This window comes from Medicago truncatula, chromosome 7 (assembly GCF_003473485.1).
Source record: "Medicago truncatula cultivar Jemalong A17 chromosome 7, MtrunA17r5.0-ANR, whole genome shotgun sequence".
NCBI lineage: Eukaryota > Viridiplantae > Streptophyta > Magnoliopsida > Fabales > Fabaceae > Medicago > Medicago truncatula.
The window spans coordinates 5,225,204-5,297,292 of record NC_053048.1 but is presented as its reverse complement, the minus strand read 5'-3'; the positions used below and the strand labels follow the sequence as shown (position 1 = coordinate 5,297,292).

Below are 72,089 nucleotides of genomic sequence, written 5' to 3'. Positions count from 1 at the left end.
TTCCATGTCTAGAAACTATGTTTTGATAGATGGTTATTCTAAACCTAGATTCAAAAGTATTTCTCAATCACAATTAAATCAAAGATAAAGATTAAAGTGCAAGAATAACCTCAATATCAATTCAAATGCTAGAACCATATATTTATAGATCAAACGATTACATGTTAAACTATGATCAAGTACCTCTAATCCCAACAAAGGAGATTTAGCTACTCATTGTCATGGAAGCCTTGCAAGAATGAATTGAAGAAGCAAGATTCATTACAACTTGTGATGTCTCAACAAAGGATGAAGAATCCACTCTCTATCATTCTCACTCTATAAAGCACAAGCCCTATCTCTCTCTCTCTAAGAATATTACAAGTGAAAACACAGAGAGAAACTAAGTGAAAAACTATGTAAAAAAAACTATCTCCCTCTGAAATGGTTGAGTGGGCTATTTATAGAATTCTGAGTCTGCCTTCACTCGCCTCGCGAGCTGCTTCATTCGCCATGGCGAGTTGAAGTTTCTTCCCCATTGGGTTTGTGCCACGTCAGCATTTAGAGGCTAAACCGCCCTTACTCGCCTCGCGAGTCCTTCCATTCGCCATGGCGAGTAAGCTCGCCTTCTACTTCGCCATTGCGAGTTGGTGGCGTGTGATCTTTGTTGCATTCTGGAATTGCTCGCCTTTGCTGCTTGCCATGGCGAGTTGGAGGCGAGTGATCTCCTTTTTCTGCCTTTTTGTACTTTTCTCGATTTTCTTCTCTTTGCTTGATGTCTTGAGTTCGAATCCTGCACAAATGGGTGAAGTAAGATAGATAAAGCGTAAAAGGGCAATAATCACTTATTTCTCGGCTTTTCCCTTAATAACTTGCAAAACAAGTAACAAAAGTGCCTAAAATATATCACTTAAATTACAACTTTCTAGCACTTATCAAACTCTCCCCAACTTAACTCTTTGTTTGTCCTCAAACAAAATCTTGAAAATCAAACAAGTTAATATGACAAGACACAAGTACAAAAGGTTTGAAAACATTTTTAGATGAATGATTCAAAGAGAATGCGCGGGCAAGTCTGAGTTTCCAACTAATCTGGAATTCTACCACAAATATGAAATGAGTCCTATGCACAAAGTTCATGTCAAATAGTTCAAGTCAATAAAATATTTATTCACGAACCACACCTAACACACTTCTTTGCAAGTGGATATGCAATTGAAATCAAATGAGTGAGGGTTATGAACACACATCCGGCAATCAAGTTAACATCCAAATCAAGTTATATGTCCATCCAATTATCATTTCAAAAAGCATAAAAACATGGATCAAAAGGTCTTTGAGGGTTGTAACTTGGCTAGGCTACAAAAGAATTGACATTTGTGGGGCAATTGAATTCAAATGGCCAAGCATAAGGGAACATTCCTTCTATTTACATTCAAAAGACAAATTTACTAAAATTCCCTAAACAAACCCTTGGTGTTTAAACATGATACTCCTTGATCTTGACAACTTATTCTATTTTTGGATTTTTCTTCCTTTTTCTTTTTCTTCTTTTCTCATATACAAACAATGTTGTCTTGATCAAAATTTCTGATTACACCAATTCACTTGACAAATGATGACATCTACCTTTTTCTCCCCAACTTGAATAAAAACATACCCTATTTGAATGTTCCCTTAATCTATGGCAAAAGGGGACAAATAACAATGAAGGTTTAGGGTTCAACAATTAAAACATATCAAGGTCCGATAGTGCAACAAAAATGAACTGGATTTTGAAAAATTTAGGGCGAATTCATCAAGCATTGTGCTTATGAATTGACAGTTCATGATTGAGGACCTTGATTCATTTGGCTCAAGTGGGTTAGCAAATACTCGCTCTTCTCACAAGGTAGGCTATTTGTGGTCAAGTATGTTTTTCTCATTAAACAAACTATGCCTTGATCCTTTCCATGTCTTTACACAATTTAAAACAAATATTGGATTTAACATAAAATAACCGAGTTAAAACAATGAATGCCGGTCTCCTTGCATATAGTACAAATATTTGAGGTTTCCTCACTTTTTGGCTAGTACTAAGTGGTTCACAAACAAACACATTATCGCGGAGAACTAGATGAACTGAAATTTGTGCAAAGTACTCATTTCCTATTCAAGTAAAACCTAGAAAAACTGGAAACTTGTACCTTGGCTTTGCGCTTTATCACAAACTATCTATCATTATCAATCATCTGAGAATTTTGCTCAAGTTTTGGCTATCTTTCAAGCGCTTTGAAATTTGAAGCTTTGAGCATTTTCTTTTCAATAAGCAAGAGTGATAAACTAAAGAAACTTCCACAATTTTCAAAAGAAAGTACTTGATAACACAAAAATTAAATTACTAAACATATTATTTTAACAACACAATACCACATTAAACAATACGGATATGAATACGAAAATACCAAAATAATTAAACAAAATGTTAACTAAACAAAGTGAGTCATTGTGCCAAATAAAACAACAGAAGCAAATATTTGTCAAAGTAGCTGGAATCGAAAGCAAATAAAGGAAATGAAAGAGAAGGGAAAGAATCGACTGAAAGCTTATAAAATGTCACTCAATAAAGGTGAACTTTCACGTCTCTTCTCTTCCTCCTCAACCCTGCATGTCATCATTATCTGAACCACCAGTTGCACTTGGGACTCTGTCTGGATCGTCTCTGTCAGAATCTCCCATCAATATATCGTCAGAAAGCGTCCCGAACGATGATCCACCCCCTCCGTAAGGATCTGGCCTGTCCTCAGGCCAAGAAACATGAGCTTGAAAAGCCTCTGGTGTCATGAATTGTGACATCACCTCCGGTGGGTACCCAGCCTGCTGCTGCATCACATACTGAGACTGCTGAAGATATGTATTAGCACGGTTGGTTGCGTCCAGCATGTTCCATGTATGGGTATGGCACTGGTATTGCCATTGAGCGAAGCTTGAAAGGTCAAAAGCAGCAGTGTGTGGGTCTAGATGTGGTGGAAAGTGGGGTTGTGGTTCAGATGATGGTTGAGGTCGTGGTGGAGGTGCCCCAGAAGATGATGCTTGTTTGCCTTTATCCTTCTTTGTTTCACCCATAATGTATCGGGTGATGAAAGCATCATTGATCGGGTTCCGGATCTTCTCATGGACACTGGTTGGTAGGCGCATGCTGGTATCTTTAATGAGTCCCATGATTAAACCGGGAAAAAAGAGACGAGCTTCTCTTTCACCTCTTCCTTGCAGGGTGACCATTCGGAGTTCCCAAGCAATGGTCCGGGCAATATCTACCTTGATCCCCTTGAGGATGTAGTAGATTAAAGGACACACCTCGACAACACAATCAGACAGATGACTATTGGGCCTGACATTATAAAGAATGAATTTTTGGATAATTTTGGCCTCATTGGTCATGAATTTGTATTGGGCCCGATACTCTCTCCCTGCATCACTGGTGTCATAGTTATAGTCTCCCAACAAGAGAAATCGTTTGATTTCTTCATGGGGGCCCGGGAGGATAAAGTGGCCAAGGTTTTGCTTCTCATGAAAGTCATCAAGGTCGTCTGGGTAGGCTAACTCAAAGGGGTTGCCAAGGTATGTATTTATTGCCTCACGGTCAAACCGGATAGTTCGACCCCTCACAAAAGTTTCGAATGTAAATGGGTCAGTGTGTGGATTTTCAGGTAGGGCATTGGCATAAAACTCACGCACTAACTCGGCATTAATATCTGTTATGGGTTGGAGGAGTCGTTCCCATCCTTGATCGAGTAAAAGTTTGGCAATTTCTTTATAGGGTCCCTCGGGATTAAGGTTAAAGACCCTCTCACACCACATGGATTGGTCAAGCAGTTCAATATATCTATCTTGATGGTAGCGAGACCTAAATCTCTCCCTCTCAAAGGCTTGGTTTCTAGCTGGGGGTCGGGTTGCGGATGTTTCACCCTTCTTTCTTTTTCCGGTGTTGGTAGGTTTCTTTGGAGCCATGCCTGCAAAACAACCAGAAAGTCCATACACAAGACAAAATAAACAATTAAATATCAGTATGGAACTATAGGAAGCAATTTCAAGCTCAGAGAATTCATGCCAGAGAAAAATATTGCAGGTTCTGTTGCTACTCGCCTCGCGAGCAGATATACTCGCCATGGCGAGTAGTGATAATTTTCTGGGTTTCAGATTGCTCACTCGCCTTGGCGAATGATGAAGCTCGCCATGGCGAGTTGCCCAGAAAATGATAAAAAATCGACCCTTTTTCAAAATTTCTTTCAATTTCAAGATTCCTAACCCTAGATATAGCAATTCCGACCCTGATAATGACAAAGAGATGAACTAAATCATGCTTTTGAGTTGAATGTCGATTGGTACCACAAAAACCCTATTTTATTTGAAAGTTTACAAAAGGGTATCAAAAATGTGGATTGGAATCAGAACAACCACGAATTTGGGCATGATTGTGTTTCATCTGAGTCATGTGGGTATCAGTTTGAAGAACATTACACTATCTACTACCCTAGGGTTTGTTCATGCAAAATTTGAAATGAATGGAAACAAAGTGAATACAAACCTGAATCAGAAGTAATCTAAGTGCAGAAATGATAATGCAAGGTGCTTGACTTGGATTGACTTGATAAATTGGAAAAAAAAAGGGTAGTGTTGAGGTGTTAGGGTTTGAGAGAAGGAAGAAAAAATTTGTGTGGTTGATGAGAGAGAAATGCAAAACCGAAAATGATGAATTAAAGTTGGTAAAGGGTGGTTAAGAGAGATTAACGAGGGAGTTAGTGGCTTTGGAAACTGAAACTGTCAGAACTGCTGTTACTCGCCTCGCGACAGAATTTACTCGCAATGGCGAGTGGTTTGGTTGGTCAACGCAGTCAATGACCAGTTTACTCGCCATGGCGAGTTGTTTTACTCGCCTCGCGAGTAATGACAGTTCAGGTTTTTGCTTTCTTTTTGGCTTCTGATTTTTGAATGGTTTTTGGTATGCACATGACTCTTACACCTAGTATGCATTAAAACAATAAATAACTTACAAAGTTGGGTTGCCTCCCAACAAGCGCTTGTTTAACGTCGTTAGCTCGACGCCTTTTTCGTTAGGGTGGCCAAAATGAAACGGACAACACATCATCTTTTTCAATCCTGCGTGTTGGGAGGAATTCCATGAATTTGAAGTATAATTGATGTGGAGTCCATATCCTCCCTAACCTGGGTTTGTTGAACAAGGCGCATATTTCGTCTATGACTCGATCAATCTTTGCCTCGCTCGTTGTCTTCCCCTTTTGTTCACTTGATTCTTTCTTGCTAAGTATCCATTCCTGTTTCTCTGTAACTATCAACACTGCTCCATTATCAACAGTTTTGGCCTCTTCAGCATATGACCTTTCTTGAGGAAGTTCTATTGGATGTAGTGGCTCTAATTCTTCCGTCATTTTTATTGTGCTACATTCTTCTAGTATTATGTCTTCCTCGGTATCCTCAACACCTTTTTCAACACTCGTTCCGACTTCCTCACATGTATTTAAATTATTTTCTTGTTTTCCGTGAGTGGATTGAATGTTGGCTTGAATATCCATGATTTGTTCTTGCATCATTTCCATCTGAAAGGATAGATTCTTCAATCTCTGATTGGTATCCTGCATGTTTATCATGGATTGCTGCATGAAGATATTCAAAGTATTTTCCATCTTTGATATTCGTTCATCTTCAGAGGGATATTGTTGATACTGTTGATATGATTCATATTCCAGTGGAGTGTAGAAGTTGTTATAACCATGATCAGCCATGATTTCATTTATGTAGAGAATCTGAAACGGATATAACTAACAAGAAATTTTTCTTTGTATGCAAAGAGGGGTTAGTACCAATAACTATACAAAAGAAAATATATTTACAGAGTATATACTGATGCTTAAAATGATAAAATAGTCGCGATGTCTAAGATATCTAAACGCCAGTCCCCGGCAGCGGCGCCATTTTGATGTAGTATTTTTGCATCAAACAATAGTAAGTATTTATATCGTCTCCTCAGGGACTAGTGCGATATCGCGGACCGTTCGACACCAAATATCATTTCAAGTTAAACGATAGTTGATTGTTTGTTTTAGTAACTGAATTGCAAATGATAAAATTGAGATTAATAGGGCGTAAAACTTGTTAGGATTAGAGTTCCTTGATCGAGCGTCGCACGTAACCTAATGATCATACATGGATTCTAGCTTTTCTTTGATATTATCACGTATCCCTCGACAACACCATTCGTGTCCAAACAATATTGTGAAATCAATTGTATCATTCAATGGTCGATGTCTCAAACTATTGAATGATTCAAGAGTCGATCTTATCGTTCAATCGATGATTTCTCAATCTATTAAATGATAAGAAAGCTTTAGGTTTGGATACTCAAGGTGATTATCAAAACATCGATTCCATGTCTAGAAACTATGTTTTGATAGATGTTTATTCTAAACCTAGATTCAAAAGTATTTCTCAATCACAATTAAATCAAAGATAAAGATTAAAGTGCAAGAATAACCTCAATATCAATTCAAATGCTAGAACCATATATTTATAGATCAAACGATTACATGTTAAACTATGATCAAGTACCTCTAATCCCAACAAAGGAGATTTAGCTACTCATTGTCATGGAAGCCTTGCAAGAATGAATTGAAGAAGCAAGATTCATTACAACTTGTGATGTCTCAACAAAGGATGAAGAATCCACTCTCTATCATTCTCACTCTATAAAGCACAAGCCCTATCTCTCTCTCTCTAAGAATATTACAAGTGAAAACACAGAGAGAAACTAAGTGAAAAACTATGTAAAAAAAACTATCTCCCTCTGAAATGGTTGAGTGGGCTATTTATAGAATTCTGAGTCTGCCTTCACTCGCCTCGCGAGCTGCTTCATTCGCCATGGCGAGTTGAAGTTTCTTCCCCATTGGGTTTGTGCCACGTCAGCATTTAGAGGCTAAACCGCCCTTACTCGCCTCGCGAGTCCTTCCATTCGCCATGGCGAGTAAGCTCGCCTTCTACTTCGCCATTGCGAGTTGGTGGCGTGTGATCTTTGTTGCATTCTGGAATTGCTCGCCTTTGCTGCTTGCCATGGCGAGTTGGAGGCGAGTGATCTCCTTTTTCTGCCTTTTTGTACTTTTCTCGATTTTCTTCTCTTTGCTTGATGTCTTGAGTTCGAATCCTGCACAAATGGGTGAAGTAAGATAGATAAAGCGTAAAAGGGCAATAATCACTTATTTCTCGGCTTTTCCCTTAATAACTTGCAAAACAAGTAACAAAAGTGCCTAAAATATATCACTTAAATTACAACTTTCTAGCACTTATCAGATGGCTGAGGTAACACTCCCTAAGACCAATTGATTTGCCAAGAATCCAGTTTTAAAGAGATAGCTCTGTGAATCACATAGGTTGCGAGAAGCTAAGAAACAGATGCAGCTATGTGAGTCATAGAAAGTTGTATATGGATATAGCTATGTGAATCTCAATTAGCTTAAAAGATTAATAAACAACCATAGAGCTGAGAGTCACAAAGGTTGTACCAAGTTATAGCTCTATAAACCGCAGTGATGTTTTATTATACCCGAACCTAGTTTAAACCACACTTTACCTCTTGAGATTTTTTAAAACCTTTTATTGCTTTCCCAAACTCAACCTTTTATATTTACTGTTGTAACAAGTGATTTATTTTATTTTCGTACAAAGAAGTTTTAAGCCGAAAAGCTGTACACGAAGCTATAGCTCCACAGTCTTTGTGGGATCGATATCTTTTTGTAGTATAACTTGGACAATGCATAATTGCACTCAGTCTTTCTACCTTAAAATACTTATAGTGTTTTGGGAGACACCAAGTTTTTGGAGCCGTTGGTCGAGGATCGCAAGGTGTTATAGTTTTTAGTAATTTTTCCTTTAAGTAGTAGCTTACTTGTCTATTTTTGTTTTTCTTTACTTGTAAAGTTTGGTGAGTCTTTAGCAGGTATGTTCGTGAATGCTCAGAGCACAATCCTTACCAGAACTCCAACTAGATAATGAAATAGAAAGGACTTTCAGAAAAAGGAGGAAGTTGTTCAAGTCAAAGACGAATCCAAATCTAGAGGAGCTAGAATCAAACTATATACAAAGCCACAACTCCAACAAGTCCAGCTAAGAGGAAGATTCATTTGTCAAGACGGATGACGACAACAACAACACCATAGATATGGCAAATGGGAAGGGGAGGTCTATAAGGGAGTATGCAATCTTTGATCCTACAACACTTCACACTAGCATAGTGAAGCAATAAGTCACTACTACTCAGTTTGAGTTCAATTCTATGATGTTCAAGATGATGCAGACCATTGATCAGTTTTCTGGAGCAGTCACAGATGATCTTCATATACACCTGAAGCAATTCACTGAAGTAGCAGAAAATTTCAAGATCCCAGGTATAGAAGACCATGGTTTCAAGTTTAGGTTGTTCCCTTACTCTTTAACAAGAAGAGACAAAGCAACTTGGCCAATGGTCAACTAGGACCCTTATTTTTAAAACAGAAAAATAAATGACAGAAAAATTAAAATGCGAAAATTCTTATGAAAGAAAAATAAAATGCAGAAAAATAAATAACAAATTAGAGTAAGTAATTTAAATTGATCAATTGAACATATCAACAATCCCTAGTAACGGCGCCAAAAACTTGATGGTCGGATTTAGGCAAGTGTACCAAATCATTTACCAAGTAATAAAGTGTAAGTAGATTATCGTACCTACGAAGATTGTCGTTTCAACCAAAAAAATTGTGTTGCTTATTTAAGAACAATAAAATAAATAAAAGATAAGGGTTTAGATTTTTGAAATTTAATTTGTTTGCAACATAACAGAGCAAAGTTTATCTGTTTGATTGAAAATGTTAGCGACTGTTATGATTCTTCCAATCCATTCTATTTAATTGTTAGGCTTACTTAATAGTCAAGTCTTATTCATGTTATTTTACTACCTATCAGTTGCAAGTTGCACCTGCTGATCAAATGGGTATTTACGTGTGGGGTTTTACTCTCTTAGAGATATAGGTTCATTACCCTCCTTCTGAGGCCTCTTGAATCTTCATTATTGATCTTCCCAAAGTCTTCACAAATTTTCAGATGTCTTGATTTGCCGATTTGCATGATTTCTTCGTGAATTACATCAAAACACTCTAAAATTGCTATGTTTCGGGAAGAAAATTACATAACTCAAATATAGAAAACATTACAAATGTCCCGAATTCATAAGCAATTATTCTAATAATCCTCTATTCTGGATGGAAAATCTATTGAAAATGATTGAAAAAACATACAAAAAATAACGAAAATCGACCTGTCATCAATGGTGTCATCTCTCATGTATGAAAATTACTCCCCCCCCCCCCCCCCCCCCCTAAAAATTGACTCAACTAGAGTTAACTCCCGCTCTACATTTTCTAGCTAGTGTTAATTCCCGTCACTTTTAAGATCGGTTCAATCATTTCATTTTTTAAGCCAGTTCTACCGATCTTAAAAGTGTAAGCCGGAGTTAAAAAATATAGAGCGGGAGTTAACTCGTAGCTGAGTTAAAGGAATGAGCAATTTTGAAATGGATAAGAGCAATTTTCCTCATGTATAGTATGATTCACAATATTTTTTTGGGGTTGCGGGATATGTGACACCTAAACCCTAGAATAAATATTAATACTATTTATAAAAAAAAAAAAAAAAAAGTTTGGTTTGCAGTGGAAAATTTCAAATAAATACTTTTCTTGAAACTAAAAATTATTTAACAAGGTTTAAGATTCCACATTGACTCGTAACAAAATAATCCACAATTCACTTCCTTAAAAAATAAAATAATATCAACAACAATTACTTTGATTTTGAGAATAATTTTTGTTACATCATAGAAAATAATTTTCCTTGTACATAACTAAATAAGTATATCTCTTTCCTAGTGTCACTAAGCAGGGCTTTTCCCACACTTGAACTTTAAGACTCGGAAACTTGTATTTACACTGCGATTTTACAACCGCAGGGCCAAGCTAGCAAACACAAACAACGAAGGGATGAGTTTTCGAGAACATGTACTAGTGTAAAATAAATGAAAAGAACACGCGAAAAATTAAGTCAATTTTGTATCACATCACATACATAATATTCATAACCATAAAGAATACATTATATCAACCAACTTCACATTAGTCAAAAAAATCATTACAACATAAGAATCAAAATCTTCATCACAGACATAATATTCATAACCTTCCTGAGTACGATGCGATTGGTTTCTAGTACCGCCTACGACGGGGATTTTTTATTTTTTTTCCCTAAGGAGATGTTAACTTGTGAGTTCTTTAGAAGTCGTATGCCTAATTAATAATTATATGGAAATGGTTTGTGTTTGCTTTCAGATGTGTGTAGCTGTTCTTATGTGTATCAGGTTAATTAGGTTACACTGGTACATGATGGAAGTACATAGACTACTGGTTCATGCCTATTGGTATTACATGATTGTGTGCGGCGTTTTTTTTTAGGGAAAGAAGCTTATAACTTTTCATTATTAATCAAAGTATGAATACAATGTGGAATATTAAGATGATAATGGAAACTAGCATGATTTAGTGCTTCCCTAGCTAGATTATGGGCAACACTATTGGCTTGTCTCCTAATAAACTTCACATTCGCTAAATCAGTCATTAATAGATGTCTACAATCGTGTATTATGGCCATGAAATCTGAGACACCATCCCCCTTATAGATATTCTCTGCCACCACTTTTGCGTCCGTTTCGAAATCCATATTTACTAAATTTAGGTCTTTCGCCCATCGCATAGCATGTAGGAGTCCTATAGCTTCTCCCATTTCCACATCAAGTAAAGGTGTGAAACACTCAGAACGGCTCATAACATGATTTCCATTTGCATCTCGAATGCAAGCTCCAAAGCCTACTTTATGGAGAGAAGCAGAAAAGGCAGCATCAACATTGCACTTGAATCTCCCAACACTTGGTTTTGACCACTTACTTAAGTCAAAATGCGGGTTTGCTAGCGAGCTGCGAATCCTTGTCTCTTGCGCGACCTTCCAACTATTTAGGAAAGTCACCGCTCGGTCGCCAATATGCTATGTTGTTTCTACGATATTATTCCACACTTTATCGTTCCTGTGTTTCCATAAGCTCCAAAGGGTAACCGCAAAAATCTGCTGTTGAGCGATGTCTAACTGTTGGAGTAAAGAAAAAATTATATCAGCACAAGAGGCATTATGAGACCAAATCTGCTGAATTGAAGGCCAAAAACCCAGCCGCTGCCAACACCCAACACTCTTACTACACGCAAAAAACAGATGTTTCCCATCTTCCTCATGATTGTTGCGTATGGCACAAGTTGGGGGGGCACTGAACTCCTTTTGTGATCAACCGCATACGAGTTGGTAAGCAATTTCGACATACACGCCACAAAAAATTCTTAATCTTCGGTGGGAGTTTAAGGTTCCAAATTATATTCCAATTCTCTGAAACCCTATGCTGGAGCAGAACATCGTTAATATTGATAATCTCTCGATATGCGATGCGCACCGAGTACAAGCCATTCTTTTCAAATCTCCAAGTTGCACATATACTCTTTTTTTTATTCCCCAAAGCTATATACATACTAAAAATTCTAGCCATGCGGATCTCTCATCATTTTTACAATATTAATTTATTTTAGAAACATAAATTCTATCTATTTCATACTATATATAATTCCCCTAACTACTATATAAATTAATAAATAAAATAAAAACTTTTATATTATTTCTAAACTAAATAAAGAGATATAAAATTATCAGACGATAAAAACAACACATATAAGGAAGAATAACCAAAATACTAAGATGCAAAAATAATTATTTATAAAATAAATGATTAAATAAGATGATAGTTAGAAATAATTAAAATAAAATATGTACACAGTTTTTATTAATTCACAAGATGTCACAATAATAAGCAAAATACATGTACAAATAAAATCACTTAAAATAATAACTAGAGATTTATATCATGAACATATTATTTTATATATATAGAAAATATATTATGGAAAATTTTGGGTGTTACAGGATATTTGTATCCTATACTGGCTAGCCCTAACAGGTAACAGATTGTTTAGGATCGGACAAAAGCCCTGGAAAAATTCAGACATAAATTTTAAGGCCCTAGCTTTTTTATGGATGTACTTAATTTTATCAGGGGTTAGAATATCACAAACTTTACACAAATAAATAGTTCAAATTTCTCCTGAATTAAGTAGAGTTTAGATATGCTTCGGTCTTGTGAATGAAACAATTTTAGAAATTTTAAATTTAATTTTTTCGTTTATTAGAGTCCAATAGCAGCTCGAGAAATCAGTTGTGATCCATTTATCTTTTTTGTGGGCATCATAATGAAAAGATTTCACACATCATTATATAATGTCATTAGTCAAAGCCAGTATGGTTTTCTTTTTCCATAGGAGTTATTTAATTCGCATGGTTCTAGATATGTACCTTTTTGTGAGTAGTTAGAAAGAAATATTATTGATGCAATAAGGATATTATAGTATATGTGTAGACCTTGTGTTATAAAATACGGCTTGTTAAAAATAGAAAATATTTTGAGGGGACTGACGTTGATGTGATGTCATTGTTCAAAAGACACAAAAATCTATTGTAATTTTAAGAGTGCTAGTGTGATGTTAGGTCCAATAGATTGGGTAAGTTGGGTATTGATGTTCTGATGAGAGATAATAAATGTTTGTCGTTGCTAGTTGCTGATTAGTCTTTTCTTTACAAGATTTAGAGGTAGTAGAAGCTTTAGCTATGTGGAAGAGTTTAAAATTTGCGAAAAATGTGTAATTTATGAAGCGGAGTCAGATGTTTTTAATGTCGCAATTTCACTTAATTTGAAAATATCAAGCTTCTATTTGGACGCATAAAGTTTGCCGCGATTTCGGCCAAACATGAAAACATGTATTGCAACCAAACGAGTACGGAATCAATAACTTGAAAATCAATGTTACAAATCTATACATGTATATTTTAATCACTTTCATTTTGTTGGGTTTGCATATAATTTGCTTTTATGTTATCATCCTTATTGTTGTAAGTTTGTTCAAGCTTAAAACATTTTAAATTTAAGACGTTAAATTTGTGTTGTTTTTCATGTATTTTATATATAGTTGTCAAAACGGACTGACTCGTATGGGCCGGTCCGTTTAGCTCGAATAATTGTAGGATTTGGGCCTTAAAAATTGAGCTCAAATTTTTATATGGTTTTTTACCCCAGCTCTAAAAAGTCCGGCATCCGTTAGAGTTAGACCGTTATCCTGCATTAGTTAAACATATTAAAAATATTATTTATAAGAAATTTTATAGAGTATTTTATAGTACTTTTTTATTTTTTATTTAAAAAATAAATTTTAACACAAGCCGGCCCGTTTAGCCCCCGGCTCATGTAGGGCCGGACTCGGATAGTATTTTTCAAGCTCGTATTCCAACCAAGCTTTTTGGCCTGGTCCGATAAAGCCTGATGCCCGTTAGGGTCGGCCCTAAACGGGTCAGGTACCCAGTTTTTGACAGCTCTAATTCTATCAATTTGAATTATTGAATTTTTTTTAAGAAAAGACAAGTTGGAAGTTATTTAAATATGATGCCACTACTAAATATGGTATTGAATTATTGAAACTATATATAGGCTATAGCCCTAAACATCTTGTACGTAGTGGTCTGTTCATGGATGAAAGAATTGATGAGTAATTGAAATTATATATAGGCTATAGCCCTAAGCATCTTGTACGTAGTGGTCTGATCATTGATGAAAGAATTGATGAGTAACACCTTCTCAGTCACTCTCTCACCCAATCTCTTTTCAAATCCAGCATTTAATCTCCTAATACATTGCCCTATTCCACCAATACATTTCGTTTCAAATCAAACTTTGTGTCCTTTTCTCTCTAAAAAGAAGTTAAATATCACCATCACGAAAGAAGTTAACTAATTAACCATGGAAGACGTGTGAAAATATCACCATCACGAAAGAAGTTAACCATGGAAGTAAACCTATCTTCATTGAACCATGAAAACACACGCCCTGTGATGATGAGTACTCGTAATTCTACTTTTGGTGGTGTACCCAAAAGCATCGATTATTCTTCTAATAATTCATCTTCCTTCATTGCTTCATATCAAAATAACAATAATGCTTCCTTTTTTTGCCCTACTTCAACGACCACATTACCTCTTGTCACTGATCACTTTGTTCACCTTCAGTGACAGCTGCAACAGCAGCAACAACAACAACAACAAAACATTGCTGCACCTAGGGTTTCAGCGAGCGTAAATCCTTCACCATATGATCAGAGTGTGGGTGTTGCTGCATCTAATTCTTTCACTTGTTTTGGTAAGAAATTTGGTGAAGAACCTGATATTAGCCCTGGTGAAAGGAGAAATAAGAGGATGATCAAGAATCGGGAATCTGCTGCACGTTCACGAGCTAGAAAACAGGAAATGATTGTTTCTTTCTTTCTCACCAATAACCTAAACATACACTTAATACTACTCATTTATGATATAGAGTGGCTCCGGCCAGCCCCCACCACCAATACTAAATATGGTATTCAATTTTTACAACTATAGGCTATAGCCCTAAGCATCGTACGTGGTGGTCTTTTTTCTTTTTTTGGTTACTTTACTCTCCTAGGTGAAAGCCAGATATCCTAACCGCTGGACGACAATGGAGTAGATATACGTGGTGGTCTTTTTTTTTTGTGATAACCGGTGTTTGAACCCCAGACCTTGCATATATTATGCATTGTCCATACCAACTCAGTTAAGCTCACGAGGACATATACGTGGTGGTCTGATCATGGAAATATGTGTTAAAAAAGTTTTGCATTGTCAATTTATACGATTAAATTCTAAAATCTTTAAATAATTATATTTGTCAAAACTTGTTTTTTTTTATTTCTTCATCTTTCGGGCTCTCCTTTGGTTTCAATCAGGTTTTATCTAGGAGTTTTTCCGCTCTCAGACTAGTGGAAAGATAGATTCATTTAGAACATATGATTGATTTTAGCCCTAAGTTTAATATATTTTTGGATCCGTCCCCGGAGATTCTAAGTATTGAAATTTAAAGTTTTATTTGTATATTGTGGTGAAAGGTGGTCAAATGTTTTTTGTTTAAAGAGAAAGGAGTATGCTTATAGCATAAAGGTGGTCAAATTTATTTGTATCATTGTTCATTATTTTAGAATAACTGGTTCATTTACTCTTTTGTGTGCTTATTTCAGGCTTACACGATTGAACTAGAACAGCAAGTTCAACTATTGGAGGAAGAGAATGCAAGACTTAGAAGACAGCAACAAGAGGTACATTATTCTTTTATTTCATTCTCTTTAATTTGTTATTTTCAGTCAAAAAAATTGATGTACTTTTTGATCAAATACATCACATTTTCTCAAGTTGCTAACTTTGCTTAATTTTTTTTTAGTTACTAGACATTATATTATGCTTAGTTGTATTGTTGTCATAACAACATAAAATATTTATGATGTGGCTTCAAAAAAAAATTATGATGTGGCAACTAAAATACCCAAAAGAAAATTATTGTGGTTATTTCAGGCTTACACGATTGAACTAGAGTAGAAAGTTCAACTATCGCAGGAAGAGAATGCAAGACTTAGAAAACAGCAACAAGAGGTACATTATTGTCCCATTTCATTCTCTTGAATATGTTCTTTTCAGTCAAAAAATGGTAAAAAAAATTGATGTATTTGGTATAAATTTTGGGCCAAAGACATCACATTTTTTTCTAGTTATCAGCATTGCGTCATTTTTTATATTTTTAGTACTAGTAGGATTGATTTTAGGGTTTTTTTTTTTTTTTTTTTTTTTTTTGTCAATGTGAATGCAGTTACAGGAAGCAGAAAGCGATGGTCGGCAAAAGAAGAAGAATAGCTTATATCGAACATCAACAATTTGAGAACAAAACAAGTAGTATCTTACTAATGGTGGTCTAAACCTATTATTGTACGATGATGTATTTGTTGTGAATCTTTCCATGTTTTTTTAGTTAATATATTTTCTCTTATGGTAGAAAATACTCCCTCCGTCTTAAGATATAAGCAAAAAATAAATAAGTTGATACAAAATACATAAACCTATTAGTAATCGATTTATGTAAAGGAATTATTTGTAATGATCATATGAAAGTTGACTTCTAGAACATTTTGGAAAGTTAACTTCTGTCATGTAGTAATATCCTAAGATTGTTTTCTAAAAAAATAAATATGTTTTCTTCTTCGAAAGTTATAACTTATATCATGTAATAACATCCCATAAACTTCTTGTTAGAAGTTCATATTCTACAATCTTGGAGTGCTCAGTTTTTTTTTAATGGTATCTAGGGTTCGAACTCCGAACTTTGCATATATTATACATTGTTCCAATCAACTTAGCTAAATTCACGGAGACGAAGTACTCGGTTTGATGCTAGCGTCAACGATAGAGGAGAATTTAGCAAAAAGAATAAATTAGAGTCATGAGAGTGCGTAAGACAAATGACTTTTCTCTAGATCTAAAAAAAAAAGTAAAAAAAAAAACCAAGTTGTTTGGGCTCCAGTGGCAAGGAGCTCCTTCCATAGATGTATTCGGGGAATACCGAGTTCGATTCCTAGGAGGAACAACACTTGGTCAGTGCACATACCTCTACGCATGAGCCGGATTAGTCGCTCACCTTTGGTGGATCGAAAACCGGTGCAAAAACCAAAAAAAAAATCTTTGCATTTCTAACAATGATCTTTATGAAAACTTACTCAAAGATAATAAAAGTTATTCCGAACTCATTCATTATACATTTTTTTTATACATTTAAAAAGTAATTTTTATATTTGTTAACTTAGAGATTCATTGTTTTTTTAAAGGGACTTAGATACTAGATTTAACATTATAAAACTCACATTTTAAGTAACATCCTAAGATTGTATTCTAAAAAAAAAAAAAAACTTATTAGAAAGTTAACTTTTATCATGTAATAACATCCCATAAATTTCTTGATAGAAATTCATTCTATAATTTTGAAGTACTCGGTTCGAAGCTAGCGTCAAAGATAGAATTTAGCGAAAAGAATAAATTAGAGTCCTGATAGTGCATTAGACAAATGATTTTTCTATAGATCTAAAAAAATATAAAAAAAAAAAATCTTTGCATTTCTAACAATGATATTCATGAAAACTTACTCAGAGATGGTAAAAGTTATTCCGAACTCATTTGTTATGTATTTAAAAATTAATTTTGATATTGATTAACTTAGATATATAGTTTTTTAAGGACTTAAATACTCATTGTTACAAATTTAAAATTATAAAAATCACATATTTTTTCAAAATGTATATTTTAAAAACGATTTTTATGAGAAAGCTATTCAAAATAACTTATTTTAAACATTTTTTTAAATTTTATAATCCAAAACAAGTCATACCAAAAAGATTAAATACTTACAATAACTTTTTATGAGAAGCTATTCAAACCAATTTTTCATTTGAATCTTTCTTAAATAAATTCTTTGTTAAAAAATTATAATTTAAAGATGATATACTATAAAAATAATTTTTAAAAAAGTTATAATAAATGGACCAAACCGGAGGTGCAAATAGCAAAAGATCAAAACAGATTGAACCATTTATGGATTGGTGGTTCTTGTATTGGGCTCTCAAATTTGGACCTTTTAAGCCCCAAAGCATACTTATGAAAGAACATTGTTGTTTCCACTTCAAAGGAGTCTAGGAAACACCACGAAAATACTAAAATAACTTCATCGGCAGTTAACTGACGATGGATTTTAACCCGTGGTAGTTAACTGTCGATGGTAATTGAAGTTAAATTTTTCATTTCATGGTGTTTCTTAACTTTGTGCAAAGTGTAAACAACAATTTTTCTTATGGAATATAAACATAACGTTTAGGAAATTGCTCTTCTCCCTTCCAAAATTGCTCATTCCCGTAAAAATGACCAACCTAAGTTAACTCACGCTCGACATTTTTTAGCATGAGTTAACTCACGCAGGCACTTTTCGGATCAGTGAATGCACTAACTCAAAAGCTACCATAACATTATCTAATTTTTTTTTAAGAAGAATATTATCTAAAATTGAGCAACCCGACACAAAAAATGATTAATTTTGAGATATGCATTTGTCTAAAACACCCTTCAATCAGTTGGAAAGTACTTTAGCCACAATTTTGTATATGCCATTACATAAGACTATAGGTTTCCAATCCTTCATGGATGTCAAATATCCCCTTTAGGAATCAAAGAAATATTGGTGGAGTTCATATTAGGAGGAAATATACCTTACTCTAGCCAAGAACTACCTGCAACAAAGAAATTTTTACCTACGCTATCAACATCAAAACAAAAGTTTAAACCCAATACACAACGCAAATCACTTATATTATTTGAATTCATGAAATTCTCCTACAATATCATAGCATTCATCTTATACTGCACTTGGGTTACCCAAACCCCAACAGTTCTAACTAGTAATATTCAATTATTCTAATGAGATGTCATGCCATGGATCAAGGAGAACTTCCAACCAGAAAAATAGTCCACATTTAATAGAAAATATCAACGGTACAAAATTACAACAATCATACCTAATCATCATTGATGAGTGAATATTCAGCTGAGAATGCCACAAACTATGCAGATAGAACACAAATTTCTTCATATCACCGGAAGACGGGTAAAAGACATGCCAAAATACAACAAGTTAGGTGGTTACACCCAAAAAATCGACGCATTAACCTCTCACAATAGCGATCAAAGTTGAAGAAAACAAGCCAGGAATTCTAAATTTAACTCATTAAAGGAAGATACACGTAAGGGAAAAGAAAACTCGAAGGTTTTTTTAAAAACCTATTTCCAAAGCTAAGGACTCAAGCAAGAAGTCGTGATCGTCTTCCTTAATTTTCAGATCCCCAAGCAAGACATCGTAATTATCTTCCTTTATTTGCCTAAGCAACACACTCACTAGAGGCGACACAATTTACCCTAGGAGAGAGTCATCTCAATAAGTGAGCCAATCGTAAACATGTGTTTTTCAATATTTTTTTTATTTATTTCTTGCTTCCATAACAAGTGCCAAAGAAACTCACATTTTTTAAGGGTCATTGCTAATTAGTTATCATTTTCTTGAGGCACTGGTTAGCATTTTCTCTTTTTTTTAGAGTCAGGTCAACTAGTGCCCTAGGGCACTAGTTAAGAAACAAAAAAAAATCATTGAAAATAATAATATTTTAACTTTTAAAAAGTTAAACATATTACTTTTCAATGCAAAATTTGTATATTAGTTAGCATTTTTCTTTAAATGGTTGTATTTATTGAGTACCTAAAATTATGAACCCCGTTTGATTTTTTTCACAAACTAAGAAAAATAGGTTGGACATTTAATTTGTTAATAATGTACATTTATTTTTCAAAGTGTCCTTTAATCAAAGTTTTCAACGTACACAATGAAACCACAAGTAGTTTACTTAGGGGTATTTTTAAAATAGAATAACAATTTATTTTCCAATAAAATTACATTAAGGGATATATATATATATATATATATATATATATATATATATATATATATATATATATATGTAGTAAAAAGAATCATACTTTCTTCGATTATCTTCTATTATGTACTACTTTCTCTGGCCCTTTTTATATATAAGAGACAAATAATTCGACGAAAATTAATATATTTAGTCCATATTTTAAATTAAATACATCAATTTTTTATTAATTCATTAGTCTCTTAAATAACGGACCAAAGGGAGTATTATTTAAGACTATTCATACTTCTTAATAAAAATGATGGGTTTGATTTAGATGTGCTATTTTTCAAGATAAAGTGCAATTCTTTGAAAATACTCTTATTGAAAATAATAAGTAAGAACCAATAGTAGTTTAGTGGAATGACTTAAAGCTTCATGATGTAATGAATCAATCTTCAAATTTTGGCCGGCAAAGGTGTTCACACATTTAGTATGTGGTACATCTTAAATAGAGTTACTTCAGGTGAAGACAGACTATGGAAAACAAAAAATAATAACTAACTTTTTTTTACTATAAGAAAACACTAATAATGCAGTATGTTTTTGTTTATTAAAAAGTTTATTAGGTGATTGTATTTTAGGGGCTCACAAAAGTGAGGGTATATCCGAAGACTAAACCAATAGTTATATTACAAAGGTGCTTACAAGTCGTCAACCGCTGATAATATTGACAATATGAATTGAACACAAAAAGATATGAGTCAACACTTTGGGAAACAATTGAACAAGAGTATATACTTGGTATATGAACAAGAGTATGTTAATATATATGTTGGAACAAAATGTATTTAACATTACCACCTTAAGTTTTGATGATAACAAGGTATTAAAATGTCAATTGGATATGTTAATATTTGTTCAAATGTGCAGGACCATAGACTAAAAATTATAAGTCTTAAATTCAAGTATTGGTTCTGAAGCTTATTGGTGAGTATCAAGCTTCAACAAAGGAAGCTTGTGTTTCAAGACAGACTCTCAAGATCATCAGAAGCTGACTGCCAAAAGTTGATGTCGTCAGAGAGTTCTAAAGATCATCAGAAGCTGAAGTTCATCAAAGTCTGAAGACATTGCAGAAGGAATAAAAGCCTGGAACAACGCCTATTTCAGATAAATTAGAAGGCATTGGATGCTTATCCACTGAAGAGCGTAGGAAAATGACATAGTACAATTGTATAACCATTACTCCACTCTTCATATCTGTAATAGTACAAGATAACAGTTGTATCTACGCTGGTTATTCTCTATTCAAGGAATGAATTTGAAATTGTTCCCTCCTAGGACAATAACCAAATCAAGCAACAGATCATTGTTGATTATCAAGCTTCAACAACGACTCATTTGATGTGTTGACAATCCTCAACGTATCTCTCACATCTCTATATAAATGAGTGAAAACTTGAAGATTGTAAGAGACTCAAGAACAATTTACAAGTGTCAAAACTCTGCTGAATTGTTTTCACATCAAAGTTCACTTAGAATTTCTTAACAACTTTCATACCTCAGAAATTCTAGAGTCGTAAAGAGTTTGTATCTGATTTGTATTGTGAACACCACTTATTGTATATCAAGTGTTCAACCTCAAACATTTTTCTGTATAATTTTGTTTGTCTAGAAGTATCTTGCTTTTGTGCTTGAGCATAGGAAGTCTCTTGTGTTTGTGCTTGAGCATAGGAAACCTCTTGCTTTTGTGCTTGAGTATTTGGAAGTCTCTTGTTTTTGTGCTTGAGTATAGGAAGTCTCTTGTGTTTGTGTTTGTGCTTGAGCATAAAAAACCTCTTGCTTTTGTGCTTGAGTATTTGGATGTCTCTTGCTTTTGTGCTTGAGCATTTGTAATCATATATTAATTTAGTGAATTCTCCTTGGAAGTCCAAGGGGGACAGGACTACCTCCGGATTGTGGAAGGAACCTGTATAATTGTTTTGTGTCTTTCTCTTCTCTCTCTCTTTACATTATCAACTGCATAAAACTTTTAACTTTGTTCCAGATTCTGAACTCTATCAGACTCTAAACATTGGACTTAGTTTTAAAAAGAAGAAAAATTTAACACAATTCAACCCCACTTCTTGAGTTTAGGGATTGGAATAGGCCAGGCCGGCCTACGACAGGCCAGTCCAAGCCAGGCTTTTTTCTTAAATAGAGAAGGCATAGGCTTTTTTAGAAGCCTATTTAACTTAAAAGGTCAGGCCATAGGCCGTTCAAAAAGCCTCTTAGAAATATTAGGCCGGCCTATTTAAGTAAATTTAATAATATTATTTATTATTATATTATATTATATACTTTAAATTAAAATAATTTTTTTTACATTAACTTAAGTTTATTAGTGTACATTAATTTTTTTTGCATATAATGAAATATGATACAACACATATAGTCAAATTCTTTAAAAACTCGTGTTGATTATCAAAAGAGAGTTTAACCTAATTGATCTATTAGTTCGCTAGTCTATTTAAACTTTGATCACATTGCTTATTTAAATATGTTCATATGAAATAGGCTTTTAAACAGGCAAGCATACCGTATCAGGCTTTCAGAAGGTCAGACTCAGGCCTAAAAAGTAAGCCTGTGACAGGTCAGGCTTAGGCCTCAAAAAAATTAGGCAGGCCAGACTTAGGCCTAGCAAAGTCTAACTCGGCCTTGCCTATTCTCATCCTTACTTGTGTTTTTCTGACCTTCAATATACCCTCTCCCTTCCACACAAATCATTAGAGCAAATCAATTCACACAAATCAATACAGTAAATCAATTCACACAAATTAAAGAAATATATATAAATAAAATAATAACATTTTTTTCTAAATTAACTATATTGATTTTCTCTTTATAACTAACTGTATTGATTTATTCTAATTATCATAAATGTAAAGGAAAAAAAATAACAGCTTAAAAGGGTTCTACAATTAATTAGAGAATATATATCTATATAGTTGACAGTATAATAATTAAAATTACAATAAAAACTGAAAATAACAGCTTTTTATGTCATTTATTATGAATATAATAATTATTATGGAACAGAGAAATTAGTAAACTCCCTGTCTATTTCAATATCACAAATTTAAGCAGCCTCCTAGACTTGAAGTCACAAAATGTAACAAGAAAAAACGACTCACAAGTCACAAACCTGCCAACCCCAATAATAGTTTACATTCTTCTTTTTTTGCCTAATTTTTTACATTCATTCATGCAGATCGAATAAATTTGTACCAAATTCGTCGAGTCTGAATTTGAGCTAACAATGTCCAATATGTTTCCATTAGGCAGACGATTTACTATAGCTAGTACATGAATCATAACTATATTCATGTGCTTTCTGCCACTTGTCAAACATAGAAATGACGAAATAGACGTGCCCTAGCATGTCTCATGGACCATATATAATGGTAGGTGCCAACCATTAGAAATCTTTTTAATATCTTTCTAAGTTTTGGATCACATTAACATACATCCAAATACGTCGAAATCCAACCCGATCCGTTTTGGATCCGCTTCATACCATAACTTTTTCAATGGCTAGCTTTAGATTTCATCGTTGGGTAATACCTGAACGGCTCCTAACTGACGTTGGAATCTTTTATTGATGGAGTTTTAATTGTAACGATCTCTCATCAACTTCACGACGACTCATTTCTTATGCTTTGAACTTAGATATTCCTGGTTGATTAGAAATATATTACATGTTATTAATAACTTGAATTTAATCGTTGAAGCTCACTTAAATACTGCAATCATTCTTTGAGAGAAGTTTGTTAAATTTGAACTTATTAAAATATTATTTACAATCTTAAAAAATGTCAATTTAAAAGAAATGGAAGAAATTGAAAACTATATTCTAAAAATAATTTTGTCAAACAAGTTTTTAAAATTGATTTTTAAAGTATTTTTTGAAAACAGGTTTTATTTCATTATCTTCTCAAAAATAGTTTTTAAAAATCGATTTGAAAGATAGCTTTAAAAAGAAAAAAATGAGAACTCAATCAAAGAGGCCCTAGGGGTTTCGAATCTAGTATATTTAAACTTCTTTTTTTTTTGTCGGGGTTTGAACCTCAAACCTTGTATATTTTATACATTGTATATACCAATTGAGCTAAATTTACGAGGATATTTAAACTACTTTCTAATTGTACTATTTTTTATTTTTTTTGATAACTCTAATTGTACTATTTAAGTGCGCTTATTATCATAACCCTAAAAATAATAATATGAAGTCAGCGCCAATAGTGTCTTAATTAATTCAACTAATTAACGTAAAGGAGAATACCGTGAGATAGGGGATCATGGAACGTGTAAGTTGATAATTCCATAAGTTATTCAAATTCCTTTTCCGCCATTCTCTCCACGTCGAACGACACAAATCCATTCCATAAAGTCACCACAGCTCCTTTTCACAAAATAAATAAATAAAAGGATTAATGGTGCTTTACCTCCTATAATTTAGGTTATTTCCGGTTTTTTTCTCGTGAAAAATATTTTTTTTATTTACTCCCTGTAAAAAAAGAAATTGGAATACCCCCTAATAGGTCATAAAAAAACGATTTTTTTTTTTTGCAGAAATTTTTTCCAAAAAATATTTTACAGGGGTTAAATAAAAAAAAATATTTTACAGGGAGCAAACCGGAAATGACATATATTACAGGGGGTAAAGCACCATTAACCCATAAATAAAATGTCACCACTACTACCTTGCGTGGCACTGAAATCGTAGCTTCTTTTGAATTGGATCCCTTCTAATTTCTAGCTAATTTAAACATGGAAATGATAAAGAGTGTCTTAAAAATATTACTTTTTTTATTATCAGAAAAATGAAAAAAAAAATAATAGAAGACTAAACGACTTGGTGTCTAAAAACATTAGTGGAGTTGGTTAACAAGAAAGAATTTAATTGTGAAGAAGGACAAGTTCATATCTTCATAGTGTCAATATCGTTAGATTCATATTTAGCCAGTCAATCGACACTTTCATTGTCTTCCTTCAATGTATGGGAAAAATAAATCATTGAAGGAAGATATGAGTGTTTTAATAAAGTGAAAGAATAGTCGAATGAGGATGAAAATAATTGTGATGATCATCAACAATCAATTTCAAAGCCGCTTGAGAATCATATTTTAAAATAATAGACTGATAATCAGTGCCACCTCCAACAATTCGGAGGTCCCGTTGTAATTTTGACAATTCTAATTTAAAAAGTATTGGAAAAAAATTCAATACCACTTAGAGTAACAAACATATACGGTTCTAGTTAAATATACGAGCAGTGGTTCAAACATAACTTTTACCCATAGACATTTACCTACGAACAATGTATAATTGACAGTAAAATAGTTGAATTCTGGACTTTTATTTATGGAAAAATGACATTTAGTGACGAATTTTGTCCGTAGGTACATGTTTTTTCTTTTTTTCAAATATTAAGGCCCTGTGCCGAGGGCCTTGATGCACTTGCACAGGGTCAGCTTGCTAATAACCCTGATCCCAAGTCAGTTGGAGGCCTCACAAAATTGTCGAGAGTTCAACAAACAAATTAGTCGCTCTTCTGCATGAGGCAGAGAAACCTTGAATCCAACCTCCATAATGATTTCTTAAAAGGCCGTCGAGACCTGCATTGTCTAGGTTACCGAAAGAGGAACACCCTCTAGAGCGAGATACCAACAAATTTGACAATGGATGGGATGTTTTTCTTAGTGATTAAGAGCATGAATCATAGAAGAGTGATAAGAGTAAATATTATCAACAGAAGCCCAAGTATTTTTTCTTAACATGTTGTTCCTATTTCTCCAAATCTCCTAACATGTAACTTTGAAAAGAGGTCTTGTTTTAAGCATGTCATGATGTTTCTCGAGTAGAAGAACTTTAATAAACATACTCTTTCATATGACCCACATGTTTTAACATTAAAATATATTATTGAACAATGAAATGTAATGATGTACAATTTTTATCTTTTTTGTGAACCATATATCCTATGTGAACAACTAAAAGATTAATATCTTAAATTAGATAAGTCAACAATAGATCAAAAAAGTATGTAAAGTTATATTCTCTCCATCTCTAATTGTAAGACCATTTATAAAAATAAAATAAAAAATTGTCTATAAATATAAGATTATCTATAAATTTTTAAATATCTATATATATATATTTTCAAATATACCCTTATCAATACCATCAAATGTATAATTGTAAAAAAAAAACCATCAAATGTATATTGAAATATAAAAAAACTAACATTAAATATATCTAGTCACTAGAAATATAAAAAAAAACTAACATTAAATATATCTAGTCATTAGGTTACCTGACAAAAAAAAATTGTAAACAAAAAATAATTTGATAATAATCGTATATATTTATGACTAATTTATTACTCCAACAATTTTTCTTAATATCTGTAATTTTTATAAGATAGTTCTATAAAAAAAAGGAGACATGGAGGGAGTATCTAAAACATTAAAAAAAAAAAAAAATGCTAGTGGATGAAAGATATTGAATGTTTTTAGAACTTGCACCATAAGTTTTTTCCTAATGAGTTTAACAACATGAATTTAATATCATATTCTATTTTATTGTTCTACTCAAAGGGAACCAATTTATAATTTTTTGATTTTTTGAATTAAAAAAACACATATTAGGTTACTTATTTTGTATATAGACGTCATAAATTGTTATTTCATTTGAATTTGAATACTCTTTTGGCTTGACTCAAATTACTTCATCTTTTTCCTATAATGAAATAAGAGTTAAATATATTTTTAGTCGTTACATTTTGCGTCTCTTTGAAGAATAGTCCCTATATTTCATTAAATGTTTTTAAATCCTCACATTTTATCTCCGCTATCAAAATTAGTCCATGTTGTTAATTATCTAACAGAATGCTGATGTGGCAGTTAGTGGGTCCCAATTATTTTAGGGTTAAATATGTTTTTTGGTCCCTATATTTTGCGTGACTTTGAAGAATAGTCCTTACATTTTGGGATCCACTAACTGTCACATCAGCTTTCCGTTAGAAAATTAACAGCAGGGATTAATTTTGATAACAAATATAAAATAGGGTTAATTAAGTTTTTAGTCCCTATAAATATCTGCAGTTTTGTTTTTAGTCCCTATAAAAATAAATAACACTTTTTAGTCCCTACAAAATTTTCCGTTAGTGTTTTTAGTCCCTGTTAAATTAAAATTTATTTAATTATGCTTAAAATTTTAAATTTTTTAATGATTTTTTACATACTTATTTAAAACGTTATAAAAGGTTCTGCCAAAATAAATTAGCTCAAAATTTTATATTTAGGTCCAAATTTTCGTTAGTTTTATCTTGAATTTTTGGCGTTTTAAAAAAATTATATTTAATTCATTACATGTTAAAAAATTATAATTTTTTATAAAAGAGATTATTATAATGTTCTTAACATGTCTATTAAAAATCATTTAAAAATATAAAAGTTTAAGTATAATTAAACAAATTTCAATTTAACAGGGACCAACACATACTTTTAGTCCTTGTAAAATTAAAATTTGCTTAATTGTGCTTAAAATTTTAAATTTGTAACATATATTTTTCAAATACTCACTTAGAATATTATACTAAGTTCCTCAGCAAAAAAAGTAACTTAAAATTTTATTATTAGGTCCAAATTTTCATTAATATAATTTTGAAAATTTGGCTTTTAGAAAAATTCATATTTAATTCATTACATGTTGAAAAAACTAAAAAAATTTACAAAAGAGTGTCTTACGATGTTATGAACATGTATGTAAAAAATATTTCAAAAATTTAGAAGTTTAAGTATAATTAAACAAATTTTAATTTAACAGGGACTAAAAACACTAACAGAAAATTTTGTAGGGACTAAAAAGTGTGATTTATTTTTATAGGAACTAAAAATAAAACTGCAGATATTTATAGGGACCAAAAACTTAAGACTGGTGCTAGTCACACCCCAAAAAAAACTAGTTACACCCAAATTTATTTAAAATTTTACAATAATACCAAAATTGCCCTCTTCATGTAAATTTTTAAAAACCCATCTTTTATGATCATTCTGAACCCTTACCCCCTTTCATCCACAAATCACCATAGATGTGCAACCAATATCTGAATCAACATCTTTGTTATTGATCTGTACTATATTCATAAAGGTTAGTGAATTTCATGAATTTCATTTTCAATGAGTTTCTATTTGTTTATTGTTTGATTTAGTATGAGATATGTTCAATTTAGGTTAGTGTAAATTAAGTTTACTTATGTTCAATTTAGGTTAATGTAAATTTAGTTTACTTATGTCAATGTAAATTAAGTTTACTTATTATGTTCAGTCTAGGTTAATGTAAATTTAGTTTACTTTACGTTCAATCTAAGTTAGTGTAAATTCAGTTTACATGTATATAAGAGGTTAGTGTAAACTCAGTTTACTCAATCTAGGTTAATGTAAATTAAGTTTACTTATGTTCAATCTAGGTTAATGTAAATTCAGTTTACTTATGTTCAATCTAATGTAAATTCAGTTTACTTATGTTCAATTTAGGTTAATGTAAATTTAGTTTACTTATGTTCAATCTAGGTTAATGTAAATTTAGTTTACTTATGTTCAGTTAATGTAAATTTACTTTACTTATTCAATTTAGGTTATATAAATTTAGTTTACTTATGTTCAATGTAAATTAAGTTTACTTATGTTCAATTTAGGTTAATGTAAATTTAGTTTACTTATGTTCAACTTAGGGGTATATTAGTCATTCTGGAGTGTAACTTGTTTTTTTTGGAGTGTGACTAGCACCGATCAAAACTTAATTAACCCTATAAAATATGAGAATTTTAAAAACATTTAATAAAATATAGGAACTATTCTTCAAAAAGAAACAAAATATAAAGACTAAAAATATATTTAATCCATCGAAGAAAAATGAAATATTTAGAAAATAGAATAGTCTTCACCGTGTAAAGGGGAATGCATCACAATCATCACAAACAAATATGAGTAGAGTAGGTGTAGGGCACATTGTGTTGATTGAGTTGACAAGAAAAGGAACACACCACTAATTTAAGGGAGATTGAGAGAGATAAATCGCTTTTCAAGATGTCCATCAGTGGAATCTTTTTGCAACTACAAGTTTGACCAAACCATCATGCAAAGACTCTTCTTATACGTTGGAGAATGACATTTTATGAGTATGAAAAGGCACTTCTCTTGCTCAAAAAGATAATAACAAGAGAATTGCGGTTGACACATATGTATTGGATGTGTCGCATTAGTAATTTATTAAAATATCCTTCGGCAGTAAACTATTGAGTAAAACTGAAAATTTTGACAGTTAACTGCTGTGAAAATCTTAAACCTGATTTTTTTTTATTACAAAAACCATAAATTGTCATTAATAATATTTATTGATTTTGAATTTTTCAATCATTATTTTGTACGTTTCAAACAATTGCAGTATTATACTTATGCATATATATATATATATATATATATATATATATATATATATATAATTTAAATCTTGACCAAAAAAATAAAGAGCATTTAAATCCTCAAAAAACATTTCAATAAGTGTAAAAATTAAGCATTTGAATATTATTTTGCAAATTTCTTAAATAAAAAAAAAATCTTTGTGCACAATTATTTTAATGTAGAAAATATAACAACATATTATACCTTAAAAAAAATCGTTGTGCACAATTATTTTAACGATTTTTTATTATTATTTATATTTAAGTAATAAGTAATATGCAAAACAATATTCAAATGCTTAATTTTTACACTGATTTAAATGCTATTCTTATTAAGTTATATACGCATAAGTATAATACTGCAATTGTTTGAAACGTACCAAAATAACGATTGAAACATTCAAAATCAATAAATATTATTAATGACAATTTATGGTTTTTGTCAAAAAAAAAAAAAACAGGTTTGAGGTTTCCTCGGCAGTTAACTGCCGAAGTTTTCAGTTTTCCTCGGTAGTTAACTGCAGCCGGTTCCATAATTCGACAGTTAACTGCTGAGGAGCATTTCAGTAAATTACTAGCGTGGCGCAACTTTATGCAATGTCTCAACGACAATTCTCTTAGAATAACGTCTCTTTGTAGTTAAGTCACTTTTTTTTATCAGGAGTAAATTTACATAATTTCATCCAAACTATTGAGGCTCGCTGTAAAAGTTGCTTAAGATTGCAGTTTTTTATCGATAATTTTTTTAACCAATTGTCAAAGGATGGTTAGGGTTTTATTACGGGGAGGTGATTGATATAGCATGTTGTTTGAACTAGATCATTTCCTTTACAACATTTTCATGAGTCGTGTTAACATCTACTCCCTCCATCTCAAAATATAAGTAAAAACGAGTCATAAGTTGATGTATTTGGTACAAATTTTGGACTAAATATATTAACTTTTGTTAACCAATTTTTGCTTATATTTTGGGACAGAAAGATTACTTGTTAAAGATTCAAAAAAGAAAATAATTTACAAATTTAATCTATTAAAATTGTTATTTAAAGTTCCAATGTGTTGAATACACAAATCTTAAGATAAAATTTCTTCCTTTAACTTCTTAAAAAATGTCTTAAATGTACTTGTTAACATTTCCCTATTTTTATTATAATTATTTTGATGATAACAAAACAATACAAAGCTTGAGAACTATTAATTTGTTGACTTGTTTAAGTGTGTAAGACAACATTTAGAAGTAGAAGCTTTGGATAACTCGTGCCTCTAGTCACTACAAACACAAATGGGGACGGTGTGAAGATCAATCGTCTAAGTCTCAAAGAATATTAGGGTTTGGTGAAGAACAAGTCAAGATCATATCGATAAGAGTATGCGCTTCAACCACATTTAAAGTTTCTTCTATAACAACACTCTTCTAGTAAGACTAATTCCTCTTACTCAAAGTAAGTTTAGATAGAACATGAAAATAGTTATTGGAACCTCACACATAAATAAAAGAGTTAGGGCTCGAACATGATTACATCGTCCAACCATATAATTTCAACATTTTTAGGCGGTTTAACTAGGATTTATGAACAAACATTTGGAAGTTTATTCCATGAAATATCAACCAAATCACAAAGATTCTCAACCAATTTACTCTTTAGCTACTGCAAAATGAAGTGAACCCGACAAAAAATTCGCTATTTCAAACTCTTAATTAAAACTAGGAACTTATTTTCATCTGTCATACACATTTTTGTCCTTACATTAATTAAAACTCTTAGTCCATGCACAAAATTAAGAAAAATTATTTTTAAATTAAATTTGTCAATAATATAAAATCAATGCTAACATGTACACATATTAACTGAGTAACAATTTGTTTCTCTCTTCCCTTCTCTGCTTGAGGTCCGTCACCAAAACCCTAGTTTCTTCATCTTCATCCACCAGAGAGGGGTGATTTTGAGTCAATTTTTTGACCCAAAATCACCCCTCTAACTTATTTTTTCTATTTCCCTTTTATTGAAATAGTGATTTACACGTCTATTTCGTTTCTTTTTTTGTGATTTCGTCGTCTTAGTGCGACCTTGTTTTGTTCGTCGTCTTTGTGCGACGTTGTTTTCCTTTCTTATTTCATTTAGGTATTTGTTCGGTTCAGATTGTCAGATCAGATTCGATCCAGTCCAGATCAAATCAATGACTTTGGAGTCGTCAATGTTGCAGATCCGGAGACATAGGTATTCTGGAGACTTAAATATAGTCAAATGTGTAGGCTTTAGTATTTTGTCGTTTCATGCTATTAACATGGATGTTGTGAGTTTGTTCACAGATTCATCATTTTTGTTTTTAGCAAATTTTCATTGTATCGATGTACTCAATCTACCAATTTGAATAAATGAATATCATTTGTTTTTGTCAAAAAAAAAAGTACACATATTAACTCTCTCTCTCTCTCTCTCTCTCTCTCTCTCTCTCTCTCTCTCTCTCTCTCTCTCTCTTCTCTCTCTCTCTCTCTCTCTCTCTCTCTCTCTCTCTCTCTCTCTCTCTCTCTCTCTCTCTCTCTCTCTCTCTCTCTCTCTCTCTCTCTCTCTCTCTCTCTCTCTCTCTCTCTCTCTCTCTCTCTCTCTCTCTCTCTCTCTCTCTCTCTCTCTCTCTCTCTCTCTCTCTCCTCTCTCTCTCTCTCTCTCCTCTCTCTCTCCTCTCTCTCTCTCTCTCTCTCTCTCTCCTCTCTCTCTCTCTCTCTCTCTCTCTCTCTCTCTCTCTCCTCTCTCTCTCTCTCCCCCTCCCTCCCTCCCTAACCATTACCACTTCTCTTCTCTTGATATACCGAAGAGGATGATTTGGTCAATTTTAAAGCCATGATTGTTTGAATTACAAAGGGTCGTATCAAATCAACAACGACGATGGGTCGGTTTTTTACGACGGCGTTGAGATGATATGGGTGACCACATAAGCATAAATAAGAGGAAGAGCGGGGAAGTTGTGGTTGACGGTGGCGGACGGATGTTGACAGTGGTAGGCGATCAGAGAAAGAGGGAGCAGGAGGACACAATATTAATTTATTAGAAAAACGCTTGTTTTTTAATTTTAGATCTCAGCCGTTGAATGTTTTGTCGCCGCATATCTTGCATCTAGACCCTAAATGGAGCACACCTGAACTCTTATATTTGCATTTTTTAACTTGTATATTTAGGTCACAAGTTAAGTTAACATGACTTTTTTAGGTTATTAAGGGAAATCCTATCTCATTTGATTATGATTGTCTGCAAAAATTAATAATATTTAGAGTAAATAGGTAATTACCCCCCCCCCCCCCCCCCCCCAAATTTGAAATACACCCGACATTAACAAAATTTCAATTATCCCCTGTTAATCAATTTCGTCCCTCCATCCATTTCTGCCATTTGAATGTGTGATGTGTCCGTTAACTGGCCAAATAACACCTCCACGTGGGCCATGAAGACACGTTATATGGGTTTTTTTTGCCTAGTTTTGTTTTTTTCCCTTCCCTTTCTTTCATTTCCATGTCTCTCTCACTTGAAAACACAACAATTATCTTCTTTTTTCTTTTTGAACAACTTCCACCGGTAGCTTCTCGGCGCCGTTTCCGGACACCACAAATCAATGTCACACCTAGGTAGGGATGGCAATGGGTACCCAATGGGTAGGGTACTACAGTGCCCGTCCCCATACCCGCATTTATAAAAAATACCCGTACTCGTGCCCTTATCCCGTGGGCAACAACTTTAGTCTCCTTCCCATACCCTATGGGTACCTAAGTGCCCATACCCGCACCCATTGCCCGTACTTTAACTATGAAAAAACAAAAAAAAAAACATCACAAATGAAATAAAACTACGATCCCAATTTTTTAAAATTAACTCATAAAATAATATGAATCGTGGTATTTAGTCAAATAGAAAACATCCAAAATATCCCTAAAAAATTATACACCGGCATGATGGGGTTGTTATTGTATTAAGCAGTTGTTTGGTTTAAGTTTAGGTTTCGACTTAAATAGCTAAATAAATTAATTAATTATACATAAAAAATAAATAAATAATTTATGATATTATATAAATATGTATATGGGGGGTTGCGGGTCTGGGCAGTATAGTACCCTTACCCGTGCCCATATCCATTTAATTTTGTGGGTATTACCCGTACCCGTGCCCAGACCCATAAAAGCGGGGTTTTACCCTACCCATTGTGGGTATTTTTTTAGGGTACCCATTGAATCTGGGTCTAATTGCCATCCTTACACCTAGGCAGGGGAACAAAATTCATACCCGTAGGTACCTGTTCGAACCAACCCCGATTTGACGGGTTTTCTCTGATTTGACTAGGTTCAGTATGAGTTTGAGTTTTCCCCAATTTCAAAATACGGGTATGAGATAGGTAGTAGGGATATAAGTACCCACCTCGAATTCATACTCAAACCTGCCGCATATGTAGAAAACTACATTATCATCACTTTTTACCCGTTTTATATAGATTGAAACTCAAACCCTAAACAATTTCACTCACACTATATCTGTCAGACGACACTCGAATTTTCTCTCTTCTTCTTTCACATCTCACACCCTTGATCTCTCTTTATCACCATCATCTCAAGGTGTTTTTTTTTTTTTACTGAATTATGCTTGATTTTGTTTTGAATTAAGTTTTATTTTGTTTTGGTTATGTTTGATTATGTTTGTAAGTATAAATCAGATATAATGCTAGGTTATGTGTGCTGTTTCTATGCAAAAAATTTGATATTTTTAATTGATAATAAAATTATGTGTGAAAATACTTTTAATCCATAATTCTAAGTCCGATTTGTTGAAAATATTTTTTGTTGGAGTGGAAATACTCGAACCCATTTGAGATAGAGACGATATTCAATTTCTCATACCCGTTAGATATAGATAAGGTAATGAGTAATTATGCTATCTAAAGATAAGGTAATGAGTAATTATATGAGAGTAGGGGATGGAAAATGGAAAATTAATCTCCACCTCGCTCCATTACCATGCCTAACGACACCCACTTATTCACGAATTTTTTAGTCATGAAATTAATCGACCCAAAAGTGAATATCTCTCATAAATATTGATTAAGATCGTGAATTAATTCTAGTTGACTCACATAAACTCTAAAAGTGGAACTGATCTTAACTTTTTAACAAAAAGTAATATAGAAAATCTATATTTTGAACCTAAAAGATAGACCTAGATACTTTCCCATGTAATATAGGTCATTTATGGTTTTCTCCTCTGTAAAATTTTTATTTTGATTCACTTCCTGTAAAATATTTTTGTTTTGATTTACCTCCTAATAGATTAAACAAATTTTTTTTTTTTCAAGAAATTTTCATTTTCGTTTGACCTATTACAGGAGGGCGAATCAAAATAAAAATTTTACAAGAGAGAAAATCAAAAACATCTATAATTACATAAGGTAAAGATCTATTAACCCATATTTTTATCATGACATGAACATTTCTTTAAAAGGTTAACGTTGCATTAGTAATATGGTGATTTCTTTCCTTTTTGACTTTTAGTTAGTAATTTCTAATTATTGGCTGATTCGTTTTTTATTACAATTATTGCTTTAATTTATATATGGAAATAAATCGGACTAATTAATTTTGATAATTTTTACTAAACTAATAATTTTTTATTAAAAATATCAGCTAAAAGAGCTAAATTACACTTTTGGCAAGGGACGGTATGTAAATCCAGCGAGGGACACTATGTCTCAAGTTTGATTTTCCTTAATGTCAATATCGGTGGATTAATTTTTTTTGAACAAATTAAAATGGGATTATATTACTACAACAAAAGCAATTTTCAAGCACAAGGTGTGCCTAAGAAACTACTACAAGATACAAAGTGTTACAAAGTCCAAAATAAGAGAAACTAGCAGTGGTTAACCAATTCCTAAACATATTATAGGACTTGACCACCACATCTGAGTACCATAAACAAACATGGCTTTTTTAGCTTTCAGCCACCCTAATGATAACAATTTAATCTTATCCAACAACCGCGGGACGTCCGTTACAACATTATTAAACAGGCGGTTATTACGTTCGTTCCACACAATCCAAGTACATAGAATCCAGATTAGCTGTAAAAAGGAACGTTTAGCTTTGCTCAGCTCACAAGTGGACGACTAGATTGTACTTTTGAATTAGCATGTTCTTAATAGAATGCCGAGTTTAAAAAAAAAACCGGTGAAAAAATAAGAAAAATTTGCTCATTAAATGTTACATTTAGTTCTTTACGATTTGAACATGAATTCTTTAGAACAATTTTCCCTTAATTGAAATTCATTAACCCATTTGAATCCAATCACACGGTCAATAAAAAAGAAACATGAACATTGTAATTACTTTTGTTAAACCATAAATATACTCACACATAACTACATAAACAATTTCATCGATATAACTGGAATTTATTTAAAGAGTCGACATTTTTCAACAAATATTTTTTCATCCACATGGATTAAAAATCCAACCCTAAATCAAATTATCAAGGGACCAAAACATGTATGAGTTGTAGATTGTAACATCAACAACATTATTGAGATGTGAATGGTCCATAGTGTGTTTAGTATAGAAACTTGATTGAAGATTTGTAGGGCAACCAATCAAACAAACAAAGTTGAAACAGTCTCCAAACCTCTTACACTCCTCCACGTGTCACTTTTACAAACCCCTTCACTCGTGCCGCTAACATCGGACTCGCACGTGCCACATTTTCTCCCTCCCTACATAGTCTCCTTCATGTTCTGTCTCTCTTCTCTCATTCCTCACTCTCTCTCTCTCTCTGTCTCTCTCTCTCTCTCTCATCATGGCTTCACCGACACCATTGTTGAAAGATGAACTTGACATTGTTATCCCAACAATAAGAAACCTTGATTTCTTAGAGATGTGGAGGCCATTCTTTGAGCCTTATCATCTCATCATTGTTCAAGATGGTGACCCTTCAAAAACCATCAATGTTCCTCAAGGTTTTGATTATGAGCTTTATAACCGTAATGATATTAACAGGATTCTTGGTCCAAAAGCTAGCTGTATCTCATTCAAGGATTCTGCATGTCGTTGCTTTGGTTATATGGTTTCTAAGAAGAAGTATATCTATACCATTGATGATGATTGCTTTGTGAGTTTTTTTTTTCTTTTCTGAATTATTTATTGTTTTCAATTTCCCATCTGGGTTTTGTTTTTCAGATCTTGATCTGGTTTCTGAATTTTGTAATTTTCGTTTTTTGATGTGTTTCGATTGGATCTTGATATGTTTTTTTTTTTGTTTTTTATTGTTTGTTTTTTTGTTTTTGTTTGTAACCTTAATTTTGGTCCATGATGTTAGCTTTGTCTTTCATTTGTTTCACTCTTAAGTTGTGATTCACCGACACAAACACCCACACGACACTGATACGGACATTGACACGTAAACACTTGTCATGACACTAATATATGTATACACTGACAATAATTTAAGATAATGAAAGTAATTAGTGTAACCATGTCTATTGATCTTGATCTGGTTTTTGAATTTTGAATTTTGAGGTGGTATCTTGAGAATTTTGGATCTTGTTATGGTTGTTTTGTTTTTTGTTGTTTGTTTGTTTGTTTGTATGTGTGTAATGAATTTTGTTCATACTGTTTATACTATGTTTTGGATCTTCATTTGTAATGTGTTTGAAACAGGGGATTGGACAGTTAGATAGGCATTGTCTTCAAAATTGGTTGTGCATGTGTTCTGTTTTTAAGTTTAAACGGTGGAAGCCTTAAATTTAGTCCATTTTGTTAGATTTGTTTTACATTTGCTTCACTCATGTGAATCACACACATGGACACCAGACACATAGGCGCCACACGTAGACATTGACATGGCACTGACATGTAGGGATCTGACACGATAGTGACACGTAGACACTTGACATGATACTAACATGTAGACTCTAAACATGTCTTTAATTTGAAGTATCTGTCCTGTATAGCTTTTAACTAGTGTTGCATTTAAAATTTGAAATTGTGGTTAGATTTAGGGAATTGGTTTGTTTGCAGGGTGAGTGCATGTAATGAGCTACATCACAAGCCAGATTTCAATGTTGACTTCGATTTTCTTACAATCTAAAACACGAAGCTTGAAATCTGGATTGTCTGATCAAGATCGGATGATCCAGATGTAGCCAACAGGGTTGTGTATGCAAATAATAATGTGTAATAGATCAAATCATTTGCTTGTTGCTACTGTTAATATTGTTTTTATTGATTGATTATTTTAGGCATATGTAATATACATTCAAGTATATATTGAAAGTTTATAATTTTCTTGCTACTCTATTTAAAATGTTGAGATTCACCATAGTTTTATTCTTATTATTATATTATGTTATTGGTGTAGGTTGCCAATGATCCTACTGGGAAAAAGATCAATGCACTTGAGCAGCATATCAAGAACCTTCTCTGCCCATCCACACCTTTCTTTTTCAACACTCTCTATGAACCATACAGAGAAGGTGCAGATTTCGTTCGTGGCTACCCCTTCAGTCTCCGTGAAGGTGTACCAACTGCTGTTTCTCACGGCCTTTGGCTCAATATCCCTGACTATGATGCTCCTACTCAGCTTGTGAAGCCTCTTGAAAGGAACACTAGGTACATTTACCGCTAGTACTCTTATCATCATTTGAAGATTTCTATTGTTTTGATTCTATATATATAATCTTGACTCTGATTATTTGTGATTGTTATTTTTAAGGTATGTGGATGCTATTCTGACCATTCCAAAAGGAACTTTGTTTCCCATGTGTGGAATGAACTTGGCATTTGATCGTGAGCTCATCGGACCAGCTATGTACTTTGGTCTCATGGGTGATGGTCAGCCTATTGGACGCTACGACGACATGTGGGCTGGCTGGTGTATCAAGGTTTTTTCTTGGCTCATTGCCCCCCCCCCCCCCCCCCCCCCCCCCCCCCCCCGATTCTCTGGAAACATAACTTTTAAAATGTTTGTTTATATATTATGTGCAACGAAAGATAAAATAAAGTCAAATTACTCTCTTATAAGCTATCTTGAAAAGCTTATGGAAATAAGCTGAAAATATTTGATCGACATGTCATAAGCCGTTTCTATATGCTCAAATAAGTCGATCCAAATAGACTTATAAATTATGAGTATCATTGCATGAAAACAACTGAGATATACATTAGTACACTGTCCGTGTTGCACATGCATCCACTCATATCTCAACATTATGCCATTTTTCTATGTTAATTTCAAAAATATCAATTGAACTATATTTATATTCTCAATTCTTTGTATGAAAACATCTGAGATATTTTTCAATGATGATTGTGTAGGTAATTTGTGATCACTTAGGATTGGGAGTCAAGACTGGTCTTCCATATATCTATCACAGCAAGGCTAGTAACCCATTTGTTAACTTGAGGAAAGAGTACAAGGGTATATTCTGGCAAGAAGACATCATTCCATTCTTCCAGAATGTTGTTCTTTCAAAAGAAGCTACCACTGTTCAGAAGTGTTACATCGAGCTCGCCAAAGAAGTCAAGGACAAACTTAGCAAGATTGATCCTTATTTTGACAAGTTGGCTGATGCCATGGTCACCTGGATTGAATCTTGGGATGAGCTCAACCCAGCCGGAGCCGGAGCCGGAGCATCGGCAGCAGCCAATGGCAAGGCCAAGGCATGAATCAATTTTGGTTAGCTACAAACTGCCCCCGGGATTTGAAGTGAAACTATTTATATACTAATATTTTTAGTATTTATTTCAGCTTAATGTTATTCATGGTTTAGAATTTGCAGCATTGTTAGCTGTAGTTCTATTTTAGTAATTTCATGCTTTGAGCTTAGAAACAATAAAGGACTATGCGGTCTTAGGGCGCACGGCAGCATCTCGTTTCATGTCAAATGAGTCTCATAGGAAGGCTATTGATGTATTAGTTTATGTTTCTGTTACTTGCTTTTACTTCAGAGTGTCATTTTTTGTCATGTATCTTACAATTTATAATAAAATTTGAATTTGATTCACAATTTATAATTAGTGCAGGTACCCTTGATCAAATTTTAAACTGATGTTTTCAGAATTAAATTGTCTTAGGTGGTTTTTTCTGCCATTTGAATTACAATTATTTATGATGTACCATTCAAAGTATGTTTACTTATAGAATCTCATCTCATTAGACAAACGTTTCTAAAGTTCAAAACGTGTAGATAAAAAACGCCAACTCTGTTATCTTTTGAAAACGTGAATCTAAAAACTCTGGAAGTTGCAATTAAACTAGCAAAGCTGTGATTTTGGTCATGTTGAGTGATTTTTGTAATATGAATATGTTTGAACAACCCCGGATCAAATGTTGGTAAATATGGTAACGAAGTTTGGCCAAGTGTGCTTACCTCTTCGATTGCTTACACCACTTGTTACTAACTGAGTCATACACAACATAACACATCTTGTTTTCAAAAGCTATCTTGATGTCAATGTTTACAATTTGAGAAATATAGCAGCCATAAACATCATTTTCATGTTAAGTAACTAGATACTTATTAGTCCTATAAATGCAGGTCAGTTGGTAGCTGTAAAGACAATAACATGCAGGGGTCGGGGTTTGAACTATGAATTTCCCAATTAAAGTATTAATATTATTTTGAGAAGTTTGAACATGTTCCATTATTACTAGTTGTGTATGAGGTGTGTCTATGCGAAGAAGAAAAAACCGGGGCACCTATCTGAGGTGTCAAACATGTGTCGACTGATATCAGACCCCAACACATGTTAGACATGTTAACACGTCTAACATGTCAGAGTTTCATAATTTTTATTCATGTTACTAAAGAATTCACAATACAAAGAAACACACACCTGATATGCAATCATAAGAAGGATAGATGTTCTTCATAGATTTCACCTCTGCCCATTTTCTGTCATAGATTGGAGTAGACTAAAAAGTGAAACAAATAAAGTGAACCATAAGGATCAAAATCATAGAAAGTGGTCAAATGTAAAAATTATATAACCAGGCTTATTCCCATAATAATGTGATAGAGCAGTAGATAAACACATCAGTTTATTAATAAGGGAGTCACATTAGCAATATTCCTATATTATAATCCATTGATTAAGACTAAAATAATTTGAAGAAAAAAATCTTTACATTGAAAGGTTAATACAAACACACATAATAAAAGGTTAGATTGTAATAATGACTCCTAAATGTACCCTAAAAATGTATTCACTTACCACAAAATTCTTTGGATGAGTTAACATATATATACTTTTTTTAAGTGTTGCATTCCTGTTTGGTTCTTCTGTTGTGTTGTATAATTAGTATTGTGTGGTTCTTCAATATATATCTCATTTTCCTTGCTACAGAATTCTTATTAGGTATATAATCCTTTGGTGGAGATGAATATGGGGTCCATCTTCAATTAGAGGTTCAAAAAATCTAATACATGAGGTGATACATGTACCACCCCATGTGGCAATACACCTTTTACACTCACACAAAATTCTGACACGTGGCAACTTGGACCCCACACAAATAGAAGATAAAGTGTGGTTGTGAGATGAACTTACCAAAATATCCCTAATACATGAGGTGTACAATGGAGTGTAGAAATAAAGAGTGTTCATGTAACATTTTCCTTTTTTTATGCTTTTGGTGTTGTCTTTGTCTTTCGACAACATTACTTTTTTAAGGGATGTACACTTTTTCAAATCATTTTTCAATTTTAATTTTCTAACATTTGTGTTGTGTTAGAGGATAGTGTTTTAGCATTTTAAATTTTTCTTGAAAATTGCTAGATCTGTTTTTGAAAGTTATAAAAGAAAAAGGTGAGGGAAATATTGGATCTACATTCTCTTATTTTTATTAGTTGAAGTGAAAATGAAAACAAAAAACAAGAGAAATAAATGAGACTTTACCTTACAGTTGAGGTAATTGGTAAGCTGTTGGAATGATATAAGATTGAATTTGAATGTGGTGTATGAAGAACATCATAAAGATAAAAATATTTAGAATGGTTAGCATGATGTAAATTGTTTCAAAATGACTCTGTATGAAGGTTTGTCGATTAGGTTGTTTCAAAATGGTTGTCAAAACTCAACATTATTTCTTATTTTGAATGGATGTATGATTTTAAATTGTGGTTACAGCTAACATTATAAACTATTATATTACGGAAAAGTTGCAGTTGTGATGCCGTTGCAGAGACCTCAAAACCCTTTATAATGTGGCCACAATTTAGAACCATGTTTGGATGTATGTGTTCATGAGTTTCTCTCTAGTGGTTTCATGATTGATGATCATGTGTTAATGTAAAAAACTTGGTATGCATTATGTATGTTGTTTCTTAGATGGTGTTACGTATTCAAAGGGATTGTAATAGTGATATTCATGTAGTTGTTGGAGTGTCCTTTTGATCAGAAAGGAACTCACTAACTGTCCTTACGAAGTTTGCTTGATTCAAACTCATGTCTCTGGCTCAAAGTGGAGGTAGAAAAATTAGTTGGCATAGTGTAGAGAAGTGAGAGTGTTACCTAATATGATCAAGTTGTGTTCACATGAGGATCGTAATATACATGGTCGGTCCAATAATCTTTAAAAGTAAGTGAGATCTAAAGTAAATTTTAATATAAAGTCTTTTTGATAGACCTAAAGTGAGAGCTTTAGTAGCCTTATCCTTGAGCCGGTCCTGATAATACAAATGAGATTAATTAATGTGTCATATAAATCTATTTAACTTGCATCTAATTAAACCATACTAAGATGTGATTTAGTTGTGTTAATTTTGAAAATGCCTCTATAAGTATCTTCATTGTGAAATATAATTTGATGCATGCGTAATTTTTTCTACAATTATTTTGCATACAAATAAAATTCATAATACATTTCATTTCACCTCATTACAAACTTATTCAAGCCTTGTTATCCAATCATATTGGAAGAAAAATGTTCCAAGAAACGTGATGTTCTTAGAATACCATAAAAAAAAACTAGAAAGGGAGAAAAAAGCTCTTTTATGGGTCAATTACACCTATTATTAAATATAAAATCACAATTACGTTGATCCGAGTGAAACTGAACTCAAATCTCTTAAGCAAAGTTTCAATTCAAGTCTAGTGAATGAAAACGTAGTTAGTAGTGGATACCCTATTAAAGGTGACCAATCAAGTTTTTGAGGGAGATTAATCATCTACAAAGTCGGTCGATACTTCGCACCAATAACATGGTTAAAAATAAAAATATATAAAATCAACTTAGGTTTATTTTAGACAATCATCGTAATAATTTTTTTTTATGTATAAAATTGTGTTATATATGCCTCTATCCATTTCTAAGAATTTATTTGAATGGAATAAGGGCTACACTACTAAACTCACAAACTATGGTGAACCTAACCTATCAAGAACAAGTGAGTATTCAAACACTAACAGTTGAAGTGTTATGTTCACTCTTGTGTCTCCAAATTCCATCTTATTCTGGTCATTGCTGTTGCTTTAAGATATAGGAAATTCAAAGGAAAAATATCACAGTATAAGACAGTGATAGAAGTATATAAATGTGCATGTACCTAACAACCATTAGGTAAGCCATCACTTGAACCTCAAAGAGAATTCTTCTTAAGTCTCTTACTCAAATTCCATGGTTATAGCATTGAGCTGAGGATTACTACAATCTTATACAAATAAGGTTGCTAATCCTTGCAGAGAATATTATCATAATTTCATAACATCATCAAAGGCACATACCCAAGGAATGAGGCTTCTCATATCGGCAATATGTGTCATTGTGCTATTTTCTTATGCAGGTATTGTTTATCTTTCACTTAAACACTTTTCTTGGCTTTTTCATTTTCATATACGTATTCAACTGATTTCTCGGACGCTTTCTTGTTATAGCTGCGTATGATCCTTTGGATCCTAACGGAAACATAACGATCAAATGGGATGTTGTGTCTTGGACAGCAGATGGCTATGTGGTAAGTAAAATCTGCATCTGTATTTGTTTGATACTAGTATCGAGAACCCCATAAATTCGTGAAAACAAGTTTTATTTGGTATGATTAAAAATCACAGTATCGCATTAGACATACATTGATGTTATGGATATCAGTATGATAAAGGAAGCACTGAAAGATCAAATTAAGACTAAATTGATATAACATCGCAATATTTACGGTTGGGCAGGGTATCTAAATTATAGATCTGGCTTCTCAGAAGCTAGCAACTCACTTTAGAATGTAAAGTAAATATTATCGACTATTGATGAAAAAATCGGAGGTTGTTATTAGATGTACATACATAACAAATCATGGATGCATTGTAATATCGACTCACGAATTTTCCATCAACGATCAAGATTACTTACTTTTATGCATTGCATAATAAACCAGGCAGCGGTAACAATGAGCAATTTCCAAATGTACCGGCACATAATGAATCCGGGATGGACATTAGGATGGTCATGGGCTAAGAAAGAAGTTATATGGTCAATGGTAGGATCTCAAACAACTGAGCAAGGAGATTGCTCAAAATTCAAAGGCAATGTACCTCATTGTTGCAAGAAAACTCCAACAGTTGTAGACCTTCTCCCTGGTGTACCTTACAATCAACAATTCTCAAACTGTTGTAAAGGTGGAGTTGTAGCAGCATGGGGACAAGACCCTTCATCAGCAGTTTCAGCTTTCCAAGTTAGTGTTGGACAAGCTGGTACTTCAAACAAGACTGTGAAACTCCCTAAGAACTTCACTCTCTTGGCTCCTGGACCTGGCTATACTTGTGGTCCTGCTAAGATTGTTCCTTCCACCACTTTCCTCACCACGGATAAGCGTCGCAAGACTCAAGCACTTAGTAAGTTCGATATTTGCAGACAAAATTCATCATGCAGTCCTTTAACTTGTTTAATTGTATCAGATAAGTTTTTTAAGTCTTATTAGATGTACATTGTTACTCTTTTTCACACATTCTGTTACAAAAATACATGTGTCCGTTATAAAACTTAAAGATCTATCTAAGACAAAAAGACACAAGTATTTTTGTAACGAAATATGTGAAAAAGGTAACAGTGTACACATAGTGGAACTTAACAAACCTACATAGGATAGAAAAAACTAATCTAGTACGGTTAAACAACTTAAAGGTGCACAAGGCGTATTTATTGATCCACAAATATCCAATTCCTCTCCAAGTTCTCTATATTCAACAATTCTAAAAGTTTCATTTTCTATTTCATGCAGTGACATGGAATGTTACCTGCACATACTCACAATTTCTTGCAAGAAAGAATCCAAGTTGTTGTGTATCTTTGTCATCCTTCTATAATTCGACAATTACTCCTTGTCCTTCTTGTGCCTGTGGCTGCCAGAATAAGAAGAATTGTGTCAAGTAAAGTTTGATCTTCCTAAACAATTAATGATATCTTCATTTCTAAGCAATGTTTTAAAAGTAGGACTAAACCAACTGGTTCAACCGGTTGAACCGGGATTCAGACAGGTTTTTGGTTGGTTTGATCCTGATTGTACCACAATTCGGTTGAACCGGGGTTGAATCAAGTGAACGGGTTGAGCATGATCTTTCAAGATTATCAATGAACTCTTCATTTCTAACAAATGTTTTAAAAGTCGGACCAAAACAGCTGTTTAACTGGTTGAATCAGGAATCAACTAGATTTTTTGGTTTAATCCCGATTCTACCAATCTGGTTGAACTGGGGTTGAATCGAGTGAACCGCAATTGAACAGTAGTTGGTTCAACCGGTTTTTATTTTCGTGTATTTTCATTTAGTTTTTAGTTTTTTATTTATTTATTTACTAGTCATTCGGTTCTCTAGTCCGGTTTTTAAAACACCGTCTTTGAGTTCTAAGAGCTAGACAACCAAAAGAGAAAATCTAATAATTTTCTCAAATGTTGGTATGGTATGCAGGGGTCGCTCCAAATTCCTAGACATGGTAGGGTTACATACTCCAAAGAGAGACAATGAACCATTGCTGCAGTGTACCCATCATATGTGCCCCATTAGGGTACACTGGCATGTGAAGACTAACTATAAGGACTATTGGAGAGTCAAGATTGCTGTTACAAATTTCAATTATAGATTGAATTATTCTCTTTGGACTCTTGCTGTACAACATCCAAATCTTAACAATGTCACTCAAGTTTTCAGCTTTGATTACAAGCCTTTGCTTGCCTATCAATCCATAAGTAAGTTTTAGATACATCAAGAATAGTTATAGTTGGAAGAGCTTATTTAGAACTGATTTGAATTTATTGCATGATATAATCACTTATAATAGCATTAGTATACACTTGCTTATAACATGTCTATATAAAACCGATTTCAGCTTATTTCAATTGGTTCTTTAAGTAGTTATGAACAAACATTTGTTTGGATAAACAATTTATTTAAGCGCTTATAGCATAAACATTTATCATACAAGAAGTTATGTGCAAGTTATTTATGTAACAAAATATAAAATAAAGTGAAATTATTTTTATATAAGGTATAAGTTGTTTATATAAGCTATCATGTAGACAAGGAACTAATTTGAAAGCAGCTTACGAACATGTTGTAAGCTATTTCAATAAATTCTTCAGAACAGTCTCGTAAGTGTTCATGCTAGTAAATAAACTCAAATAAGTCAATCAAAACAGGAAATTTAATTGAACTATTTAAACTAGTTTATGCTTGTCAAATTGTTTATAGAAACATGTTTTTACAAGTCAATAACATTATGAATGACTGCTAAACTGTATTTTTCATGTTGTATACAGATGACACTGGTATGTTCTATGGAACGAAATTCTTTAATGATCTGTTGATGGAAGCTGGACCAAGTGGAAATGTTCAATCAGAAGTGCTTCTTCAAAAGAACAAGAAAACATTCACACTCAACCAAGGATGGGCATTTCCTAGGAGAGTTTACTTCAATGGTGAAGAATGCATGATGCCTTCACCTGATACCTACCCTTACCTCCCTAATTCTTCACCTGTGAATGTCCTCAACTTCCCAACATTCATTATCTCATCCCTTCTCCTGCTAGCTCTTTGGTGAATGGATACATAAACCAGATTGGATTGACATGTCAAAATTTTGAAGCCAAGTATTGTTATCCTCGGAATCCGCAACAACAGGTATGAAGACTCTGAGGCATTCTTTTAGAACATCACAAGCAAGGCTTATGAATGTATTGTGTTGAATGTGTGTTGTGATTAATGTGCACTGGTAAGTAGCTTGATGATAAATACAGCTCACAGCCAAGATTTTTGACTTATGTAAATACTTGTTTTGCAATGTTGTAACGTCTGCTATTCTATCTCTAATACAATGTTCATGTTTGAATAAACAACTTAAGTGTTTATAGCATAAACACTTATCATACACGTAACTATTTTCACAAATTATCCTAGGAGCTTAAAAATAGCTTATAAACATGTCATAAGTTGTTGTTACCATAAGCTCTCACAAACAGTCTGACAAATGTTTATGTCGGTGAATAAGCTCAAAGTCAATCTAAACAGACCCAATATTGATTATAAGCAAGATAAGAAAAAAATAAAAAAGATTCTAAGTAGGAAACAAGTAAAAAGACCATTAGCATTTCAAGTCCGCACAAGATTCATCAAGCTTATATTTTCATTTAATGTTGATGTATATATTTGTTATAATTACAGATAAAGTTACATTGCATCACATAGGACACAAATAACAAAACAGTAACATATTCTACGACCAATATGCTGAATATGCTGAATCCTACGTAAAAATCCTGGGATGCATGAGCAAATCTCAAATCGCCACCCGTGTATAGTCAGTCCCTCTGATCGCCTCGAAAACCAAATTGACATCACAAATATGAAGCCAAAACTGGTTAGACTGAAAATTTTATATTACAATGATAAAGTATAATCACAGGTTGGAACCTTAAACATATGCATAGAATGCTAAGACTGCCAAGGAGGCCATTACTAAAGCAAACAATGAAACCTCTTGCCGAGAACCAGTATTAGGTAACCATGGATAAGCATCAGGTGGTGGCATCACACAATTGTCGCCGTTGAAGTAGATCCTTCGAGGGAAAGCCCAGCCCTTATCAAAAGTGAAAGTTGATTTATCCTTTCGGAAGAGTAGCTCAGATTGAACATTGCCACTAGGGCCGGCATGATTAAGAAAATCATTATAGAACTTAACTCCCCAAAGCATTGCTGTATCATCTGTGAAAAGCAACTCATCAGAAATCATGAATAGAATACAAAATGACTTTGCACAACCAGATTTAGACAACTTTTGTGACAACTTTTTAAGTGGTTAACACAATTCAAATAAATGGTTCATTAAGATCAATACTTAGTTAATGGTTATACCAGGTATCGAAATTCATTAACCACAAATTTGGACATAGTTATCCATAATTTTCAGATGTTAAACTACATGTAGATTGGAACACGTGAAAAAAGTGGTTGATCACGTCCAAATTTTTGGTTAATGAAATTACGTTGATTGTCAATGAGTTTTGATACCTTGTATCCACTGACCATCTAATGAAAGTAATTAACCACCTATTTGAAGTACGTTAACCACATAGATTGTCGTCGCAAAAGTTCTGGAAAAAAAGTAAGTCGCAGAAGTGTTGATGTTTTACAACAGTATTTGAAAAATTCGTTACTCAAGAAACAAACAAGGTGGGATCACACTTACTTATTAAACCATAAGGATTTAATGACTTGTAGTTGAAACTGAACAGCTGAGTCAAATTGTCGAAGTTTGGATGCTGAACAACCAAGTTCCAATCGGAATAATTCATACGGTAATTAAAATTAGTAATGGAAACCTTCACACGCCAGTATTCCTTGTAGTTAACCTTAACATGCCAGTGGATTCGGATTGGACACATATGACTAGTACATTGAACCAAAGGTGATAAATTATTCTTTCCATTACCAGAAACAACCGATGCCAAATGTGGCGTATTTGGACTGAAACCACAAAGAAAAGAAATATGAGTTTACAACATAGAATCTAAAAGGAAATAGTAGCAGTGTCGGTGAAAGAAACATACTTAACACAAGTTCCGGACTGAGATGAGTTACTCTGGCAGCCACATGCACATGTTGGGCAGGGTACAATGGTATCGTTATAGAAAGATGAGAGGGAGACACAGCAAGTCGGAGTTTTCTGAGCCAGAAATTGTGAATATGTGCATGTAACATTCCATGTCACTGCAATGAATCAAAATGAAGTTAAGATCAAACTTAAATTGTGAGAGCCTGCTGATATCTACTCATCACTCATGACCTAGCAAACACAGACAAAGATACCAGACACAACACGAACACGTCGAAACAAGTAATAATTTAAGAAAATGGATAATTAAATGTAATCACATATATCGGTGTTTTGTCAGTGTCAGACACAAGACATACATTCAATTTGAAGTATCAGTGCTGCATAGCTCGTGACAACTGACTTTTAAGCATATCAATTTTAAATTCAAACATGAGTGCTATCTTCTGTTGCCAACAAAAACATCAACTATGGATGGCAATTTCTTCAGTAAAAAGTGTGAAATTGATAGGAGGCATAGGTAATTTAAATAAACGTATTTAAAACTGCAAAATAAGCATAGAATTTTGTTAACTTACTGAGTGCTTGAGTCACTCTCCTTTTGTCTGGTTGAATAAACTGAGTAGGTCTCACAATTTTTGCCGGCCCACAAGTATAACCGGGTCCCGGGGCATTCAAGGTGAAGTTTTTAGGCACTTTAACAGTTTTGTTTGTGGTTCCGGCTCTACCAACACTGATTTGAAACGCCCCAACTGCCATGGTAGGATCTTGAGCCCATGAACTAAGCACACCACCTTTGCAGCAATTTGCAATTTGCTGATTGTAAGGCGTTCCGGGAAGTAAATCTACAACGGTTGGATTCTTTTTACAGCAATGTGGAACATTTCCTTTAAATTTTGAACAATCACCTTGTTCCGTGGTCTGTGATCCCACCATACTCCAGATTACCTCCTTTTTTGCCCATGTCCATCCTAGTGACCAGCCAGGGGAAGCGATGTGACGATATTGTTGGAAATTGTTCATCGTAACTGTGGCCTGCACATTCAATTGTTCAAAATATATCTAAATAACTAATGGAACAAAAAACAAACACAGTTTATTCTTCAAGGCTCTGGTCACTAATTTATACTTTATATAAACTCACTTATATACTTCAAATCAATAATTAGCATACACTTCAAAATCATTTGTAACGCGGATTAGAAGTGTGATAAGGAATTCAAAGCGTCACATTTCAAATTGGAAAAAAGTGACTCGGTTTTTGAAAAACTTTAGGTAGTAATCTTAAGCATTCTTAAGCCCTAATTGAATAAACAACTTAATGAAACACTTATAATATATGTATAAGCTATTCCTATAACAAAAGATAAAATAAAGTCAAACTGTTTTCATATAAGGTATAAATTGTTTTCATAAGCTACCCTGGAGAGTTCATGGAGAAGGTAAAAACAACTTATAGACATGTTATAAGTTGTTTCCATAAGCTTTCACAAAAATTCTCACAGGTGTCTATTCAAGTAAGAACTGGTATATCACATATGAAATACAGCTGACACGAAGATGCAGATTCATCGCAAAAATGTAACAAACAAACAAGTTGAAAGAAAAGTAGCCAAAAACATCATCATGCATAGTGTACAACATATAGTTTACTTCTCATATGAATATGTGATATTGTAAAATAATATACTTACAACATAACCATCAGGGGTCCATTGTATAATATCCCATTTGATCGTGATATTACCATTTGGGTCAAGTGGGTCATAAGCATCTGAAAAAGTTAAACCAAAAATAGTAAGTACATCAAGTAATGATCAAATAATGCTAACAAACATAATTTATCAACGTCTGTATTATGAAAATCATAATTTTTTGTTTTTTACATATTGAAATGGTTGATTCATGACTCCATCTTATACACATCAAGAAACCTATAACCACACAACCTATACCAGAAACCTCATGTAAGAAATCATAATTTCAACTTTAGCCATGTTTGGTTACACAACTTAATTAAACGCTTATCATCTAAGTGCTTACATATAAGCTATTTCTACAACAAAAGATAAAGTAAACAAGTTTTTATAGAAGCTATAAACTGTATTAAAAAAAACTATCCTAGAGAGCTAATAGAAATAAGCTAAAAATAGCTTATGCCAGCAAATAAGACAATCCAAACATGCCTTTAAAACACACTCCAAACACAAAAGGGGAAATAAACTTGACTTAGCAAAAGCTAAAATGCCAGATAAATTCTTACCAAAAAAAATAAAAATAGTAAGAAGAACACAAATTTCTTCATTTGTTCCATATATAGCAAATAACAACAAAATAGTCTTCATCAACAGAAAAGACACAAGAAGCAAACACTTAATTAAAAAAATTACAAATTTATACAAAACCCATTTTTTTAATCAAATTCAAAAAACAAAGATTACATTTTTCACAAGCATTAATTCCAAAAATCGACATATTATAAACCAACAAAAAATTAAGCAAAAACATAAAACAAATAAAAATATAAAAAAATAATATAAAAAAAAACAGTGTGATGAAGTGAACCTGTTGAAGTGAAAGAAAGTAGAAACAAGAAGAGAATGCAAGGAGTTCTTGATTTTGATAAGAAAGAGAAACCCATTATTTTTCTTGCTTGAAAAATGTGTAGGTGGGAATTATGGTGTTGTTGATTCAAGATCTGTGGAAGTAAAGAGAAGACTATGGGAAGAGAGAGAGAGAGTGGAAGAATGTGGAAAATAAATAAAGAACAGGAGGAGACTGACTGGATGGGATGTGTAAGTGTTGTTGTGTCTCCCAGTTGGATCCTCTCTGTTTAAGAAAGGTATATAAACAACAAAATGAATGTTTTTTTCTTCATGTTTTTTGTTTTTTACTTTTATTTTATTTTTATTTTAATATATATTATTAAAACAAAAGCAATTTAATGAAATGATAAAAAATCTTTTGCGACTTAAATGGATATGTATTTTGAGGTGACATTTAGCATAGGAATGGATAGTTGTTTCCCACCAAGGGAAAGTAAATTTTACCTATTAGATCAAATGAAGAACATTCCTTTAACATGCTCTCTCAACACTATATTTTTCTCCACTATCTTTTATCACCATTCTCTCTCTCCTCCATGCTCCAATCCACCACTAGCAATGTCATTGGTCTGTGAATATTTGTTTCCCTTTCTTGAATATTCCAACAAAAAAATTCCAGTTACAAATTTGTGTGTTTTTTTATTTTCAAACCAACACCAAGAGTTTCTCCACCAAGTAGATTGTCTACAATGTTCATGGCTTCATGATTTCTCTCTCTTTTAGTTCATGACTTCATATTCTGTCCTCTTCTAGATTGTCTATAATTATTTTTTATCTCTAGTCTGTTTCATCACAAGAAAAACTATCATTAATTGATTTTCTAAACATATTTCCTTTTCATTTGTTTGATTTCGTAACTGGTTCTTATCCAATATGAAAAAAAAATAGAACAGATAATAAGTGATTTTAGATACTTCTTTCAAAAAAAGTGATTTTAGATACTAAAATGTCCAATTGGATTCTACCAAAAAAACCAGAATTCTACCAAAAAAAATAATGTTAATTAAAAGAAAAAAAAATCCAGATCTTAATAGAAATGTAAGACAATAAGAGTGTAAAAGAGAAAGGAAAAAAATATGGTGTAGATAATCCATGATAAAATTAATACTTCTCTTTAATTTAATGGCTGAAAAAGACTTTCCCATGGTGGAAAAGAATTCCTCCTACCCATCCTAAATGTCACCGTATTTTGAATACCACAATAGTAGTATTATCTGACTTGAAGATTAATCTCTGCAATTGTTGTGGTTCGAACAAATCATAATCAATCAGTTTCTTCAACATATTATAATGAATGAGAATAGATGAATTCATAATATAAGTAGCGGTCAGAGTTTGAACTCAGGCACACCACATATTCATCTTAAATAGTAAATTTTTAGTTATGAAAGTACTTAGAAAAAAAACACCATTTACATTTTATTTTTTTTACCAAAGTCATCACCTCCCATCCATCCTAAACTCCCAAGTAGAACTAAAAATGTGTTTTCAAACAAATTATAGTCTAAAAATACATTTCTATAACATATGGTATTTTTTATTTTTTAAAAAAAGTGGAGGTGAAAAATTGTTCCTAGTTTATTTAGCCCTATTATATGCATTAAATTAGAATAGAACGGTTTAGAACAACTTCTGCTATCAAATTTAAATGTATGGTTTTCACATATGTTTTTATACATGAGAAGTGTTTTTTACTTGTGAATAGTTGAGGATAAGCTCGTTTAATTTTACAAATATCAAAGGTTGCTCTGAAAAATAAAATGGATATTAGTTTTTTTATTCAACCAAAACGAAAAAGAGTTGGAAAAATGGTGGTTGTGATAATCGTTGAATTTGGCTTGCTAAACTTATTGTAAGAGCTAAGTGGCATGTGTGTGTAATGAAAACTAATACATGTAATTTTGTCAACAAAATAAATTAATAAAAGTAAGATGTACCCACTTGATATTATAAATATTTCATTTGGTATAGCAAGAAAGTATATAATATCAATTGGAATTTTTCTCGCAACAAATCATCATAAAATATGCCGGTGTGAGTTGTTTCTTTAAGCCTTGATTGATGAAATAACGTATTTGATTCAAAATGGATTAATGATGATCGTGGTGTTGCAATTTTACTAGGTCAAGAACACTTGGTGACGTTGTGGTGTTAGTGTTATGTTATGTGATATTGATCAACCACAATTGAGTTAATGATTCAATTAGAATGAGAGAATGTACCTAACATCGTAGACCATAGACCTTTTTATCAATGAGGTGAGACAGTTAGTCAGTTGCTTGAATTTCGATAGGATTGTGGATGAGTTTTTAATTGTCATAGAAGATGGTGATTTGATCACAAAGTATCTCCATATGAATTGCAGAAACACGATAATGTTCGGTTTTTGATCAAGGATCTTTACGAGTTGCGTCTTGACCTAACCCGAAACAAAGATTGAAATTTATCATGTATCTTATCACCTTCCCCTAAAATAAATTTAGCTTATTCCCTTTTTTTCATTTACACCTAATTTTTATGCCCGCCTTATTTTCCCACATAATTTTGTTTCTATTTTCTTACCATATAATACTAATCTTTTTTCTCTCAAAAAAAAAAAAAAAAAATCTTTTTACGCTCATGCATTCTACTGCAATTGAAATTATTTCTAAAACTTGGAGAATTAATTTTTTTTTTAAGGAAAACTTGAAGAATTTACTTATTATCGTGATATTAATCACCATTTTCAATTATAATTTATGAGAATTAAACTTATTACCTACAAAACATTACGAAAATAGTTTCAAATGCATCCATTGTAAGCGAAAAGGTTAAACAAATGATCGTCAAAATGTAACAATTACATTTCAACTATGTTTTTTTCTTTTTGAAGGAATTTCAACTATGTTATTCTTATTCAAAATCTTGTAGCTTTCTAAATGTCCTTTTGCAATGTTATTCTTTGAAATATAAAATTAGTAAAATAAATTAAATATATCTGAAAAAGTTTAGTTTCACCTACCACTTATATATCTATAAATGTGTTTTTCATCAATCGTTTTCTATAATATGGAACAATCGAGCATGACGAATTCAAATTAAGTACAGCTATTGATAAATCCCTGTCTTAATCAAACCAACTAAGTGAAGATTCATGAAAGCAACTCTAGCCATTCGGTCAACTCTTCCATAATTTTTTTTATGTTTTGTTTGTTCAAAGAATTAAAAATGAGTAATGATATTTTTATAACTATTTGATGTCAACTATTTGGTGATAACATATTTTTCTTTCTTTTTATTGATAGAAAACAATAAAAAAAGAAAGAATTAATTAAATAGTTGTATAGATATCATTTCTTATAAATAAATTTGTAGTCTTCAAAATTATTATGCTCCAATGAAAAAACATAAATAAATTATAATGCTCCCTCCTCTAAAAATTGTATTATGCTCCATAATCAAACATGAACCAAAAGTTGAAGCCTGAAACCGCGTGTTGTGGGGGTGCACTGCTGGTGATTGATATTAGGGTTAATCATTATTTTGTTTTTATGTGATATTGAGTGTGAAGGTGAGAAAAACACAAGAAGTGGAGGTTAAATTATGTTAGCTTTTTCTTCGTTTTCTCCTAAGCTGAAAGCACTGATCAGAAGCAAATAAAGTTCTGCTTCTGAAGTGATGTTCAAGACTAAATGCAGCGGATAAAACAGAGAGAGAGAGAGAGAGAGAGAGAGAGAGAGAGAGAGAGAGAGAGAGAGAGAAGAAAGACACAAAGCAATTATACAGGTTCCTTCCACAAATCGAAAGTAGTCTTGTCCCCCTTGCACTTCCAAGGAGAGTTCACTAAAATGTAATATCTGATTACAACTACTCACTGCTAAACTTATCAAGAGACTTCAAATTACACAAGCACAACTGCAAGAGATTTCCCATACTCCTGAACACAATCAAGAGACTTCTAATACTCAAGCACAACTGCAAGAGACTTCTAAATTCAAACAGAATTACACAGAAAATTGTTTGAGGTTGAACAGTTAATATACAATTTGTGGTATTTACAATACAAATCAGATACAGACTCTTTAAGACTCTAGAATTTCTAAGATATGAACTTTGATAAGAAATTCAAAGTGAACTTTTGATGCAGAACAATTTCAACAGAGTTTTGGTGCTTTCAAATTGTTGTCGAGTTTTGCCATTCTCTAAGTCTTCACTCCTTTATATAGAGGTGTGAAAGAGACGTTTGTGAATTGCCAGCACATCAAAATAAGAGTCGTCTGAAGCTTTTGATCAATCACCAATGATCTTTTGCCTGATATGATTATTGTCATATGAAAGATCAATTTCAAATTCATTCCTAGTATGTAGGAACATTGTTGCAGGCAAAGTTGTTATTCTTGTCTTGTAGTAGAGACACAAACTGAGTAGTGGAGATAGTGGTTGTACACTTCGTACAATTGTACTATGTCAACGTTCTTCAAAGAACAAGCATTCAATGCTTTCAAATCCTTTCAAAATAGTCGTTGCTTCACTTCTCTTGGTCTTTTGCAATGCTTGGGCGAGATTGAATCCATTGAACAACCTTTGAAGCTCTAAGTCTTGCATCTTCTGGTGAGATGCTTCTGACAATCTTGCTTCTGATGACATCGTCACTTCAGGAGCACTTTGACTTCAGGATCACTTCTCTTCAGATGTTTCAAACTTCCTTTTTGTTGATTCCTTAGCTCTTAATTTGCTCTTTCAGAACCTAATAATGATATCAAATTTTTTTCTATGGTCCTGTACACTTGAACAAATATTAGCATATCCAATTGACAATTTTTAATACCTTGTTATCATCAAAACTCTCAAATGGTAATGTTAAACACATTTTGTTCCAACAGAGTGAACAAAAAATAAACAAAAAAATATATGGATTTTGCTAACCAATGCCCTCAGGGCAATGTTTAAGGATTTAAAAATAGAAATAATTTATAAGTTTTATGTAAAAAAATGTTACTTTTTAAACTTTCAATGTCTTGAATGCATCATTTCCAAGACAAAACTTCCATTTTAGACTTCTTAACCAGTATCTCCAGAGGAATGGTTAGCATTTCCCAAAATATATTTCATTCCTATGATGCCTCACTTAACATCGTTCTTGTGAATATATCATCTTCATGTGTCATTTAAATTTAACTAAAATTAAATTAACTTTGCTAAACTAGTTGATCATATTTTTGTGAGTTGCCAAGTTTTTGTTTATGTATGACATCTTATTTGGCAATGGCTTGGCATCTCCTTGGTTGATTCTATTTGTGTGTGGTCACTTTCTTCAATTTGGTTCATATTAAAATATCAATTTCAGTCAATTACAAATTCAATCAATTATTTGGACTTCAACGTTGCTGATCTGGAAGCATGAATATTCTGGTGATTTAAATTTTATCATATTATTTATAGACATTTTTTCGTTGTATGTTATTGACTTGGGTGTTGCGAGTTCATTCGCTTATTCATTCTTTATGTTTTTATCGATGTTGATGATGTTATTGTATCTGATATATTATATTAATTTGAATGAATGAATATCGTTTTGTTTTTGTAAAAAAAAAAAAAAAGTATCACTCACCGGTTAAAATGGCTACTATAAAAAACATGTTGTTTACTTCAATTTTTGCTATAGTTACGAGAAAAGTAAATATGGCATTGATGATTCGCGTAGTTCGTATGTGGAACGTAACTTCGAGAAAAAATTCTTCACATTAGTGCAATAAAATAGCATAAAGACGGTACACGTGGAGTAATGATACATAGACACCCTTAGATGGCAATACACCTTTTGACACCCACACAAAAATCTGATACGTAGTCACGTGGACCCCGCACAAACACACTTTCTCTTTTATCTCCTCTTCTCTCTTCCTAATGCATGGGGTGTACAAGGGTGTATGAGAATAAAAGGTGTCTATGTATCATTACTCTACACGTGAGTGCTGTTTTTTTGCTAATAATAATAATAATAATAAAAATAAATCTCTCAAAAAAATGATAATAATATAGAGATAGAGATAGATATATTGGTAGATTATTTCCCCCCAAAAAAAAAAACTACTATTATTTTATGAAATGAAAAACTAGTCATACACGTGACAGACCTTACAACACGCATATACCCTCTCACAACTAAATAGCTGGCATTCGTGTTCTTTTATTCTCACGCACACAACATGGCAAGTTGACAATACAAGGTAACTAACTACACAATTTACATTGCAGAACACTTTCTATTTATATGTGCAACAAGTTGTGGTGGGAATGCATGAACTCGCAAAGAATTTTTGGCTGCATTTGATTGGTGCGTTGTGGTTGGTTATAAGCACTCACTCACTTCAATAAACATAATTTAACAAAAGGTCTAAATGAGTTCCATCAACAACTCTGCATTATTTACATTCCAACAATACAATAATTATTTTAATAAAAAGTAGTGTGAGATCCATTTAAGAATAGAAGTCTTAAGCGAGACCTTAAATCTTAGAAGACCCTCAAATTTTTTCTACCTATTAAATACCGGGTCTTAAATGGTTAAGACTTTATCATTGAAGACAACAATATTTATCAATCATAAATTTCATTCGAATTTTATTCTTATGAGCTAGCATATTGTATTTTCGGTGTAGTTAAACTGATTGGCAGTGGCGGAGCCAGAAAAAATAGTTTGGATGGGCCGCAAAAATAAACTATAAACAATAATACGTAAACATAAAATTAAAATAGTAATAAGCATTAAGCATGAAGTTGAAATTGCAAAGTTTGACTAAAAAACTCAGGTAGATGCTTTAAAAAAGTTAATCACAAAGTTTACTAGTGCTATAAATTATGATTTTTTTTTATAATACAACTCTTAATTGGGAGAATTTTCAGTTGACAAGACAATATAAAAAAGATTTGAAACCCCGAAAAATTAGAAGGTCGGTAAACCTCCGCTAACCAGTCAAGTATAATGTTTGAAAATTATGAACGGTGTTATTTTATGAAATTTTTATTTTGATTAAAAGTAAAAATATAAATGTTTTTTGCTTTCAAATTATAACAAATCAAACTAACCATGATTATCTATTTCAATGACACCAACAATATAAGAAAAAATATATAATTTAAGTTCTTAATTTTTTAATGACACCAGCAACAATTTTTATTATAGAAAAAGTTGTTTAAGGATATAATTGGGATAATGAAAAAGTAAGTATAAAAATACTCGTATAGTTTATTACACTTTTTTAAAGAATAAAGGAAAATATACTACTGTATGGAAAATCTGGAAAGAAAGAAATAACAATTGTTCACAGATAAAACTTGCCCGATAATTCAGGTGGTGGATAAGATTAAGTCCCTCACTTTTATGTGGTTGAAGGCGAAATTTACTACTATTCTCTTCAACTTTTAGAGAGTTGCTGTTTACACATATGATAGGGCTGAAAAACACATGTAAAAGACGAAAATGCCCCTGCGGTAGCTAACTACCGAAGTTTGAAATCGGCTGCAGTTAACTATCGAAGTTCCTTCGGCAGTTAATTGCCGACGAAAAAAAAAAAAAAAAACCTCGGTACTTAAGTGCCGAAGAACTCATTCATCAATTTTTTTTAAACCAAACAGCATGTTAAAATAACTGTATTGAACTATGGACAATATGATTGATTAGCCAAGAAATGACAGGTTAAAATTACTTCGTTACTGCGTTGCCTTCAAATTTATTGCTCAGCTAATAAATAGTATGGGTTGTATGGAACTGGTTTGGCAGATATAAAAATGCTGAAACAATTGATATTTTAATTAGGACAAAGGTGTAATTTTCTATGTGCACTTTGTATTATTCACATTCACAGCTAATCACATAGACCGTGTATTTAATAGCGTAAAGTAACAATATCAAGTTTAAGTATAATCAGAAAATTATTCACGAAAAAAAATTTGATGAGTTAGTTCCTCGGCACTTAACTGCCGAAGAAATTTCGGTAGTTAACTGTAGCCGGTTTCAAAACTTCGGTAGTTAACTGCCGTAGGGGTATTTTCGTCTTTTACATGTGTTTTTCAACCCTATCATATGTGTAAACAGCAATTCTCCAACTTTTATGGTTGGTGGCTTAGTCCGTTCACAATGTTGGACATACGCTAATTGTTATTTGAAAATTGCTTTTTTGACATTCAAAACTTCATATTGACACATGGAAATGACGTTTTTACCTCCGGCGGTAGTTAACTGCCGTTGGATTTACCCTGCAGTAGTTAACTACCGTTCCAAGTATACAACACAAAAAAATAAAAATAAATTGCTCCAACGGTAGTTAACTATCGTGAAGGATATATTGTTGCAGTTATTCTCTGACAATCTTCCATTTCCTCCTACTTTCATCTTGTTTTATAAATGATAGGCTTTCATATGTTATACCGTGTTACCCTTATTTGTTGCTTCTTGAGTTTGAAAAAGCTAATTCGCCATTAGCTGGTGTCTAGCATTCACCATCAAATAAAAGGTGCATAATATCATTTTATAATTTTAACAAGTTTATTATTGTATTTTAAAAAATTAATAATTTTCTCTCTGTTTTGGTGTTCCTGCACCATCACCATCTACTTCTCAGAGAAGTTAGTGGAACTTGAAGAAGGTGGCAACGGATGCCCGAAGTTGTGTTCCAAAAGTGAATATTTTTTGCGTCTTGTATATGTCTATGGGTTTTTTTTTGAGCTTGTAGCTAGGAGGCCATTGTGATAATATGGAGATGAAGTGTGGCTACCTGTTAAGAATCCTCACAATTCCAAAAAAATCATATACATGCTCCACGGTAGTTAATTATCGCTAGTTAACTACCGCTGAAGCAATTTTTTTTTTTTTTTTTTTATGCTGTATATTTGGAACGGTAGTTAACTACCGCCAGAGTAAAAACGTCATTTTCATGTGTCAATATGACGTTTTGAATGTCAGAAAAGCAATCTTCTTGTTATTTTTGTCTATTGTTTTATGTTTTTGTAGAGATCTATTGTAAATATTGTTTGGACCTGGATGTTTCTTTCTTAGTGCACTTTGTGCTAGGAAAGACTCATTGTTTTCGTAATATATTACATTTTAGTTTTTTCAAAAATTATATATATATATATATATATATATATATATATATATATATATATATATATATATATATATATATATATACTCATATCGTGTTTGTTACACCTTTATTTTTAATATTTAAATTTACTCTTATCTATTTGTTATATGTGTTATCTCTATTAAAAGTTGAGACTAATTTTGGAAAGAGAAAACGTTAGCTCAAAAGAGGCAAAACATGTTATTTTTTTTATATATAGTATATATTATTATTATTATTATAATCCAAGGCACATTACCTAAAATAATGCACAACAAAAATCAAGCATGTGCAAATAATGCACAACTAAAGAGACGATAACTTACTACTTTATTACTTGGTATGATTTGGTGTAGATGCCTAAATTTACATCATCACTATCACACATTACCTAAAAAATTAGGTGAATAAGGGTTACACAATATAAGTTATGGTGTTTGGCTAATAAGTAATAGTTTTATTATAAATACTATGTTCATAAATTATGATTAACACTTTCAATGAATCAAAAATCATTATTTTTTTCAAATTAATTCCTTTTTCATTTTACTTTTATTTGTGCATTTTTATTATTGCTCGAAACCCCAAAATAACCATACCTAACACTCTACTATAGTTGGGGAACACACAACTAACAGACAAAGTTCATTCCTTATCATTAATCACTTGAAGAAAAGGGAATAACGGTTGAGGAAGTTGATCCGACCTCAATTTATTTCAGCTTCCATCATTAAATTTGGCACTCCGAGTGGGACAATACAACCTTATAACACTCAAAATAAAATTCCCTAGGTCAAATTTACGCCAGTTGTATCAACTTGGGGTCTAGAAAGAATCTCAATAGTATGGAAAACCATCACCATCAACAACTAGAAAGTCAGGACATTCTCAACCAAACAAACCTTCTCAAATGTCAAGAACGCCAACTTCCATGGTTTCTTCTAGCGTCTATGAGATACAATTAGTTGAAACACTTGATACTCTAATAGTAACGTCCATGTCTTTAGTTAGACAACATATTGACATGTGGACACATGACATCATGTTTTAAGTCTTCAAACAACTTGCTGAAAATGTGAAACCCATGGTTCAAAATGAGTTTCAACGAGACATGGGTTTGGAGGTTGTACGAGCAAGGTATGCAAGGGAGACAATCTTAGGAAGGCGTTGCTCCACAAATCCATTTGATTGTTCCATCAGTCGGGCCTCAACAGGTTCACTCAATTCTATATAATTGTCAGCTACTAAATCATATGCTCAATGGGTTGAAATGTTGGTGCCTCTGTCTAGAGATTATAAGATTCTTAATTTTGCAAGGTTATATGGAGAACATGGAAAATCAATTAGGGAGAATATTAGTAGATTCACTGTGTAGTACGGTTTATCATTGATATAAACAACCTTCTCATGGTACTCTTTCCTTGAACCAAATGATGACAGGTCATCTTACGTTATTTTTAGCATGTTTTTTAGTTTATTTTTGAAAACGTCCCAATTTTATTTAATTATTATTGGTTGATTTAAAGTCTTTTTATATATGATTTTATATAATTATGTTGATTATATGGTGTGTCATATTTTATTAAATGAATTATTTTACTATTTAATAGAATAAGTGGAAATTTAGAATATTTGGAGTTCAAGGGGCTGATTTAGAAATAAGGAGAGTTGTGTGGGATTAAGTGGAAATAGAGGAAGTTGAATTAGGTTTAGAAAAGAAAAGGGAGAAGTTAGAAAGAGGAGAGAAACTGTTTTCACGTACATCAGTTTTGGGAGAAAACAAGAGAAAGCAAGAGAACCAAGGGAGAGCCAGGTGAAGAAAATCAGAATTGTAGGGCTTTGTTCATCTGAATTAAGGTAAGGGTGAGGCTAACTTGCAATGATTTTAGTTTATATAATTCTGATTCTGTTTGACAAAAGTTATGAATAAATTTGGAGGATTGGGAATTAGGGTTAAGGAGAGAATTGATGATTAAATGATGAAATTAGGGTGAATTGATGTAGAAATGATGAACAGACCTTAGATGTTTCATATATTGATGTTTAGAATCAGTTTTAAGGTTAGAACAATGGGTTTGGTTAAATTTTTGAGAAAAACTGTAATCTGCCCGTACTGTTATTCATCGCTCGCCTCCCGAGTGATGATCCTCGCCGTAGCGAGTGATGAAGATCATTGCTCGCCTCGCGAGCAGGAGTTGTTCGCCTCGCGAGTTGCATTTCGCAGCTCGCCATAGCGAGCAAGTTTACTCGCCGTAGCGAGTGTGACCAGAGAGCTTGCAAGATCTCGTGATTTTGAGCTGTGAGTTTAACCTTAGATGTTTATGAGGGCCTGAACATGTACCTTAATGATTAGGCAAAGTTTTAGATTGAGTTTGAACTCAGAATAGAGTCAGAATGGAATCTAGAGTGTTTTACCCTAACTCGCCGTGGCGAGTAGAGGCTCTCGCCTCGCGAGCTAGTGCTTGACAGATTGCTTTGTTTAGGATTTTCATGTGGCTTTGTCGCATGAGAGGTTGTGAGCTGAACTTTGAGATAGCAATGAAAGATGTATAGGATATAAATGATGAACTGTGAAGCTGGTTATGGCAAATTGAGGTTATTAATGTGATAAAATTGTATAAGTAATACTTGGTTTATGTGATAATGCTAGACATCGTTGGATTGTATAAAATATTGTCATATCATGCTGACGTATACTGTTGTGTTGCTGTTGATTGATTATGATTGTTAATGATCGCTGGTTTATACTTAACTGCATTCAATTAGAATGTACAATGTGTTGGTTCAAGTTGTAAGTGGCGAGTTGTCGTTTCTAAGTAACGGAGTCATAGGTTGTTGATGTTGACCAAGTTGGGGAGTGAGTGAGTTATTGTGCACGATCGTTGTCGTTGCCTATGATGTTGCTGTCGTAGTTGAGTTGTATGCTGATATACACAAGTTGAGTCCTTTCATGATTAGGAAACCGTTGAGGGCTCATGCCCTGGAATATTAATCATTCAACCATTGAGGGCTTATGCCCTGGAATGCCTTGCCATTCAAATTGTTGAGGGCTCATGCCCTGGAATGTTAATCATTGAACCGTTGAGGGCTCATGCCCTGGAATTGCCTTGTCATTCAATCTGTTGAGGGCTCATGCCCTGGAATGTTCATCATTCAAATTGTGGGGGGCTTATGCCTTGGAATGCTTAGTCATTCAATGTGTTGAAAATAGTACCACGCCGTCGTTGTCGTTGATGTAGTGGATGATGTTGTCGTGTCGTTGATGGTGATATTGTCGTTGTTGTAGGTTGTGTTGTGGTCGTTGTTGTTGATGGAGATATTGTTGTTGTGGTCGAGTTGTTGTTGTCGTTGTTGGTTGATTTAGTAAGAGTTATTAAAGTTGAAGAAGTATGAATATTATTGTGGGAATATATGTTGCTTATTACGTTATTTAATTAAGTTGATGATTAATATATCTATTATTATTGTTTGTGAATCTCACCCCTTCTGCTTGGAATTGTTGCCCTTCGTATGGGTAACTTGCAGGTATTGAAGCTTATTAGAAGTGGTGGCTCAAAGTGTCTAGGGCTCTGATACGTACGGGATGGGATTTTCTTATTGTTTTTCATTCCTATGTATCAATTTTGAATATTGCTGACGTAGCTCTATGGTTGTTGAATTTATGTTGATAAGGCTTTTATGCCAAAGATTTAATTATGGAGATTTAAACTGTTGCTGTTGTTGTTTTGATGCAAATTTTCCGCTGCAAATTTAATGATGACTTTGAAGGACGTTTATTAAATAGATTTTATATTCTATTTAAGAAAATTTTGAAAATGAAGTGGGACATGCCCGTTTGGAAATTACTCTGATGCATGTTTTATTAATTAATTGATTTTTGGGAAACGGGGTGTTACAATTTTTACCAACAAAATAGAGGAGTATTATATCAATTGCCTATGATTTTCCGACATTTGAAATGTTTTTCATATTTGAATATGTAATTCTATTCTTCCCGAAACATAGCAATTTTAGAGGGTTCTTGAAGTAATTTGTGAAGAAATCAAGCAAATCAGGCAAAACAAGATCTCTGAAGATTATTCGGCCTTGAGAAAATGAAGATTCAAGAGGCATTGAAAGACTTTAACCAAGTTCCAAGACAACTAAACTATGAAGAAAACACCTCAACAGACGAAGAATGCAGGAACACAAGAAAGTATTGCACTAAAGCGCCCGACACACAACAGGAGGCGCGGGGCGCCCCAAAGCAACACACTAAAGCGCCTCGCGCATGCTTGGAGGCGCTAGGCACCTCAAAGTTCTAGGCACATGCGCCAGGCACTAGGCGCCCCGTTGCTTGCGAAAAAGTCACTTTTCGTGACTTTTTCGTCCCTGGAAACCCATGATTTTAGCCTCAAGTTAGGTGGAAACTTTACCTATAAATACCGCCTTCCTCATTCCCAATTTCTCGTTCATAACATGGAGCAGTTCAAGAGGAGGGTGATTATAGGAAGCCAATGAGGAGTTCTATCTTCTCCTATCTTTTCTAGAGTATGTTTTTATCTTTTAGTATTTTTGTCTTAGTTATCATGTGTAACTAGATATCTATAGGTTAGGGTTCTAAGATGAACCTAGGTTTATTTTTGTTGGATAATTATTTAATTTAATATCATTTTATTTTAGTTTATTTTCTGTTCGCTATTAAGTTTTATTAGGATTAATCTATTCTAGCGAAGTGCAACCCTAGATTAGGTACTTAGGTTGTGACATAGGTTAATATTGTTATTACTATCTGGATGCTTATATCTTGATATTTATACCCTTATACTAATAACTACCTGTCTGGAAGTAAGTGATTAGTAAACTAGACGAAAGATACTGAAAGCGAGTTGACCCTAGTAGTAAGTACTTAGGAGGTGACATTACTAATATTGAGTAAAATATGTTGATCCTAAGATGTAACTAGTTTATTAATTAGAGAAACAAGAACCAAGGAGAATAAACCTAGCAAGACCATTGTCCTCGACCTCTAGGTAAGGTAGACGCTGATAGGGATGTCCATTTGTAGAACTATCTAGGGGGAAGGATAGTGTGTTATGAGTGTCCTAAGATTCGTAGATGGGCCGGCCAACAGGAGCATTGACCTTCATTACTTTTGGAAATCTTGAAACATTAATAGTCTATGTTTCAATTACCTTTGAATTAGCAAGACCCCGCACGTAAGGATCACCGTGCGATCAACAGATACAACTTGACAACCGACTAGGTTAGAACGTTCCAACGACCTCATCACTTATATAGTCTACTTAAGATAACTAAACGCGACATGAATGTTATTTAATATCCAACAAAATAAATAGGGGTCTACTTAAGATAACTAAACGCGACATGAATGTTATTTAATATCCAACAAAATAAATAGGGGGGATTCAAAGAGTCATAATCGTTGCTTACGTGCTCTGCTTCAAACAGATAAAAATTGCAATCTCTAACCCTTAACACTTTTATTTTTTATCGTCAACTTAAAATAAGTAACGCGAGCTATTTAGACGAAACGACAATCCATGTGGGTACTATACTCTACTCAGCACTTTATTACTTGGTAAACGATTTGGTACACTTGTCTAATCCGATCTTTAAATTTTTGGCGTAGTTGCCGGAGATTGTTAATATTTTCGACTAAGCAATTCAAATTACTTATTTCAATCTTTACTTTTCTGTCATTTATTTTTATTTTTTTGCATTTTATTTTTCTATTTTCAAAAATATCAAAAATAAAAAAATCATTTTTTTTTTAAAAATACAAAAAATATTATTCATGTTGACTCTGTCCTACTAAGAACTTTGTGTAGTTTATTTTATGCAACTTAGGGATTTCTACTAAACGTTGATGATCTGCCAACCTTCCTTCCTTAAATCAGACAAGATGGGTAAAACAATAGAACTATTTATCTTTTTATTTTGACAAAAATAAACATTTTTTGTAGGAGATCAATTTTTTTGATGCTTTTGGTTCCTTATGTATTTTTTTTTTTTAGACCCATGGAAAACTTTTTTTCTTTTCATTTTTACGATTTTCTGATAAATGTGTTCTCATGTTACGCCACCCCAAGTTTAAAATGTTGATAATTCCAAAGAGAAACTTCAAACTTAGCTTCAAACCACATTCAATCATAATAATACCTATATAACTCAAAGTGAAATCATATAGGATGCATTTAAAGTTCAGGACTGTGACATGATTCATCACTAAGTAACAAAAATAAAAATTTCGTCTGAAGGTTCAAAGTGGTTTCACAAAGGATAATAAGAATATAAAAGGGTGGTTTAAATGACTCAAGGTACCAAATAAAAATTGTCTCGTGTATAATATGATCATTTTATCCCAACTTGATGCCACCTCTTAGAGTTGACCACATCCCAAAATAATTAACGACATAAAATAGAGTCTTTAGAGAAGGCATCTGCTTCACTCCAAGACAGTAAATACAAATTATATAAGCTGAAATTTAAAACATAGAGTCAAGGCAGGCAAATACAAAAAACAAAGGGATATGTTTTGAAAATATTTAATAGTATAAATTAAATTAGAGAACACACAAAATATCAAGTATATATCATATCATTTGCCACACAAATAATCAAGAATCATCGATATATAATGATATTTCAATTCACAACGTCAAAAATGAGACAATCACAAATCAAAATAAAATAAGTATATCCTTAAACTATAGGTGACATTTAATTTGGGAAATGCTAGTTTTTTCCCACCATGGGAAAGCTTTTTCTGACCATTGGATCTAATAAAGAACACATCTTTATCATGAACTCTCAGTATCAAATCTCCCTCACTTTTTCTCTCCACCTCCTCCCAACAACAAACTTCCTTCCACACCATGGGTGGCACCTACTCTTCCACCACCACCACCCCCTTCCCCAATAAATGGATCAACCCAATAAATAACCCAATGTGCCAACTGATGTTGAAGTGGAGGCTGCTTCTCCTGATGCTGATGCCTAGTGATTCAGCTTCTTTTCTGAACATGTTCTCGTCTAATGATCCATCAGGGAGCCTCCGAATGGAAAGGACCATTCCATCATTGTAGCAGGCCTTGAATACTAATCCATACCTTGTTCTGCTGAGTACATTCTCTTCGTCGAATTGTCTTGTGGCTTCAATTGTTTCAGCAAGTGTGACTTTGGTGTTGATCCATTTATTGGGGAAGGGGGTGGTGGTGGTGGAAGAGTAGGTGGGGAGATTTGATACTGAGAGTTCATGATAAAGATGTGTTCTTTATTAGATCCAATGGTCAGAAAAAGCTTTTCCATGGTGGAAAAAACTAACCTTTCCCAAATTAAATGCCACCTAAACTCTAATTCTTATAACTTGTTTCCATTATATTCTTCAAAGGTTTGTGCATATCTCTATGGTACTACACTATTGATTCATGGTATGGTCACATCTCTCTAGTGATATTGCACCACATCATGTGTGATATTTCTCTCAAGGAACCACATGCTTCTATACTACGGGTATTTTTCTCTATAGTTATACCGTACCACGTGGTCTATTCTCTTTAGTGATATTGCGCCACATCTAGCATAATACATCTCTAGTGATATTACATCATACAAAGCAAATGAATCAGATACTTTTAAATTGAAAGTATGCTTATTTCTAATTATAATGCACCATATGGTCGCTTTTCTCTTGCCATATTGCGCCACATCCGATATGATACTTATTTCTAGTAATATTGTACCATACTAACCCTATGAATTAGATACTCCTCGGACATCACTTAGCCTTGTCAGAACATACCTATATTTGTAAAAATAATCTCCACTTCAAGACCCCAAACATCTACCCCTTATCATATCCATCATCACTTACAAGCATGTCACAAATGTAAAAATTATCAAACAATTCGAATAATCAAATCCAACTATTACGATAATTCAAGAGTAAAACACGGATTTTCACAATAGCATGAATGTCAAAACATTCAAAATAATTTAAATCAATCAAGGCCTTAATAAAGTTTCTAACTCCTTTTTTAAGCCTACATTTCCAAATTTTCACATTGGACGATTTTCACTCAAAAGACTATGACCATTTGTAGCGATCCGCGATGATATTGTGGAAAATATTGTTTTTTCCATTCATCACACTTATTTTACACTCATGAATTTGAAATCATTTTCACCCGATACCTGTTTTTTATGCGTTTTCACATGCTAATCCATGTCCTCCCAGCAAAAATCTATTGGCCTGTTGGAGGAAGAGAAAATAGCAACATTTGTTTTTTTACATAATTGTTTGACACAAAATATAATTTCTATACGTTTTCCTCCATGGATGCAATCTAAAATATGTCTCTTATGACATCTTCATTTTCTTTATATTTCCTTATTTTTGCTCTCTCTGTAGTAGACTAGTAACACATGGGCCGAAAACTCATTCAAACACACACACGCGCGCGTGCACACACATACACACACCAATATTATTTTCTCTCCTCTCTTGTTTTCCAGAAACATGGATGATGAGTCAATAATTAGTGTTTTTGATATATTATTTGAGTCTATTTTATTTAGATTTTATATGTTTTTATTTCCTTTTTAGAACTATTTTACTTCAATTGCAAGTTATTTAATTTCAGGAACAAATATTTGAAAGATTGAGTCTTTGAGAAAAAGAAAGGAGATTTGGAGCTGATTCGGGAAAAAAATACGAAGATTTGGTGCAAAAATATGAAGCCAACCAATCAGAACGCTTGGCACGGCCACAAATTTCCTTTTGCTGTTTTTGCTTCTTCGACAAGCTGCCTGTTTAGTTTATTTCTGACCTAAAGCCCGTGGTTTCTTGTGGAACATTATATTGATGTATTTCTTGGGGCTTAAGTAGTTGTAGCCTATAAATAGAGCAGCTAGCAAACATATTCAATCATCTTTTGTTCTTGGAAATAATAAGTGACAATTGTTTCTTTGAATAAAAGTTCATCTTTATTTTCTTGTTATTTACCTTTATGTTCTTCTTCTTCTTCTTCTCTATGTCTTCAATGAACGTGAGTGAGTAGACTTATTTGTCTTGGGATTGTTGGATGAGTCTAATGACCTAATCCCTATCAAACCAAGCCTCGAACCCTAATTTTATGTAAATCTATTTCTAATCTATTTGACCGTTTTTGTAATGAATTAACAAGTATCAAATCAATAAAACGAAAGTTGAGGGTTAATACTTGTTAATTCATAATCACAAATATCAAGCGTAGTATCGAAAGATGAAGTTTTGATATTGGAACAAGTGAAATTAGATAAGGATTGCGAAACATGAGAATAGTCTAGAAAATCTTGAGACAATAAAGTTTCGTTCTTCAAGGATTTCAATAGCAATCAACCATGAGAATAGGCGTGGTTGCTAGCACACTCAATGAAACCGAAAGGAGATGTGATAGGTTAAAGAGAAACTTGTCTTTAGAAAATAGGTCCAACATAAAGTTCTAGGTTTAGGGTTTGGTTTGTGAAGGGTTTGTCACCATGACAAACCAATAATCTCAAGGCGCTTTTATTATTATATATTTTTTTAAAACAACTTTTTATATTTTAAAATTTCAATCTAATCATTGTTTAAGAGTGAATCAAATTCATAACTCCCTCTCAGAACGATACTCTTTATTACCACTTCGGTAAACCGTACACTTGAGGATTTACTACATCAATGGACCAATAACATAAATACATATAATTGCTTATTTTATTTCCCCCACTCAAATTAAAACATTATTCTCAAAATACTTATACTAAAGTACTATCCTTTTAGACAATAATTAAAATAATAGATATGACTTCTCACTAGACTCTCAACCACCACCTTCCAACCCAAATCCAAATATCTCTTTCATGATGTAACCTCTTATGATGACAATGGTATGCTTAGCCCTTGCAGCAACACCTTCATCAAACCCCATCTGGGCTCGGTCAAAACGAGCTATAAATGAAATGATTTTTTATTCTATTCTTACTTGTTTTAGTGCATCATCTGATGGGTAAAAAGTTGGTTGTTCAACTTAAATCAAAGTCTGTAAAGAAATTCATATGGGTTTCTATCATATTTGGTTTCTAGACGGTGGCAATGAGCTTGTTAATTAACAATGGTTGTCTGATTTGTTGTTGTTTTGAGTTTGTGGCTAACTTGTCATAATGTTTTGCAGATAATTTCATCGCCAATCAAAAACCTTTGTGGACCTCCCAGACTTTGCGGAAGTTTTCTTGGTTATCGAATGTTTGGTGATTTTTGGGGTTTTAGCAGTAAGATCTTTGGCGGGAGTGGTTGTTGTTTGTTGGGTTCTAATTGTTCATTCAGATTTGGTTCTAGATTGCAACAACGGTGATTCACGCCATCATTGTTGTCAGTTAAGTCACTGTTACATGAAAGTTTGACAAAGGACTGTTAGGCTAAATATCCATGAATACTTGTTTTTTTTTTTTTTTTTATGCGGGTTGTTGGTGAGTAAACCTGTTTTTCATATCGGCGTTCGAGTTCACTCGTCCCTCTCAAGATCTTGGTTCAATGTTCGTAAACGGTCATAAACCTCATTATTATTTTTTTGCAATTTGGTTTCACAATAGTTTGCTTTCTTCAGGCTGAGATTTGTAATTAATTGACCTTTAGGGCTGTTTTGTATCACCTTTTTTGGGTTGTTATTATTTGTTTTACTTTAATCTACGTAAGGTGTTGCATATCCATTTGCACCCATTTGTCTTAAAAAAAAAGACAAATATAACATCGATACATTAAACTAAACACTAAATCAAATCGAAAGCATGTGGAAACAAAACATGATCAATATTCATACAAAGCAAGTAAATAATAAATAGTATTACGATATAATTATTTTTAAAATAAATAATTAAAATACAATGATAGCTAGCACTAGTTCAAATATTTTTGTTCACGCACTTATAATTTATCTAATTCACATGAAATACTGCAATAACTAGCACACATATACCCATAAAATCACTTGAAATGATAACTAACGATTATAGGAAGAACATAGATATATGAAAATATGGTTTTTGGAACATTAGAGGTGTTTTCTCATGTGTGGTGTTTTAATTGACAATTTTACTTTCTTTCGTCCCATATTTGTAAAGTTTCCAGATTCATAGTCCATATATGTTTTCCTTGTAATATATTTAACATGTTTTTCCTTTAAGAATATTTAGATTTTTTTATTGGTCCGAACACCCCTTAGACTCATTATATATATTCGCATGTATGTATGTCTTTGAAAAATATTTAACCTACTTTTAAGGCTACCAAAGAAATTTAAATTAGAAAAATTTATGAACGTGTAAAAGAAATTATAAGAGCAACACAATTAGTGTGAGCAAATAAAGTAAAAAATTTACACATAATGGAGAAATTTCATTACCTTAACATCTTTGAGGTGTTTACAAAAACCTTTAACACACCTCATACTTCCATAAAAAGCACGCCTATATATTGTATAACAATCGCTAGCACTTTTACATTCCTCTGTAATGTTAAATAAAAATAAAGAAATATTACAAAAAGGGTAAAAGATTGCATATAAAATAAACAAAACAAATGAGAATGATAACATAACTATAAGTCCTGAAGCCGTCAATGACAACAAGACATAGTGAAACCAAAAGGATCACAATATAAATAAATTTGAGAGTTTCAGCCATTTATTTTAAATTTTTCCATGTAACATAAAGATAATGGTTTAATCACGTTATATAATAATCCCTCTAATTATGTTTACATCAATTGAATAGTGTTTAATATTAGAAAAAATATTAAATGTCTCTAAAGTTTAAGGTTTAATCATATTTGACCCTTTAACTCTTATAAAATGTAACAAAAAGAAAAAAAACTCTTATAATATACCTCACACAATAATTTTTCAAATAATTAGAGTTCATTTTTATTCACCAACCTTTTGTTATTATATTTATTTCTTATCTATTCTTTCATAATAGAGAGAAGAAGACATCAAAGCATTGAGTTTATTGACCCACAAAGACATGAAAAATGAACCATTCATCTATTTTGATAATCAAAATTGATATTAGCTTTTCTTTTATTGTGCTATTTCAAAATGGGCAGTTTGAGTTTATACATCCACCAAGACATAGAAAATGAACCATTAATCTATTTTCGTTACAATGGCATCATTAAACAACAATCGAAACTCTTACATGTCCGCAAACAGTGATTAATTTGGTGGCAATTGCAATCAGTGAGAAGTAACCACATAAAA

At 32.8% G+C, this 72,089-nt stretch overlaps 4 protein-coding genes, 2 long non-coding RNA genes and 1 pseudogene across 6 annotated transcripts; 3 read left to right on the top strand and 4 right to left on the bottom strand.

Annotated features, from left to right (window-relative positions):
• Positions 1–5,043: 5,043 nt before the first annotated feature.
• LOC25497601 (uncharacterized) lies at positions 5,044–5,627 on the bottom strand. Its single transcript, XM_024770510.2, has one exon. The coding sequence runs from the start codon at positions 5,625–5,627 to the stop codon at positions 5,073–5,075; it is 555 nt and encodes a 184-aa protein (XP_024626278.2). The 3' UTR covers positions 5,044–5,072.
• A 2,687-nt stretch (positions 5,628–8,314) lies between these two features.
• LOC25497599 (uncharacterized) lies at positions 8,315–15,467 on the top strand (annotated as a pseudogene).
• A 20,342-nt stretch (positions 15,468–35,809) lies between these two features.
• LOC25497598 (UDP-arabinopyranose mutase 1) lies at positions 35,810–39,073 on the top strand. The gene is made up of 4 exons (XM_013592216.3): positions 35,810–36,173; positions 37,422–37,672; positions 37,776–37,944; positions 38,378–39,073. The coding sequence occupies exons 1-4, from the start codon at positions 35,862–35,864 to the stop codon at positions 38,726–38,728; spliced, it is 1,083 nt and encodes a 360-aa protein (XP_013447670.1). The 5' UTR covers positions 35,810–35,861; the 3' UTR covers positions 38,729–39,073.
• A 716-nt stretch (positions 39,074–39,789) lies between these two features.
• On the bottom strand, positions 39,790–40,410 carry LOC112416449 (uncharacterized). The gene is made up of 2 exons (XR_005643046.1): positions 40,277–40,410; positions 39,790–39,977 (listed from the first exon to the last, which is right to left on the bottom strand). It is a non-coding gene; the product is annotated as an uncharacterized lncRNA (long non-coding RNA).
• A 2,204-nt stretch (positions 40,411–42,614) lies between these two features.
• On the top strand, positions 42,615–46,415 carry LOC25497597 (COBRA-like protein 4). Its single transcript, XM_013592215.3, has 6 exons — positions 42,615–42,846; positions 42,938–43,017; positions 43,432–43,888; positions 44,275–44,422; positions 44,960–45,237; positions 45,808–46,415. Exons 1-6 carry the CDS (start codon positions 42,795–42,797, stop codon positions 46,086–46,088), a joined length of 1,296 nt encoding a protein of 431 aa, XP_013447669.1. The 5' UTR covers positions 42,615–42,794; the 3' UTR covers positions 46,089–46,415.
• A 219-nt stretch (positions 46,416–46,634) lies between these two features.
• Positions 46,635–50,931, bottom strand: LOC25497596 (protein COBRA). Its single transcript, XM_013592213.2, has 6 exons — positions 50,664–50,931; positions 49,793–49,872; positions 48,677–49,133; positions 48,094–48,253; positions 47,733–48,010; positions 46,635–47,248 (listed from the first exon to the last, which is right to left on the bottom strand). Exons 1-6 carry the CDS (start codon positions 50,737–50,739, stop codon positions 46,959–46,961), a joined length of 1,341 nt encoding a protein of 446 aa, XP_013447667.1. The 5' UTR covers positions 50,740–50,931; the 3' UTR covers positions 46,635–46,958.
• A 15,006-nt stretch (positions 50,932–65,937) lies between these two features.
• LOC112416356 (uncharacterized) lies at positions 65,938–71,535 on the bottom strand. The gene is made up of 3 exons (XR_003006741.2): positions 71,430–71,535; positions 71,235–71,338; positions 65,938–66,292 (listed from the first exon to the last, which is right to left on the bottom strand). It is a non-coding gene; the product is annotated as an uncharacterized lncRNA (long non-coding RNA).
• Between the last annotated feature and the right edge of the window lie 554 nt (positions 71,536–72,089).

Coding starts and splice junctions, on each gene's coding strand:
- LOC25497601 (XM_024770510.2), bottom strand. CDS start 5,627: ATGATAAACATGCAGGATACCAATCAGAGATTGAAGAATCTATCCTTT.
- LOC25497598 (XM_013592216.3), top strand. CDS start 35,862: ATGGCTTCACCGACACCATTGTTGAAAGATGAACTTGACATTGTTATC. Junction 36,174..37,421: donor CCATTGATGATGATTGCTTT/GTGAGTTTTTTT, acceptor TTATTGGTGTAG/GTTGCCAATGATCCTACTGG. Junction 37,945..38,377: donor GGGCTGGCTGGTGTATCAAG/GTTTTTTCTTGG, acceptor ATGATTGTGTAG/GTAATTTGTGATCACTTAGG.
- LOC25497597 (XM_013592215.3), top strand. CDS start 42,795: ATGAGGCTTCTCATATCGGCAATATGTGTCATTGTGCTATTTTCTTAT. Junction 43,889..44,274: donor TCGCAAGACTCAAGCACTTA/GTAAGTTCGATA, acceptor TATTTCATGCAG/TGACATGGAATGTTACCTGC. Junction 44,423..44,959: donor AATAAGAAGAATTGTGTCAA/GTAAAGTTTGAT, acceptor TATGGTATGCAG/GGGTCGCTCCAAATTCCTAG.
- LOC25497596 (XM_013592213.2), bottom strand. CDS start 50,739: ATGGGTTTCTCTTTCTTATCAAAATCAAGAACTCCTTGCATTCTCTTC. Junction 48,254..48,676: donor GAGAGTGACTCAAGCACTCA/GTAAGTTAACAA, acceptor GATTCATTGCAG/TGACATGGAATGTTACATGC. Junction 47,249..47,732: donor AAATCCTTATGGTTTAATAA/GTAAGTGTGATC, acceptor TGCTTTTCACAG/ATGATACAGCAATGCTTTGG.